The 72,089-nt window shown below is 38.7% G+C and overlaps 1 protein-coding gene across 9 annotated transcripts; it reads right to left on the minus strand.

The window, feature by feature from the left end:
- Positions 1-9,959: 9,959 nt before the first annotated feature.
- On the minus strand, positions 9,960-40,118 carry LOC100657555 (caspase-12-like). Of its 9 annotated transcripts, XR_010322511.1 has the most exons (12): positions 39,419-39,915; positions 38,724-38,975; positions 37,112-37,189; positions 36,833-36,910; positions 33,754-33,833; positions 32,883-33,056; positions 32,062-32,296; positions 30,936-31,079; positions 27,271-27,380; positions 24,817-26,700; positions 12,140-12,575; positions 9,960-11,222 (listed from the first exon to the last, which is right to left on the minus strand). XR_010322511.1 is itself a non-coding variant. In XM_064288858.1 (11 exons), the coding sequence occupies exons 1-10, from the start codon at positions 39,444-39,446 to the stop codon at positions 26,602-26,604; spliced, it is 1,278 nt and encodes a 425-aa protein (XP_064144928.1). In that variant the 5' UTR covers positions 39,447-39,915; the 3' UTR covers positions 9,960-11,222; positions 26,597-26,601. The 9 variants fall into 9 exon arrangements, 8 of the variants coding, with proteins under 8 accessions (XP_064144928.1, XP_064144927.1, XP_064144926.1 ...); XM_064288858.1 differs by lacking the exon at positions 12,140-12,575 and having other exon boundaries at positions 26,597-26,700; XM_064288857.1 differs by lacking the exons at positions 9,960-11,222; positions 12,140-12,575 and adding an exon at positions 12,603-15,516 and having other exon boundaries at positions 26,597-26,700.
- Between the last annotated feature and the right edge of the window lie 31,971 nt (positions 40,119-72,089).

Here is a 72,089-nt window from a genome sequence, read left to right on the forward strand (position 1 = left end):
AGCTTTATCTCTAGCATTGTTGAATTCACATATTTTTTGAGAATGAGTATTGTAGCTGGGGTTTTTGCCCCTTTCATAAATATCTCTGACCACCAATTCTGTGTCAGGCACTCTCCTGCGTACTCTGTATGTGGAGATAAAATAGACATGGGTTTTGCCCTAGTGAAGTCTCTAATACAGAGTGAGGACAGAAATTAAACAAAATAAAGTAAAAAAAAAAAAAAAGCCTTGAAAAATATATAATTATAAATTGTGACAAGTGTTTTGAAGGAGAAAAAGCTTGGTGTCACAACAGTAAATAAAAAGGTATCAACCTTACACTGTGGGTCAGTGAAGTTCTCTGTGAGGAATTATCTCTTAAGATGGCAGCTGATAGATGCATAGGAGTTAGCCCAATAGACAGTGAAAAGAAGATTATTTAAAGCAGATGGACCTACATGTGAGCGTGTGGAGGCCCCAGGGTAAGAAAGGGCTTAGCATCTTTGATCAACTGAGAAACAGTGATGTGGCTGGAGTGTAGTTCAGAAAGCACGGATAGTATAAGAAGTTAGAGCAAATGGGAGGGTCTGCTAAGGATTTTGTATTTTAGTCTAAGGTCACTCACACTGTCTTTTGGAGACTGAATTAGGCAGTAGGGTTTGGACAGATGCAGATGGGGGTGAGTATCTAATATTAGTTTAGCAGTCACCTTCCTTCTGTCACTTGCTACTTTGTGAAGATGTCCTTTGCTACCCATTGAAGAAAGATCAGGAAAATTGGTCTCTTGGTTTGTCATGTACAGGTGGGTATCCTCTGTTCTATAGTTTTCTTCACATAGGGAAGAAAATTAGTACTCTCTTTCTCTAGTTCTGTAGTGATTAAAAACTAAAAGTGCCCTCTTCCTGAGAATTATCATGTCAGACCAAACACACACTGAATTCCAATGGAGTATTAAATAGCTCTGAGGCTAAAGGGCTGTACAAACACACCGAAGCAAGACAGAATGGGAGGGAGGAGAGTTGTGTCTTTCTTCTCTGACACCTCAATGTGTGTGCGTGTGTTAGTTGAGAAATTCCAATTGTGTTTTATGTTTCAATTATTTATATAATTTCTCTTTATCTTCCAAATCATAGTCATCTTCCCAAGGCCCATCTTTAACAACAGCATTCCTCCTACTTTTCTTCGTTCAGAAACTTAAACTCCCACAAGGAGAAGAGTACAGATTCTCTTTTCTTTTTGGGGTCTTGCAAACTTTGTTGCCTTAGATGTTGTCCTGATGCCAATGGGGACATTCCTCTGTCCAGGCTTTGTTTACTCTGAAAAAAGCCAAGGGCTCCATTCTAATGAGTTAGGATTCTACTCTATTTTCTTCACCAGTAAAGGTTGAAGATGGATTCTTCCAAAATTACTTAAAGGCAAAAAACCAGTTCCAAGTGTATTAAATTTCCTCTAAAGACAACAGAGTTAAGTCTCTTTAAGGAAGGTAAATTTATCCTATTAATTTGACTTTGACTTGACTTGAAAAATAATAGCCTTGGCATTATTGTGCTAAGAAGATTTGCATCCTTCCCAAGTCTGCTTTTCAGCCAAAAAACCACCACATTTCCCAAGAATGTATTATGTGGGAAATTACCTTGATGAAATAGTGGTAGCACCCAAGTACACTAACAGGAAAGTTATCTCAGACATCATGGACTAGACTGGCTTTCAAACTAAATTAAAATGTCCAACTACCATAGCTTATTAAATGAGTTAAAACACAGAACAAGAAGAAAGGGGAAAGAAATGGGGTAGGTAACTAATGGTGTGAAAGGACCACACTGCCTGAGTCCTGCAGCTTACATGTCCATAAGTCAAGCTTCCCTCTTGTTGCACCAGCCTTCTCAGCTCATAGTATGATAATGAGGACTAGAGTTAAGGTCTGAGCAAGAGAAGGTGGAAGACAAATATATCCTGAGCCAATGACACACACCTGCTCTAACGAAGTAATACAGGGAAGTATACTTGGCAGAATTGTAACTCTTAATTAGCCTGATGAACAGCCTTTGATTTTATTTCCATTTCTTGGGTAGAGCATATATGAGACCAGAATGGGATCATTCTGAGGGTCACAAAGTTCTCCACCCAGAAATGACACGATCATGATGTGAGTCTTGCCATCTATAACCAACATTTTTTTCTTGTTTAGCCTATTTATTCTATCTTTGGCATGTCTTACTGCTTACTAAGATGAGAAACTGGTTTATTCTGTAAACCTTTATCTCAAGTTCAAATAAAAAAAAGATCATATGAGTTTTGCTTATATATCAAAAGCTAATTCTTACTGTATGTACTAAAACTAGACCTGGTAATGCCGTGATTAAGCACTGGGCTGCTAACCAAAAGGTTGGTGGTTCGAACCCACCAACCACTCTGTAGGACAAAGATATGGCAATTTGCTTCCATGAAGATTTGTTGTTAGGTGCCATTGAGTCGATTCCAACTCATAGTACCCTATGTACCACAGAACAAAAATACTGCCCAGTTCTGTGCCATTCTTACTATTATTATGCTTGAGCCCATTGTTGTAGCCACTGTGTCAATCTATCTTGTCGAGGGTCTTCCTCTTTTTTGCTCACCCTCTACCAAACATGATGTTCTTCCCCTGGGACTGATCCCTCCTGACAAAATGTCCAAACTACATAAGACACGATCTCGTCATCCGTGCTTCTAAGGAGCAGTCTGGTTGCACTTCTTCCAAGACAGATTTGTTCATTCTTTTGGCAGTCCATGGTATATTCAATATTCTTTGCCAACACCACAATTCAAAGCCATCAATTCCTCTTCAGTCTTTCTTACTCATTGTCCAGCTTTCACATGCATATCATGCAATTGAAAATACCATGGCTTGGGTCAGGTGCACCTTACTCTTCAAGGTGACATCTTTGCTTTTCAACACTTTAAAGAGGTATGTTACAGCAGATTTGCCCAATGCAATGTGTCTTTTGATTTCTTGACTGCTGCTTCCATGGCTGTTGATTGTGGATCCAAGTAAAATGAAATCCCTGACAACTTCAATCTTTTCTCCGTTTATCATGATGTTGTTCATTGGTCCAGCTGTGAGGATTTTTGTTTTCTCTATGTTGAGGTGCAATCCATACTGAAGGCTGTGGTCTTTGATCTTCATTAGTAAGTGCTTCAAGTCCTCTTCACTTTCAGCAAGCAAGGTTGTGTCATCTGCATAACGCAGGTTGTTAATGAGTCTTCCTCCAGTCCTGATGCCCCGTTCTTCTTCATATAGTCAAGCTTCTCAGATTATTTTCTCAGCATACAGATTGAATAGGTATGGCAAAAGGATACAACCCTGTGCATACCCTTCCTGACTTTAAACCACTCAGTATCCCTGTGTTCTGTCTGAACTACTGCCTCTTGATCTATGTACAGGTTCCTCATAAGCACAATTAAGTGTTCTAGAATTCCTATTCTTCACAATGTTATCCATAATTTGTTATGATCCACACAGTTGCATGCCTTTTCATAGTCAATAAAACACAGGTAAACATCCTTCTTGTATTCTCTGCTTTCAGTCAGGTGCCATCTGACATCAGGAATGATATCCCTGGTTCCATGTCCTCTTCTAAATCTGTTCTGAATTTCTGGTAGTTCCCTGTTGATATACTGCTGCAGCCGTTTTTGAATGATCTTCAGCAAAATTTTCCTTGCATGTGATATTAAGGATATTGTTCGATAACTTCTGCATTCGGCTGGATCACCTTTCTTAGGAATAGGCATAAATATGGGTATCTTCCAGTCTGTTGGCCAGGTAGCTATCTTCCAGATTTCTTGGCATAGATGAGTGAGCACTTCCAGTGCTGCATCTGTTTGTTGAAACATCTCAGTTGATATTCTGTCAATTCCTGGAGGCTTGTTTTTTGCCAGTGCCTTCAGTGTAGCTTGGACTTCTTCCTTCAGTACCATCAGTTCTTGATCATATGCTACCTCTTGAAATGGTTGAACGTCAACTAATTCTTTTAGGTATAATGACTATGTATTCTTTCCATCTTCTTTTGATACTTCCTGCTTTGTTTGATATTTTTCCCATAGAATCCTTCACTATTGCAACTTGGATTTTTTCTTCAGTTCTTTCAGCTTGAGAAACGCTGAGCATGTTCTTCCCTTTTGGTTTTATATCTCCAGATCTTTGCACATGTCACTATAATATTTTACTTTGACTTCTCAGGGCACCTTTTGAAATCTTCTGTTCAGTTCTTTCGTTTCATCATTTCTTCCTTTTGTTTTAGCTGCTGAATATTTGAGAGCAAATTTCAGAGTCTCCGACATCCATCTTGGTCTTTTCTTTCTTTCCCATCTTTTCAATGACTTCTTGCTTTCTTCATGTATGATGTCCTTGATGTCATGTATGATGTCTGTCGGCTTTTCGCACTGTGGGGGATTGCACGTTGGTGTGATGCTGGCAGCTATACCACTGGTATTCAGATACCAGCTGGGTCACCCATGGAGGACAGGTTTCAGCTGAGCTTCCAGGCTAAGACAGACTAGGAAGAAGAATCTGGCAGTCTACTTCTGGAAAGAATTAGCCAGTGAAAACCTCATGAAAAGCAGCAGAACAGTGTCTGATGTAGTGCTGGAAGATGAGCCCCCCAAATTGGAAGGGGACACTGGGGAAGAGCTTCCTCCTCAAAATAGAGTTGATCTTAATGATGTGGATGAAGTAAAGCTTTCAGGACCTCCATTTGCTGACGTGGCACAATTCAAAATGAGAAGAAACAGCTGCAAACATCCATTAATAATTGGAACCTTGGATGTATGAAGTATGAATCTAGGAAAATTGGAAATCATCAAAAATGAAATGGAATGCATAAACATCGATATCCCAAACATTAGTGAGCTCAGATGGAGCCATCTTGAATTGGACAATATAGTCTACTGTACTGGAAATGACAGCTTGAAGAGCAATGGTGTTGTTTTCATTGTCAGAAAGAATATCTCAAGATCTATCCCGAAGTACAATACTGTCAGTGATAGGATAATATCCATATGCCTACAAGGAAGATGAGTTAACATGATTGTTATTCAAATTATGCACCAACTACTAAGGCCAAAGTTGAAGAATGTGAAGATTTTTTCAGCATCTGCAGTCTGAAATTGATTGAGCATGCAATCAGGATGCACTGATAATTACTGGTAATTGGAATGCGAAAGTTAGAAACAAAGAAGGATCAGTAGTTGGGAAACATGGCCTTGGTGATTGAAACAATGCTGGAGATTGAATGATAGAATTTTGCAAGACCAACGACTTCTTCATTGCAAATACCTTTTTTCACCAACATAAACTGTGACCATACACCTGGACCTCGCCAGGTGGAACACCCAGGAATCAAATAGACTACATCTGTGGAAAGAGAAGATGGAAAAGTTCTATATCATCAGTCAGAACAAGGCCAGGGACAACTGTGGAACAGACCATCAATTTTTCACACGCAAATTCAAGTCTAAACTGAAGAAAATCAGAGCAAGTCCACGAGAGCCAAATATGACCTTGAGTGTATCCAAGAAGACTACATCTTCAGAAATCTTTTGAGGCAGTTCTACTCTGAGCTTGTTCGTTTTGGGGGGGCATGTAATACATACTAAATTTATCCTGTGAGTTTTCCTTATATCTCATACACTTACTTTTTAGTGTTTTACTACCTGTGCTTTACTCTTCTTATGAATTTCTTTATCCTGTTTGTTTTTGTCTTCTATAAAAGAATTAAATATTCTCAGTTTTACGACAAATACCCCTCTCTGGATGCCATTAGCTGAATGATCTAATTTGATTACTGTCATAATCACAAAGTTTATTCTTTCTAGTTTCCGATTTTACCCCTGATGAGAATAACAATTTGTATTTTTTAAATGAATTAAATGACACCTGTGGTCCATGTGGGAGATGATGTTGCCTTGGTCTGGCCTGACTGTATGTACAGAATGCAGAGAAGAGGACAAATCTGAGTGAAAATCAATACAACCAGGTTACTGACTTTATTTGGAGTTTTAAGGGTAGGCAAATATCAAGGACAACTCCAAGGTTTCTGGCTTAGGGCCTTAGTTCTATATAGTATCACTAAGAAATCAAGGGAAGATCAGAAGAGAAGTAAATTGAAGAGCGTGATGATTAATACGAAATCAATTAGGGAATTGTCAAATGCCCCAAATGGAGATATTCAGTTGGCCATTAGTTAAATATTGATGTGCAGCTGAGATGACAAATCTATAGTGTGTACATAGAGTTGAGAACTTATTAACATATATATGGCACTAAATGTCATGACATTGAATGATATCATCTAGAAAGAGAATGTAAAAAGATAAAAGAGGATTAGTAAATTGATATGTATATACATATGAGTATATATACATATATGTGTATGTGTGTTTATATACATATATAACAACAACAACAAAAACTAAACCTGTTGCCTTTGAGTCAATACCCACTAGTAGCAACCTTATAGGACGGAACAGAACTGGCCCAAAGAGTTTCCAAGAAGAGCCTGGTGGATTCCAGCTGCTGATCTTTTGATTAGCAGCCATAGCTCTTAAACACTACAGTCACCAAGGTTTCCAAATACATATATACATACATAAATATGTGTATAAATATAAATATATGTATGTGTGCATGCATATGTGTGTGTGTGTGTTGTTGTCATTGGGTGCCGTCGAGTTGGTTCCAACTCATAGCGACCCTATGTACAACAGAACGAAACACTGCCTGGTCCTGTACCATGCACACAATCGTTGTTATGTTTGAGCTCATTGTTGCAGCCTATGTGTCAATCCATGTCGTTGAGGGTCTTCCTCTTTTCTGCCGATCCTGTGTGTGTGTGTAGCAGCCTGTATATATGTAGATATTTTTAGTCTTGTATTGTGTTATCTTAGCTAAGCTGGAACTATCTTTCCCAGAATTCCCTTCCCTGCATAGTTCCAGGTCACCTTTGGAAGGTAGAAGGGAAACAGCAGGTCTGTGTAGGCTATGAGCCACTTCTGCGCCTCAGGTGCATTGCCACTTATCTGGTTGGCGTGCAGTAACAGCCACAACTACATCTGCTCCAAATCCATCCATATTTTCTCCTTAAGCTTCTTCAGCTGCTGGGTGAGATGCTCATTTAGCCCTAGGTGTGAGTTTAGCACCAGCTTCTCCTGAAGGACACATCTTCCTCTGAAGTCAGAGGCTTGGAAGCAGTGAAAGATTAATAGCTCACTTCATTCTCTTGATTTCCAGCTAATCCTTCAGTTTCAAATTTGTCTTCCCTTCTCGCTTGTTTACCCTTTGTGCTTCAGGTTCCTGCCATAGACACAGAACCTTCGCCCTCACACGGACTATGTATCCAGTGTCCTAGTGGTTCTACATCTCTGATCAAATCCTGAATGATACAGGTATGAACAACCTGATTTTTTGTGGTAACGCTATGTTGCACTAAGAAATGGAGAGCAGAATGTTCCTGACAAGCTACACAGGACGCTGTAGGGCACTGTACTAGCTCTCAAACTATTACGTGTTGACTTCAAATCCACCCCCTATACTCTGCTGTATGCTGTATGATGTTAGGGCTAGAATTCTAAAAACCCTATTTTTCCTTGGTCAGCTAACCTGCTTAGGTTCTGCCCGTAAGGGGCAAAGGAGACTAGATAATATGAGGATGAAAAAAGGGATTTATTCCTTTCTTGTTTCCTGTCAGCATTGTCTCAACAATGATCCTTTACTCCAAGTGATAGTTTCAGATCCCAACAATCCTAGAGCCACCCTCTTCACACCCCCCTCACAGGATACCAGCTGGTAGATCCCTCACCTTGGATCTGGAGTTTACCTCATGGGACTGAAACGTCCAAACTCTGAAATACCAGCAGCAGCTGTGCTGTGTCTCCTCAGAGAACTGAGCCTTAATTTTGCAGGGCCCCTCTTCAATACAAATTTAGGTTCTGATAACTCCAACTACTTCTTTTGTTTCCCCAACCCTAAGATTGGTAGATGCTTCCTGCAGATAACTCCTTTGTTTTTCTTCAATAGTCTTTTTTTTAGTCTTACAATACCAGGTTAAGAATGTCCTATATTAAGTTTTATCTGTTTACCTGCGTAGAATGGTCTCTTTTTGTCCTTCTGGATCTTGTCTAATAAAGACTGCCTTTTAGAAACTTGTGAAAATGTCAGAGAAGTAACAATAAAAAAGAAAAAAACAAACTTATTGCCATTGAGTAGATTCTGACTCATAGTGACCCTGTAGGACAGAGCAGCACTGCCCCATAGAGTTTCTAAGGAGCGCCTGGTGGATTTGAACTGCTAACTTTCTGGTTAGTGGCTGTAGCACCTAACCACTAGACTGCCAGGGTTTGCAAGTAAACAATAGTCAGGAGAAAAGTGTCAAAAAAAAACAAAACAAAAAAAAAGCACTGTTCTTAGAGGAGGTGGTATCTGAACTGAATCTTGAGAGAAAATACAGTGTTTTGTGAAGCTCCTAGCATAACATAAACTTTCAAAATAAATATTTTTTTTCTCATGTTTGTTCATGTTCGTATTGTTGTGGTTGCTGTTTTTGTTGTTATTATTAACATTCTTGTTATTATTATTAGGAGGGGAAATAATCATGGATTAGATGGTTACAAGGGTTCTGGGAGTGGAGAATGTGTTTATTCCAGGAGAGCAAGATCAGTGCACACAAAGGCACAGGGAGTGGATAGAGGCACGTAAAGCGTGCCTTAGAGAATCACAAGTAGTTCAATATAGCTGGGTTTCAAAATAAAATAGAAGAGGAAAAGTGAAGGAAATAAGGTCACAATGTAGATTGTTAACTAGGAGAATATGCTTGCATTTGGTTCTGAAAAGAACGGAAAACTGGCAAACTGATGAAGTGACACACATTTAAGACCAGTCTCTCTAATGGTAGTCTAGAGGCGGATTGCAGGGCGACTGATCTGAACATAGGGTGATGGATCTATGCACTATTTCAGAGGAACAATAAAACTGCTGAGAATGAGGATGGAGAGAAGAGAATGCATTTGGGAACTAGGAAGTAAGTTGACAGGTTTGGGGTGTGCTTTGGTGTAGACAGAGAAAGAGAAAGAATTATACTGGAATGCTAGATTTCTGGTTAGGACAAGTATGTGGATGGTGGTGTCAGCTACCAGCACAATGGATTTGGAAAGAGAAACAGAGCTGGACTGAGAGTATTAATTCAGTTTGGAACATGATCTGTTGTAGATACTTGTGCAAAATAAGCTCTATATAAGTGGAAACCATGTCTACCTTTTTTATTGTTGTATTCCCAAGGGTTACAATCGAATCAGGCAGCGAATAATCGTACATACACTATTTATAGAACAAAGAACGTTTGGTCATGGAGGAAGGGACGTATTATGAATTTTCAACACATAAATAGTACATGTTCCCAAAGAAGAATCTAGAACAGATGGAGTAGATTTGATAAAACAGAGTGGGAGGGGTACTCAATTTAAACAAGACCTAAGTTTGTACTGTAAAGCCACTTACAAAGTATATTACATATTGTATCTCATAGTCCCACAGCATAATGATTTCTAGATGGACCCATTCATCTAGACAAGAATTATTGAGTGTCTGCTCTATGCCAGACACTGTTCTAGACACTGTGAATATGGTAGAAAATAAAACAAAGTTCCTGTCCTCTTGGAGCTTACATTTTCATGGGAGGAGATGGACATATAAAGAGTAAACAAATATGCTGCATATATGAAGGTGATGAGTGCTATGAGGGGAAAAAAATAAAGTTAGGATATAGGTGTGTCAGAGGCAGGGAAAGGTATCTTATTTTATTTAGGGTTCCTCACTATAAAGGCATTAATTAAGAGATTTAAGGCAGGAAACCTTGGTGATGTAGTGGTTAAGGATTTGGATACTAACCAAAGAGTCAGCAGTTCGAATCCACCAGATGCTCCTTGGAAACCCTATGGGGCAGTTCTACTGTGTCCTGTAGGGTTGCTTTGAGTCAGTATCAACTCAATGGCCGCAATGGCCATTTTTTTTTTTTTTTTTAGGACAGACTTAGCAATCATGCAGATTTGGGGACTGGATGCAGGGAATTATTTCAGGCAGAGGAAGCAGCCAATTCTGAAGTTAGAATGTGCTTGTCATAGAAGAGGAACAGAAAGGAGGCTGGTGTGGCTGAGGCGAGGTAAGCAAGGGGAAGAATTTAAAGAGAAGAATTTAAAGCGAGAAAAGGGGCCAAGGAGCCAGTCCTTGTACTTTTAAGGCATTTCTATGTTGAACTTCCTGACAAAAGAAGGCATCAGCTAACATTTAGCTTGTATACAATGGCCAGTGTTGTTGTTAGCTACTGTTGGCTGAGCAGATTATGACTCATGGAGACCCCATCTGTGCAGAGTAGAAATGTGCTCTATAGGGTTTTCAAGGCTGTGACCTTTCGGAAGCGAATCAACAGGTCTGTCTAACCAGGCCCCCCTGGGTGGGTTCGAAACGTCAATCTTTCATCTTACAGTTGAGGACTTTATCCATTTGCCCCACCCAGGGACTCCTTACGATGTCCAATAAGCATGAAGAAATATGCTTAGACAATTCATAAAGCAAATAAATAAAAATTAAAATGGTTTTCTTTTGGCTGCTAAATTAAGAAAGATTGATGAAACATCATGTTGGTGAAAATACAGGAAAAATGTCATATCACATTCTGCTTGTAGGGAGTGCACATTTGGACAATTTTCTGAATACTTTGTGTAGGAAATTTATATTTTAATGCTTTTTGACCATGACATTCAGCTTTGAAATTTTACTCCAAGAAAATTATCAGAAAGAAATTTAAATATATATTTACAAGGACTTTTTATACCATTACTTATGATAATAACAAATTTGGAAATTACCTAAGTTAGCAGAATACAGCCTATCATATCCATTTAATGTAATATTAGACCTATATTACATGGAAACAATGTATGATAGTGACAACTATTTGAATCTCAGTATCTTTTTTTCCATTCCCTAATAGAATTCCCAATTTTTAGCTATGCATATGGCACCGTGTAATAAACATTTACTTCCTCAGCCTCCATGGTAGCTACGAGTTTTCTGTGACTTAATTCCGGTCAGTAGTTTATAGGCAGAAATGGTTTTCTGAAAGGAAGAGCCATGTGCTTTTTCTTCTCTTCCTCCTTCTTGCTGGCTAGAATGTGCTTTTAATGATAGTGATGGCTATAGCTCCAGCAGCCACCTGGAATGAAGAAATGACCTTTGGGATAGAAGGCACTCAGTGAGGAGAGATAGGAAAAGACAGTCTGGGGTGAGGACACAACTGAGTTCCCATATCAGCTGTGCAGTGCCTTCTCCCAGATGGTTAAGCTATGCAGTTTATACCAGTGATGCTTCACATCTCTGTTCCACCACACCATCACCACTAGTTGCCTTTGAGTCTATCCTAAATCATGGTGACCCCATGTGTGTCATACTAGAACTGTGCTCCATAATCTTTTTAATGGCTGATTTTTTAGAAGTAGATTGCCAGGCCTTTTTCCTGAGGAGTCTCTGGGTGGACTCAAACTTCCAACCTTTTGGTTGGCAGCTGAGTGTGTTAACCATTTGCTCCACTCAGGAACTCCTTTACATCTCTGTTACTTACCTTAGTCCTAGCTGATTATATTTAAGAAAAACAAAAAAGCAGGTAAAAAAGTAGCTTGTCCACTATGATTCTAAATTCAGGTGTGCATTGCATAATGTCGGTTCAGGCAACATCCGACGGCATATATGACTGTGGTGCCATGAGGTTATACTGTAATAGAGTTCAGAAATCCCAGTCAGTGGAGAACATAGCAGATGTGCTTTGCTAAGTACTGTAGATCCTATCTGTCTCTCACTAGCTCTCCAGGCCAGCAACAGCCCCAGTCCTCCAGCAACTGGCAGAGGGGCCCCTGGTGCCCCTCCGCTTCTGCTTGTCCCACCAGGCAAGGACAACACAGATGCTGCCGGAGCTTTGATTCTTTGAAAAGAAGCTTTGGTTCTGTAGGAAGGTGCTGTGGGGTTGGGAGAAAGGCAGATGCTAGCCATACCTAGAAGCAGAATCTTTGATGTACTGAAAAATGTGAAATTGTCCACTACAGACTAGTAACTAAGCACAAGTAAACCTGTGCTTACCTTGTTTATTGGATTGTCAGCCCCTGGAAGGGAGTCAGTGGCACTCCTGCAGGCGGCTGGCTGGACAGAGAGTGCCTGCCATGGTGGGTGCCCGGCAAGGCTTTCGGAGACCAAGCAGCTATCATGCAGGACCAGCAGTGGTGGACAAACTTTTTGCACAATTCCTCACTGCAGCAGTGGTGGTACAGGTCCCAGGCATGCCCAGTGACTGTCTTGCACACCTCTGTCCTGTATATAATATGGCATTCACACAATGTCTAATTCACCTAAAGTCCTATTTCACAGAATGTATTGTGGAAGTTAAGTGACACATACCTGTATATCTGTGACTCTATGTGTAGAGAGAGGGAGAAAGCAAGCAAGATGGGAGCAAGAGAAAACATAAATTATGTTGTGAAGCATAGGTGATTTTCACTTGCTTCTTTATACCTTTCTCCTACAATTGGATATGTAAAAAAAAAAAAATTAATATTCTCAAGATTAAAACAAAATAAAAATTTCAGTGGTTGTATGATTGACCATTTACAGATTGAAAGTTAAAATAATGAATATACATATGCAGACATGCAAACATATTCATGTATATGTTTTAATTTTTAAAGTTACTACTAACAAATAAATTCAGACTTGGCCTTCATATGTGTTTAGAGGTGAACATAAATACAAGATATTTTCAGATATTCAATTTCATAAAATATACTACTCATAGTTCATTGAAAAATAGTGCTAAAAATATCCTATGAACAGCTTAGAAATAATCAATATAAACAAAATTCCATATATAATTATAAATGTGGTCATTCTAAATCAAATATCAGCAAATTTATTTCAAATGGAGGGTAAATGAACATCTGCTATGGCAAAGATGATTCCATGCTTAGAACATGATTATTACTTGACATTAGGGCATCTATTCTATTAATTGTATCACTAGTTCAAATTAAAAAAAAAAAAAAAACAGAATCATGCTATGGCCCAAAGAAACATCCTTGAGAAGGAGACAAATCGTATGAAAAATAACAGTTTGCATATACATTTTATTACCATTGTAAAAATCTAGCTTAAATCAGTAGTAAACATTACATTTAATGATAAAACTCTAGAGGCATTTCCTGAAAGTAATAATTAAGAATGCCCACTATCATTATTTCAATTGACTATTTCTCTACTTGTTGTTGTTGTTAGGTGCCGTCGAGTCAGTTCTGACTCATAGCAACCCTACGCACAACAGAACGAAACACTGCAAGGTCCTGAGCCATCCTTACAATCGTTGAGCTCATTGTTGCAGCCACTGTGACAACCCACCTCGTTGAGGGTCTTCCTCTTTTCTACTAACCCTGTACTCTGCCAAGCATGACGTCCTTCTCCAGGGGCTGATCCTTCCTGACAACATGTCCAAAGTATGTGAGACGCAGTCTCACCATCCTTGCCTCTAAGGAATACTCTGGATGTACTTCTTCTAAGACAAATTTGTTCGTTCTTTTGGCAGTCCATGGTATATTCAATATTTTTCGCCAACAGCACAATTCAAAGGCACCAATTCTTCTTCGGTCTTCCTTATTCATTGTCCAGCTTTCACATGCATATGATGCGATTGAAAATACCATTGCTTTGGTCAGGTGTACCTTAGTCTTCAAGGTAACATCTTTGCTCTTCAACACTTTGAAGAGGTCCTTTGCAGCAGATTTACCCAGTGCAATGCATCTTTTGATTTCTTGACTGCTGCTTCCATGGCTGTTGATTGTGGATCCAAGTAAAATGAAATCCTTGACAACTTCAATCTTTTCTCCATTTATCATGATGTTGCTCATTGGTCCAGTTGTGAGGACTTTTGTTCTCTATGTTGAGGTGCAATCCATACTGAAGGCTGTGGTCTTTGATCTTCATTAGTAAGTGCTTCAAGTCCTCTTCACTTTCAGCAAGTAAGGTTGTGTCATTTGCATAATGCAGGTTGTAAATGAGTTTTTCTCCAGTCCTGATGCCCCGTTCTTCTTCATATAGTCCAGCTTCTCAGATTGTTTGCTCAGCATACAGATTGAGTAGGTACGGTGAAAGAATACAACCCTGAAAAAATATACCTTTCCTGACTTTAAACCAAGCAGTATCTCCTTGTTCTGTCCAAACAACCACCTCTTGATCTATGTAAAGTTTCCTCACGAGCACAATTAAGAGCTCTGGAATTCCCATTCTTTGCAATGTTATCCATAGTTTGTTATGATCCACACAGTCGAATGCCTTTGCACAGCCAATAAAACACAGGTAAACATCCTTCTGGTATTCTCTGCTTTCAGCCAGGATCCATCTGACATCAGCAATGATATCCCTGGTTCCATGTCCTCTTCTGAAACTGGCCTGAATTTCTGGCAGTTCCCTGTCTACATACTGCTGCAGCCATTTTTGAATGATCTTCAGCAAAATTTTGCTTGCGTGTGATATTAATGATATTGTTCTATAATTTCCACATTCGGTTAGATCATCTTTTTTGGGAATAGGCAAAAATATGGGTCTCTTACAGTCAGTTGGCCAGAAGCTGCCTTCCACATTTCTTGGCATAGATGAGTGAGCACCTCCAGTGCTGCATCTGTTTGTTGAAATCTCTCAAATGATATTCCGTCAATACCTAGAGCCCTGTTTTGGGGCAATGCCTTCAGAGCAGCTTGGACTTCTTCCTTCAGTACCATCGGTTCCTGATCATATGCCATCTCTGGAAATGTTTGAACATCGACTAATTCTTCTTGGCATAATGACTCTGTATTCATTCCATTTTCTTTTGATGCTTCCTGGGTCATTTAATATTTTCCGCATGGAATCCTTCACTATTGCAACTTGAGGCTTGAATTTTTTCTTCAGTTCTTTCAGCTTGAGAAATGCCGAGCGTGTTCTTCCCTTTTGGTTTTCCATCTCCAGCTCTTTGCACGTTATTATAATACTTTACTTTGTCCTCTCGAGATGCCCTTTGAAATCTTCTGTTCAGTTCTTTTACTTCAACAATTTTTGCTTTAGCTTCTCGACGTTTGAGAGCAAGTTTCAGGCTCCTCTGACATCCATCTTGGTCTTTTCTTTCTTTCCTGTCTTTTCAGTGACCTCTTGATTTCTTTATGGATGATGTTCTTGATGTCATTCCACAATTTGTCTGGTCTTTGGTCACTAGTGTTCAATGAGTCAAATCTATTCTTCAGATGGTCTTTAAACTCAGGTGTGATACACTCAAGGTTATATTTTGGCTCTCGTGGACTTGCTCTGATTTTCTTTAGTTTCAGCTTGAACTTGCATATGAGCAATTGATGGTCCGTCCCACAGTCAGCCCCTGGCCTTGTTCTGACTGATGATCTTGAGCTTTTCCATCATTGATGACAATGGAAAAGCTCAATATTTCTCTAGAGATATGGAAATATAAAACTTCATGAGTGTGAAATAAAAGCTGTGAATATTGGTAAGGAGACAAACAATTTGGAGATTGTAGAGTTTTATATGTAGATGTTTCAAAAGAAAAACCTAGTGAAAAATTCTCTAGTTGAATGAATTTTCAGTAAAATTCCTGAATGCAGGTTTGTATATACTTAACAGTCAAAAGTGCATTTTATTATCTTTACACTCACAGAAGTGATGAATTGGAAATTATAGGGAAAAAAATTCTCATTCAAAGCACTAACAGAGTACAATATGTATAGTAACATCCTTATCCAGAAGTCTGAAGAAGTTATATGAAGAAAAATGTAAAACTTTGCATAAAGACATAAAATAAAATGTGGCTTAATGGATGCGTAAAACAGAGCCCCAGGTAATCAAGTGTACATATTTAAATACCATTGTTGTTTGTTGTTGTTGTGTGCCATCGAGTAGAGCTGCCCCCATAGGGTTTCCTAGGCTATAATCTTTACAGGAACAGATCACCAGGTCTTTCTTCTCTTAGAGACACTATTGGGTTCAAATCATCAACCTTTCAGTTAGCAGCCAAATGCTTATTCATTTTAATGATCAGAAAGCTTATAATAAAAATCCTAAAACATGTCTGTAAGCATGTACACTATGAGAATAACTAAAAGTGTGAACAAGGGAAGACTAGTGAGATGATAATAGTAGTTAACAGTATGAGGGCCCTGACAGAGAAATCCGTACACTGTAATAGCAATAATTTCTATCATAAAGAAATGCTGGACTTCTGGCAAACATGGTGCCATAGACAGAAGCATCACACCATCCCTCCACTGCAAAGACTTAAAAACTAAGTAAAACGGAGACAAACTTCATTCCTGGAACGTAAAGTGTCAAATGAAGATACAAAGAACTCAGCTTAATACCAAATGGAATAAAAAACTGACAGAGGACAGAGAGAAATATGCTGAAGTCCCCATCAGCTAACCCAGCATGAATCTGACATCTTGGACTCCTGTTCAGGATTGGCAGACAGAGAGCACAAGAAAGCAGCTTCGTGGAACTCCAAGCAGGAGACAGAGCACCCAGTAACCAGCAATACACACTTTCCCACCCTCCATTGTCTCCCCACAGCTCTACCTCCAAGCTTCCTGGCTGGCTATTGTGGCTTGGCCAGCCAGGAAGTGCAGCATCCATGCCTCCTGGATTTGCCTCACCCACTTCGGAAATCAGCAGACAGGGAGTACGAGAAAGCAGCTTCACAAAGTCCCCAGCCGGAGACAGAGCACCCAGTAATGAGCGATATAAGCTTTCCTAGCCCCCCTTCTTTCTGCCCCTCGGCCTCCTGTGCTTCCCAAAAGCCGCAGTCTCTTGGCTGGGAGGCAACTGCTTTGGCTGTAGGCTGCATGGATTCGCCCTGCCCACACTGGCTGGACCCCTGAGCTGGTGTTGGTTCTTTCTATCTCTTTTGCTTTCTTCTATGCCAGCTACCACTGCCTCCTCCTTTTTTGGGAACACCTGGCTCCATGTGCCACCTTTGCTTCTTCTTGAAAGGCTGTGAAGCCACCCTCAACTGGGAATACACTGCCCCAGCCTGCAAAACCACGCTTGTGGGATCCTTGGGGCTTTATTTTTTTCCTTGTTTTCCTTTGTTCTGTTTTGTTTTGCTTTGTTTGTTTTCTTTTTCTTTTCGCAGCTTGGGACCACTTCTAGCTGGGCTGCACTGCACAGCTTGGGAGCCACTCCCCGAATCTGCACAGCCACATAGGTGGGATCCCTGGGGGCAATTCTTTCTTTCTTTTTTTTTTTTCCTTCTTTCTTAATTTCTTTCCTTTTTTCTTCTCTTTTTCCCTTTCTATCTTTCTCCATTTCTCAGTTCTAGTCTCTCCACACTTATCCTCTTTTCCTGAATACCTGGTGCTGTGTGACATCTATACCCCCGCTAGCCAGGCTATACTGCACAGCTTGGGAGCCACTTTCCCAGTCTTAGCGGCTCCACTGGTGGGACTCTGGAACTCCTGGGGCTTTTCTTTTCCAAATTTTCATTAAGTTATTTTTTCTTTCCTTTTCACTTTTTCTATTTTTTTTCTTTTTGCTTTTCTCCATTTCTCAGTTTCTCATCCATCACTCCAATGGCAAGCTCCCTTAGTACTCTTTTTTTTTTCTTTGGTTGTTTGTTTGTTTTTGGCTTCTGTTTCTCTCTCCTCTTTCCTATACCCCTATTAGCTCTACACATCACAACCTCTTCTCTTTCCTGCCTACTGGCACAGTGCACTGACCATCATACCTCCAAGCAGCACAAGCATGGCCTACTGGAACCTGTCCAGCACTGATTCCTGGCCTGCCCTCTTGGCCCTAGTGTGTGCCACAAACAACCCATCCCAGCCCTTCCTCTTCAGGTGGATCTGCCAAGCAGCACCACAGCTGAATGATTGGCCCAGCCCATTGAACAAGGAGGTGAAATGTTCCATGACTACAGCAAGCAAACAACAAAGAATGCACAGACCGCCTACTCAGACATAACCAAATGAAACAAAAAAGCATGATAAAAAAAAATCTACAATCAAGAAATGAAGAAAATAGCTACTAAATAGTCCAAAGAGAGCAGACAATATCAAATCATATAAGAAAAAGAGGACAGGGTGGTTCCAGTAGGCATCCAAAGTAAAATACCAGATGACTTTCCAGTAGAAGAAAAGGCCCTAGAACTACCTGATAGGGAATTCAAATCCCTAATATTCAGAGCAATCCAAGAGTTGAAGAAAAAAGCAGACAAAAATTAGTAAAAAAATAGGCAAATTTATGGAAAAGGCAGATAAATTCATGGAAAATACAGACCAAAACATGGAACAATTCAGGAAAATAATACAAGAACAAAATGCCAAAATACATTCACAGCTAGAAATCATTCAAAAACAACTAGAAATCCAAAGATAAACAACAAGATTTCAGAAACAGACAGTGCCATAGAAGGGCTGAGAAGCAGGTTTGAAATGATGGAAGACAGAAACAGCAAAATTGAAGACAAACACTTGACTACAACTCTGTGGAAAAATCAGAAAAAAGTATGAAGAGAAATGAAGAAACCCTGAGAATTATGTGCAAAAATCTGCAAGCGATCAGAGTTCTAGAACAGGGAGAGAAAACAGAAAACACAGAGAGGATCATTGAAGAATTGCTGACAGAAAACTTCCCTAATACCATGAATGATGAGAACCTGACCATCCAAGAAGCTCAAATAATGCCATATAGGATAGATTCCAATAGAAAAACACCGAGGCATATCATAATCACACTCTCTAAAACCAAAGACAAAAAATTGTGAGAGAAGCTTGAGAAAAACAAAAAGTCACATTCAGAGGAGAAACAATAAGACTAAGCTCTGATTATTTGGCAGAAACCATGCAGGCAAGAAGGCAAAGGATGACATATATAAAACTTTTAAAGAAAAAAATTGCCGGCCATGAATAATATATCCTGCAAAACTTTCATTCAGATATGATAGTGAAATTGGGACATTTCCAGATAAATGGAAATTAAGGGAATATATACAAACCAAACCAAACTTACAAGAATTATTAAAGGGAGTCCTTCAGTCTGAGAACAAACATCAGACCACAGCCTGAATCTAGGACACAGGATTGTACCAGCCAGATACCAACCTAGGAAATAAACTCTCAAGGACTATCCAAAACCAAAACAATTGCAACAGGGAACCAGAGAGGTTAATCTGTAAATGACAACAGCATCAGAACAATAAAAGAGGGAATAAATGGTATAGGTATAGAATTTTGCAATGGAGAGAAAGACAAGGCGATACCAAGAAATAATAGACTGCATTAAACCTAGTAAGATAAGGGTAAAATTAAAGGTAACCACAAAGAAAGTAAACAAACCCACTTGTCAAAATAAAGAAGTAAAACATAAAGTATCAATAAAAACAAAATCTACGAAAACAAAAGAAAAAAAGAAATCCACAAACAAAAGAAACTCAGCACAGGAGAGTAAGAGGAGCAAAGAAAATGTTAGCACCACAAAAAGACGGCAATAAACTTACAACTGTCCATGGTTACACTGAATGTAAACGGCCTAACCTAAACCCAGTACCCAGTGCCGTCAATTTGCACCCATAAAGAGACAGAGAGTGACAGAATGGATGGAAAAAACAGTATCGATCAATATGCTTCCTACAAGAGACATACCTGAGAAACAAAGAGTTTCAATTTAATAAAAATCAAAGGATGGAAAAAAACATATCAAGCAAATAACTACCAAAGAGAGCAGGAGTGGCAATACTAATTTCAGATAAGATAGACTTTAAAACAAAATCCACTATTAAAGACAAAGAAGGGCACTATATAATGATTAATGGGATGATCCAGCGTGAAGACTTATCCATAATAAACATCTACGCACCCATTGACATTGCTCCAAATTACATAAAACAAACTCTAACAGCACTGAAGAGAGAAATTGACAGTTCCACAATAATAGTAAGATACTTCAACACACCACTCTCGGTAAAGGACAGAGCATCTAGAAAGAAACTCAACAAAAATGCAGAAGAGCTAAAGAGCACAAGCAGCCAACTTGACCTCATATATATATATATATATAAACACTCCACGCAACACCTGCAAAGTACACATTCTTTTCCAACACACATGGAATATTCTCCAGAATAGACCACATCTTAGGCCAAGAGCAACCCCTCAACAAAATCCAAAACATTGAGATAATACAAAGTATCTTCTCTGACCACAATGCCATCAAAGTAAAAATTAACAACAGGAAAAGTAAGGGAAAGAAAATCAATTTCATGGAAACTGAATAACATCCTGCTTAAAAATCACTGGGTAACAGAAGAAATCAAAGTTGGAATCAAAAAAGAATGAAAATACATCATACCAAAACCTTTGGGACACAGCAAAGGCACTCCTTAGAGGTCAACTTATAGCACTAGATGCACACATCAAAAAAGAAGAAATGGACAAAATCAAAACATTAGTTACACAACTTGAGCAAATAGAGAGAACAGCAAAAGAAGCCCACGGAAAACCTTTAGAAGAAAGGAAATAATAAAGATCAGAGCAGAAATAAATAGAGAATTAAAAAATGATAGAAAGAATCAACAAAATGAAAAGTTGGTTCTTTGAAAGGATCAAAAAATCACTGGCCAAACTGACAAAAGAAAAACAGGAGAGAACACAAATAACCCAAATAAGAAATGAAATGGGGGGCATTACAACAGACACAACTGAAATAAACAGAGTATTATGGAAAACTATTCTCCAACAAATTTGAAAACTTAGAGGAAATGGAAAAATTTCTAGAAACACATGACTTACCCAAACACAAAATGATGTTGAAAATCTGAACAGACCCATAACAAGAGAAGAGACTGACAAGGTAATAATAATAATAATAAAAAAACTCCCAACAAAAAAAAGCCCTGGCCCAGATGGCTTTACTAGAGAACTCTACCAAACATTCAGAGAGGAGTACTACTCAAACCATTGCAGAATATAGAAAAGGAAGTGATACTTCCAAATTCATTCTATGAAGCCAGCATAACCCTGATACCAAAACCAGGCAAAGACACCACAAAAAAAGAAAATTACAGACCAATATCTCTCATGAATATAGATGCAAAAATTCTCAACAAACTTCTAGCCAATATAATTCAGTTTCACATCAAAAAGATAATACACCATGACCAAGCAGGATTCATACGAGGTATGCAAGGATGGTTCAACATTAGAAATCCAATCAACGTAATTCACCACATAAAAAAAGGTAAGGAAAAGAATCACATGATCATCTCAATTGACACAGGAAAAGCATTTAACAAAGTCCAACACCCATTCCTGATAAAAACTCTCAATAAAATAGGTATAGTAGGGAAATTTCTCAAAAAAAAAATAAAGGGCAGCTATGCAAAACCAAAGGCCAACATCATTCTCAATGGAAAGAGGCAGAAAAAAATCCCCTTGAGAACAGGAACAAGACAAGAATGCCTTTTGTCATCCTCTCCTATTTAACATTGTGATGGAAGTCTTAGCTACAGCAACAAAGCAAAAAACAGAAATAATGGGCTTCCAAATTGGTAATGAAGAAGTTAAACTGTCTCTATTTGCAGATGATATGATACTATACTTAGAAAATACAAACGACTCCACAAGAAAACTACTGAAACTGATAGAAAGAGTCAGCAGAGCTGCAGGATACAAGATAAACATACAGAAGTGAGTTGGATTCCTATACACCAATAAAGAGAATGATGAAAAGGAAATCAGGAAAACAATACTATCTATAATAAAAAAAAAAAGCCCCTAAAAAAATACAATACTTGGGAATAAATCTAACCAGGGATGTAAAAGACCTATACAAAGAAAACTACAAAACACTACTGCAAGAAACCACAAGAGATCTATAAAAAAAAAAAAAAAATTTTTTTTTTTTTTATGGAAAAACATACAATGCTTATGGATAGGTAGACTTAACATTGCGAAAATGACAATTCTACCCAAAGCAATTTACAAATACAATGCAATACCAATTAAATACCAACAACATTCTTTAGAGATAGAAAAACTTATCATTAACTTTATATGGAAAGGGAACAAGCCAATGATGAGTAAAGCACTATTGATGAATAAGAATAAAGTAGGAAGACTCACACTACCTGACCTCAGAACCTCTTATATAGCTATGGTAGTCAAAACAACCTGGTCCTGGTATAATGATAGATACAATGCCCAATGGAACAGAATTGAGAACCCAGATGTATATCCATCCACCTATGGTCACCTGATCTTCAACAAGGGCCTGAAGTCCATCAAATGGGGAAAAGACAGTCTTTTTAACAAATGGTGCTGGCAAAACTGGACGTCCATCCGCAAAAAAATGAAGCAGGACCTGTACCTTACACCATATACAAAAACTAACTCAAAGTGAATCAAAGACCTAAACATAAAGCCAAAAAGCATGAATTCATAGAAGAAAAAATATGATCAACATGACAGGCCCTAATACATGGCACAAACAGGATACAAACCACAACCAACAATACACAAGCTCCAGAGTATAAGCTAGATAACTGGGCTCTTCTAAAAATTAAACACTTATGCTCATCAAAAGACTTCACCAAAAGAGTAAAAAGAGAACCTACAGGCTCGGGAAAAAAAAAAAAAAAATTGGCTATTACAATTCAAAGGTCTAATCTCTAAAATCTACAAGGTAATCCAACACCCTTACAACAAAAAAGACAATCCAATTAAAAAATGGGCAAAGGAAATGAACAGACACTTCATCAAAGAAGACATTCAAGCAGCCAACAGACACATGAGGAAATGCTCAGGATCTCTGGCCATCACAGAAATGCAAATGAAAACCACGGTGTGATACCATCTAACCCAGTATTACTGGCACGAATCAATAAAACAGAGACAACAAATGTTGGAGAGGTGCGGGGAGATCAGAACTCTTATGCACTGCTGGTGGGAATGCAAAATGACACAACCTTTTTGGAAAACGATATGGAGCTTCCTTAGAAAGCTAGAAATAGAAATACCATTTGATCCACCAATTCCACTACTAGGACTATATCCTAGAGAAATAAGAGTCATCACGTGAATAGATATATGCACACCCATGTTCATTGCAACATTGTTCACAATAGCAAAAAGATGGAAACAGCCTAGATGCCTACCAACTGAAGAATGGATAAACAAACTGTGGTACATACACACAGTGGAGTATTATGCAACATCTAAAGAACAGCAATGAATCTGTGAAGCATCTCATTACATGGATGCATTTGGAGGGTATTATGCTGACTGAAATAAGTCAGTCACAAGAGGACAAATATTGTATGAGACCACTATTGTAAAAACTCTTGAAAAGGTTTACATACAAAAAAGAAACAATATTTGATGGTTACGAGGGAGGGGAGGGGTAGGGATGGAAAAAAAAACTTAGCAGACAATAGGGAATTGGTAACTTTGGTGAAGGGTAAGACAGTACACAGTACTGGGATGCTAGCACAACCTGTACAAGGCAAGGACATGGTAGCTCATTGACACATCCAAACTCCTGAGGGATGGAATTGCTGGGGTGAGTGCTGTGAGGACCATGGTTTCAGGGAACATCTAGCTCAATTGGCATAACAGAGTTTGTAAAGAATATGTTCTACATTCTACTTTGGTGTGTAGCGTCTGGGGTCTTAAAAGCCTGTGAGCGGCCATCTAGGATACTCCACTGGTCTCACCCATTTGGGAGCAAGGAAGAATGAAGAAAACTAAAGACACAAGGGAAAGATTAGTCCAAAGGACTAATGGACCATATCTACCATGGCCTCCACCAGACTGAGTCCAGTACAACTAGATGGAGCCCAGCTACCGCCACTGACTGCTCTGATAGGGATCACAATAGAGGGTCCCAGACAGAGCTGGAAAAAATGTAGAACAAATTTCCAATTCAAAAGAAAGCCCAGACTTGCTGGCCTGACAGAGTCTGGAGAAACCCCGAGAGTATGCCCCCCGGACACCCTTTCAGCTTAGTAATGAGGCCTCTCCTGAGTTTCACCCTTCAGCCCATGGAACAAAGCAAGACTAAAGTGGCACACCAGCCCTGGGGCAGGGACTGGAAGGTAGGAGGGAACAGGACAGCTGGTAATGGGGAACTCAGGGTTGAGAGGAGGGAGTGACATGTCATGGGGTTGTTAAACAATGTCATAAAACGTGTACCATTTGATGAGAAACTCATTTATTCTGTAAAACTTCATCTAAAGTTCAATAAAAAAAAAATACCTATTGTGTATGAGGCAGTGCACTAGAGAGGCAATTTATGCACTTATTTTCTGTCACTGAAGAAAATATCATACTCTGTTAGGAGTGAATGAGAAAGAGTTTTATTGAGGAATAGAACAGCGATAGGTGGGCAGCACTAGGTAGAAAGGCAAAGTGTTCCACAGTTCAAGCATAGAAGGAAAGGCAGAGGGTTAATAATTGCTTGTAAATAAGATCAGCTTCAGCTTGAAGTCCTTTGAAATGTAAAGGTTGATGACTTTTAGGGAGGAGTGAGTTACCACTTGGGTGTGAGATGCCAGCCGATTAGGTTATACTTGGTTGTAGTAGTGCTGTCAGTTATTCACAATTGTAGTTGGTTCTGGGAGCAAACTGTTCACACATTCTTCCCAAATGGTTTATATCCTGACCAGTTTGGTTAGTTATGAGCACATTCTTCCTGAGAACAATGGTTTACAGCTTGACATGTTCTTCCTAAATGGCTTACATCCTGACCTTTTTGGTTCCTGAGAATGCATGTTGGTCCCGTCATTCTTAGTCTGACATGAGTGTCTCCAGTTTGAAACTTTTCCATTTACATATCATATGTGTTCCATATAAGTCAGGTGTTAGTGTACACATTTTCATTCCTAGATATTGGTGTCAGAAAAATTAAATAATTTATTTAAAATGTTACGATTAGCAAGATACGACTGTAAGATTTAAAATTAGGACTCATTGGAGATATTAATCAGAGAGAACTATTTCCTGACTTACTACTTTCTACACCAGGTCTCCAGCAGCTTGGCTATCTTTATTTTCCTATGTGGAGGAATATCAGATTAGATTATCTCTTATATCCACACACAAAGATTTTGGTTTTTTCTTTTGAAGCCTGTTTGAGTGAGGTTCAATCACTTGCATTCACAGGATTCCCTGAAGTAGGTACCAAAGTCAGGATCTTTCTTTCATATCCTCCAAACACATAGCCCATAGCACATTCTCAATTAATATTAAAAACCAAGTTATAGTTAGTAAGAAGAAAAAGGTACAGTTAAATTAGTGTTTCCTTGACAACAGATAATTCTTTGAAAAAAATTAATAAGAGTTTCATTCCACCATTCATACTAAATAGGATACACAACATTAGAGAAAGATTTAAAAAAGACAGTTATAGAAAAATACAGGTAGAGTAATACAATTTTTAAGCTTTAAGAAATAGAAGCCAGTACATATGGAATTCACATTAATTCTATTACTGAAAATTCGAAAATTCTCCATGTCACTGGGAGACTCTGGGTAGTGCAAATGGTTAGTGTACTTGGCTGCTAACCAAAAGGTCAAACTTCAAATTTACCCAGATGCTGCTTGGAAGAAAGGCCTGGTGATCTAGTTCCAAAAATCAGCTATTGAAAATCCTGTGGTGCACAGTTGTACTCTTACACACATGAGCTCATCATGAGTCAGAATTGACTTGTAAGGCACGTATGTCACTGAATGACACACACAGAATTAAATATCAAACGACTAACTAAAAAATGTTCCCAAGCTTATGATTATGAGCTAATATGATTGTTTACATACAAAGGACTTAAACTGATAAGAAAAACATAAAAACTCTTGAAATAAAAAAGAAGAATAATTAGAATAATTAACTAAAGGAAAAGAATGTAGCTAATGAAGATGTTTAAAAAATCTAATGACTTTAATAACAAAAAGATATGCCAATGACATTGATAATTTTTCACCTATTAGATTAGTAACAGTTTAAAAGAGAACATTATTCTACCTATCAGTCATTACCTTAGATTTCTTCTATGTCTATAATTTAGCAGAAATTTTTGACAATCATTTATCCAAAATTGTAAAAGTATTTATATTTGGAAAGTATTTATACTTGGAACAGAAAGTATGTGGCTCAGCAAAACTGACTTGGTAAAGAGGCTGAACATCAGCTCTACATAGCCTTTCTGATTATTGCAGGTGACCAGATTTTTGTGCACGCATCAGAACCGAATAGCTTCCACTGACTGAACAGCGCTTGAGAGAGATTATGACTAACGTGTTTCTAGCTGGCCAACATTGGACTTACCATTTCTTACACAACCATTACATTATGGTCAAAGTCAAATAAAACCAGAGTTTCACAGAAGACCATTGAGACAACGGCAGATAACATGAGCCCTGTAACTAGTGGGCAATTGACAGCTATCGTTCGCCAACTTATTAGTCTTTACGTTGCTCAGGGAGTCCCCAAACCTATTTTGTGAATTCACATAACTGAGATGCCTCTTACGAGTTTTAATTCCCAGGGAAGAGGTAGAAATATCTTGTCATGGATACTCTTTCAATGGTAGGCATCTGGGTCATTTCATTTGGTGTTTCAAATGAATGTTGAACCTAAAATAGTAAAGAAAGAATTTAAAACCAAAACCAAACCCATTGCTATTGAGTTGATTCCAACCCATAGTGGCCCTATAGGACAGAGTAGAACTTCCCCACAGGGTTTCCAAGAGTGGTTTGTAAATTTGAACTGCCAACCTTTTGGTTAGCAGTCAAGATCTTAACCACTGTGCAACCAGGGCTTCAAAGAAAGCATTTAGGGGTCCTCTAAAAGGGGAATCTAGACTCCTCTTACGAGTGACAGAACGCAGAGTGTATTATGGCTGTGGTCAGGCACATGTAAACAGAAGAAAAAATTTAACTTTTCCTTGGGTATAACGTATGCACACATGAATTAACACCCTAAGAAGCTTTCCATGATTAAGGAGGGATATCAGTTTCAAAGGCTATTGAGAAGACACACTCTGGTTCTAAGGTGTATTTCAGAATGCTTTCCCTTTAAATGAACTCAGAGTCAAGCAAGGAGCATAAAGATAACTTAAGAGCTTCAGGATTCCCTAAAAACTTGGCAAATTGTTCTACAAAGATTTCTGGGGCATAAAATTTGATAGACGAAAGGATGCTTACCTTTCTAAAAACTTCCTCCAAATGATAATAACAAGAATACTTCTTGAAGCAGTTGACAAGTTGAGAAATGAAGAGAGAGCCATTTGTGTCAAGCCTCCAAGAAACATTATCTGCAAAGAAAAGACACTGTAATACTCAGGAATGTGGTCTTAGTATAAGTGTGAAAGACTCCTGAAGCCTTAGATTTGGGGCAAAGTCTGACTCTGGTGTTTAGGAAGAGACAGGTCAAAACTGGGTAAGGAGGAATGCTTGTTTTTATAGCAGGCCCAGAGAGAAGCAACCTTGACCTATAATTGGAAATCCCCTTGACTCTCTCAGGAAGCAAGGGCACAGTTATGGCCCCTACGATTGTGAGTAGTAGAAAAGATCTTAAGTCCTTTCAGTTCTCATAACACAAAAGAAAAAACAGAAAAATCCAGCTTTAGACATTCTAGGTCTCCTCTTCACTCATACTGGTTTCATACTATGTTTTTTTGCACTTACTTTTATGTTGTGTGAGAAATCTTTTGAATGGCTAATTCTCTTTACAATATAAATGTGATCGACCTCTTCATTCATTAAAAAAAAAAAGGATAATCTTTCCCTAACTACCAAGTTACCTGCAGTTAGTTTCCTATTCCTCCTTCCTGTTTATAGTCAAATTCTCAAATTTGTCTATAACCATTGTATCTATTTCCTGCTATTCTGCTCACCTCTCAGCTTTTTCTCCCGCTTCCCACCCCGACTTCACCAGATGGCTTTCCCCAAGGTCACCCGTGACTTCCATGTCACTAAATCCAATAGTCATTTACCAGTCTTCTTACCACTTGTTTCACATCGGAAACCATGGTGACTTCAACAAATTACCTATTGGCAACTCTCATAACACACACTCCTCGTTTTCTTTCCTAGTCTCTGAACATACCTTCTGAGTTTACTTTGCTGGCTAATTGCTCTCATGCTGCCTTTGAACATTAGAATTCTTCAGACCTCAACTCTAGGAAATCTTCTCACTCCTGTCTTTGTTCTTAGATAATTTTATGCATTTCTAGATATTAAGGATCATCTTTAGGCCAATGTCCCCTAAGAAATTCTATCTCTAAAGCAGATCTTCCTTCTGAAATATACAACTGTGCAATTCTCTATTCTTTGTTCCATTTTGAAATATCCCAAAGGCACCTCAAACCTTGCAGTGTTTCCCATTGTAATAAATGCACCACAATTATCCACTTATACACTGAGTCACCTCTATCATCTCTTCTTGTTTGTCTTCCATGCCCACTAAACCACTAGGTTATACTAAATTTATATGCTAATTATTTTGGGGATAAAACCACTTACCCCATCCCAAGTCTGTCATCATCTCCTATGGTCCGAAATATTACAGCAGCATTTGAACCTATCTCCCTATACCCACTCTTGCTTTACTCTAATCCATTCTCCATAGAGCCCCCAGAGTGATCATTTTAAAATTAAAATGTTATCATTCCATTGCTTATAGCCCAGTTTTCTATTACTATTAGTATAAAGGGCTAAATCCTTCTCTAACACATGAGAATTCGAATTTTCTGTCCTCTTATCTCCCGACCTCTCCAGTCATCCTCCCTGACTTTGTGTTCCAGCCACACTGACCCAGTCTTCCAAGTTCCTTTCTTTCTCAGGTCCTCCATTCACACTGCTCTTTTGCCTGGAATGTGCCTACCTTACCCTTGACCTTTTAACTCCTCTGTCTTTTCAACGTTAGCAATAATTTTTCTTCAAAGTACTTATCACAGTTGGCAAACATTTATTTCAGTGATACTGTGGTGTCGCCTTCCCCTATTTAATTTCTGCCTCCCTGGCTTGGATATAAACTCCATTATGTCTAATAACCATACTTCCTTTAATCGTGTATCATGTGTGCTCCCAACCTAGACCAATCCTAGAACATAATGTGCACCGAATAATTATATGTTATGATAAATAAACACAAGAATTTTGCATATTAGACTTTATTTTCTAAACTGAATTAAATAATCTCGCAGAGTATGTATCAGGATTTTTGTACATTTTTAACCTCCTTTTTGATAACTAAAAGTATAAAATTCCTCTTTCAATTCAAGCGTTATAAAAACATCAATATACAAAACATGAAGAAGTGGAGCTAAGCTAGTTGTGGGGTGGGTGTTGTTTCTGGAAGGGGCAGGGACTGAACTGCTTGCATGGCCTTTTTCCTTCCCTCTAGGCTAGACTCTGATTGTCTTCTAGTCCCTTCCTACTCAAATGTAGGCAGAGCCCAGCAGTACTGGCATCCCCTAGAAGTTTTTTTTTTTTTTTAGAAGTGAGGATGGTGAGATTTATTCTTTTTTTTTTTTAATAATTTTTATTGAGCTTTAAGTGAACGTTTACAAATCAAGTCAGTCTGTCACATGTAAGCTTATATACATCTTACTCCATACTCCCACATACTCTCCCACTAATGAGTCAGCCCGCACCCTCCTTCCAGTCTCTCCTTTCATGACAATTTTGCCAGTTTCTAACCCTCTCTACCCTCCTATCTCCCCTCCAGACAGGAGATGCCAACACAGTCTCAAGTGTCCACCTGATACAAGTAGCTCACTCTTCGTCAGCATCTCTCTCCAACTCATTGTCCATTCCCTTCCATGTCTGATGAGTTGTCTTTGGGAGTGGTTCCTGTCCTGGGCCAACAGAAGGTTTGGGGACCATGACCACCAGGATTCCTCTAGTCTCAGTCAGACCATTAAGTCTGGTCTTTTTATGAGAATTTGGGGTCTGCATCCTACTGATCTCCTGCTCCCTCAGGGGTTCTCTGTTGCGGTCCCTGTCAGGGCAGTCATCGGTTGTGCGCAGGCACCATCTAGTTCTTCTGGTCTCAGGATGATGTAAGTCTCTGGTTCATGTGGCCCTTTCTGTCTCTTGGGCTCATAGTTATGAGAAACTTTTTAGAAAGGGTGAATCTAGGCCCCACTCCAAAACTACTGAATCAGAATCTGCACTTTAACGGGGATCCCCAAGAGATTCCTATACACACTAAAGTCTGCGTTCATTATGCTAGAATGCAGAGGACTGTGAGTTGTGCAAACTAGGCTTTCTAAAATTAAAATTACCCTTGTTACCTGTTGTTGATAAAAGAGTATCATGAGTAGCTGTTAATGATATTTCATACAGGTTTGACGAAAAGCAATCAAGAATATCCTCAATTTTTACCTTAAGGATTTTCATTCATTGTCTGCCTTTGCCTGAAGATATGGATTTAACTATTAATTAATTTCCTAAGGTTAGATTTAAATAAGAAGTCAAGGATGTGTGGAGCAAGTACTACCAGTTACCGACTGGCTCATTTCATTGCTAGTAGATAACCAGATGGGTAAAATCCTAAGATGATGCATTTCTGTGCTGTTGTTATATTAAACAATCAAAAAAAAAAAAAAACCCTCTTATTTAGAGTTAAGACTGTTTTAAGTTTGGATCCTCACCAAAGTCCTGTTCACTTCAAAAATTTCCCCCGCAATCAGGATTTATAACATTCTCACTATCAGAGTCTCAATCTTTTAAATCTCGCTTCTGCCTAAAATATCCCATTAATTAAAGAAGAAATTTTGTGATCAGTGACAAGATTTGATCACAGCCACCCTGTTATCTGAAAAATAATAGATTTAGAAATTCTCCTCCCTGAAGGCACTTACGTGGGGTCGACGCTTTGAAAGCAATGAAGTCCTTCTCCACGTGGGCCTTTGTAATTGCATCATTCTGGATGTTGCATTGTGAGGGCTGGAAACTGTGTGTAGATGCTTCTCCCATGTCAGTCATCCAAACAATCCCATCACCTTCTGGGAGAGACATCCATCCAGTGATCATGTCTTATATTTCTTATGAAGGATTTTATATTTACACAACACATGCAACCTGTTTTACTATTATACCTTAACTTCAGTATATTTCAATATGACATTTATTAAAAATGAAAGCACCTTATTCATAGAAAAGGAGCCCCTACATGGTACAAATAGTAAAGGTGCTTGACTGCTAATGAAAAGGCTAGAGATTTGAGCCCACTCAGAGGTGCCTCAGGAGAAAGGTCACACAGTAGTTTTATCTACGTCCAGTAAACCAGCCCCTGCAAACCTACGGAGCACAGTTCTACTCTGACACCCACGGGGTCACCATGAGTTGGAATCAACTCAAGGGCAACTGGTACCGCTCGAAAAACCACGTCACTGACTGGAACAATACAGAGTTCGCTTAAGTCTGGGGTGGCCATGTTGACAACTTAGTCACAAATGGTTGGGACATTGCACTCTATTTCATGCCGCATATTGTTTCTTTAAAAATGGTACACACTAAATATAACTTCTTTCTGGACTGAACCTAATACACTAAAACCTGGGAGAGCCGGCACCTGTGTAAGGCACAAACCTGTCAGAGAGAAAAAACTCCAATATTTTCCTCTAAAATGAGTGACAGAAAAGTGGTAAGGATGCACCCCTTCAAAGGCACAAAACTCGAGAGACCAGGAAAAACAGGCAGTCCCGTCAAGTCCCAGCTCTCACAGATTTCACATTAGTAGAACTAAAAGATTGGTTCTCTCAGCCATCCCTGATGAAATGAAGGATAAACTCCAGACTAATAAATAACAGTGCACGACCACGAACTCATAGCAGCTCTATAGGACAGAGCAGAATTGCCCCTTGGAGCTTCCAAGGAGCGACTGGTGGATTCGAACTGGTGACCTTTTGGTTGGCAGCCGAACTCTCAACCACCGCATCACCAGGGCTCCACATTCACTCCTTGGCGACCCCAGTTCAGACTCACCACCTCGGCAGGCTTGCATGATGATGATTTTGGGCTTGTCTTTGAGGTTCTTGCAGTTGCTGTTGTTGAAAATTCGAAAGATAGTATCATCTTTCAGAATATCTGGCTGTTGTGAACTGTGCTTCTTCCCACAGAGTCCATCTAGGATGCCGTGTGACATAAATACCAGAAATGTGCTGTCTGAGGACTTGTGCTCTGGGCGGGCAGCAAACTGCCTTAGCTCTTCTTCCATTTCCTGAAACAGAGGCCACAGTCACTATCGAGGAACCTGCCCTACAAAATCGGCATTCACAGAGAAGAGGAAGCGCTAAGAAATCAGGTAGTTCTTATCAGGTATAATTGTGAGAGAAATAATATTCTGACATAAAACCCTAAAATCTAGATTTCTAGAATATTAAAGCCAGAAAGGTTTTTGCCTAGTGTCGAGACTAATCCTTTTCCTCAGAGTCTCTGATTTCTGAAGATCCTGGAGAATGAAACTTCTTAAAGTGAGGTCCCTGTGGTTTTTTAAAGCCATCCAGGATATTTTTGGCATAAATTGGTCTGAGCCAGGCCGTTAAGTAATAGATGCCTCCCACATTGAAGACTTCAGATGGACCCAGAGTTTTTTTTAGGTATTTAGTGGAATACCGCTGTATAGAGCTGCTCTGAATCTCTGCCATGTGACTATGCACTGGAGGAGGCTGAAATCCAGGGGACTCTACTTTGGAGCAAACATAATGCCTGTAACAGTGTACATTTTGTTCTTGTAGCTGCCAGGGGGAGAGGTTCAAAACTGTTTAAGAGGGAAAGAGCCTTGTCCTGCTCTCGGGGGTTATTACCTGAGCTGAGAGATTCTTTTTTACAACCACTAAGTATCCAAGGTTTTCCAGCACGTCCTGCATTCCCAAAATGTCAATTTCAGCACCGTCCCGAGTAGAAAGATGGTCAAATTCTTTGTTGCAGATGATGAGGGCCAGGCGTGTTCGGCCTGCCTTCTCCATCACTGGATATATCTGCGGGCAACAGACACAGAGCAAGTTGCCTCCTCTCTTGTGCCTTCAAAGTCCATTTTTTGTTGTTGTTAGGTGCCGTTGAGTTGGTTCCGACTCAAAGGGACCCTATGTACAACAGAACAAAACACTGCCCAGTCCTGCGCCATCCTCACAATAGTTGTTATGCTTGAGCCCATTGTTGCATACAAAACCAAAAAACCACCAACTGCCTTTGAATCGACTCTGACTCATGGCAACCCCATGTGTTTTCAGTGACTGATTTTTTGCAAGTAGATCACCTGACCTTTCTTCCAAGGTGCCTCTAGCTGGACTCAAACCTCCAACCTTTCAGTTAACAGTTGAGATTTTTAAACATTTGACTCCCCATCAAAACACACTTATAATTTTGGGGTGATGTGCTGGAAAGCTATGGGAATAAAAATATATTCCCATGAGGAAAGAGATAATCCCATACTGAAGACAAGGACTTGGCCTGAGAATTTATGATAAGAACTTGGCTTGGGTGGTGTACAGAAGTTTAGAGTGTATTGCAGGATGATATGGAATCTAATGTGAGGAAAAAAATCTGTTATATAACATCCTATGACCTTAGGCCTGATGTTAAAGCATTTGTGACAAGAACTAAAATTTTCCAGCAAGTCCTCAATGTCTCCTTTGAGTGGGCAACCTTATGTCTCCCTCTTCTAAAGCATATCACCTCATTTCCCCTTTTTGTCTTCACTTTTTGGAAATAATGAGGAGGGCAAAGCATCAATTCATCATTGGTTTCTGGAGGAGCTATAAGAAAAAAATAAAAACAACTCATTAAGCAATAGTGTCCACTGACTTTCAGTCTTGCAGATCTCTTGGCTGTTCCCTCAGTCTTGGGAAATGCTTACTGCCAGCCAACAGGAAACCTGAACATAAGACAAATATAACCCATACCAAACCCATTGCCATTGAGTCGATTCCGACTCATAGCGAACCTATAAGACAGAGTAGAACTGCTCCATAGAGTTTCCAAGGAGCACCTGGCGGATTTGAACTGCCGACATTTTGGTTAGCAGCTGAAGCACTTAACCACTATGCAACCAGACAAATAAATTGGGAAGCAATTTTTCCAAGAGATTGTCTTCTGAGTCATGCAGTTAACACCCCTATGTTTCATATTTAACGTGACAAAAACAAAACTCTTGAGTGCTCCTCTTTTCTCTTTCTGCTTCTTACTAACCTGACCATAAATTCCTGTCTTTTTTTAGTGATCACAGCATTGACTAATCTCTCAGGTCCAACTTGATGGAGTCACATGAACACAGAAACTGAGATTTGGAGGAGTGGCTAATGTTCATCTAAAAAAATGTTCATCTAGCTTAATCAAATCGTTCTTCAGGTATTCAAACTCCATTTACAATATTCCTACTGGCTTATTACAACTCTCTGAACTACCTCCACCGGCAGGGACGTAACAACATTCTGAGGCATTTTTTGACAGTTCTGTGCATTGTAACATGTGTGCCTTCTACGTATTGGTGTGTATTCCTCCTTTGAGATTAGACAGAAAAAGTCTAGTTCCTTTACTTGTCAAAGCTCAGGCATTCTTCCAGAACTTCAATATGTCTTCCCCATGTTCTCCTTGTTTTATGTAAATGCCCCCACATACACAATTATTTTATTGTATCTTAATGGTGTTTCTGTCTCTTCATTGCAATGCCAACTTAATTAGGAAGGGGGCCATAACCTTCATCTTTGCATTCCCAGTATCTAGCAAGATATCTTGCGCAGATTAAAACTTTATAAATGTTTAGTGATGAAAGAATCTTTAAATATTTGAAAATAGCTACCAATATCCTCTGGTTCTTTGTCTTCCTTAGGGACACAAACCTTAAGTTCCTTCAAATATTGTTGTATAAGAACTATTTTATTTTTTTAAATCATCAAACCCATCAATTTCCCACATCGCTATCTGCTTACTCGGTTTTCTTTCTTACTGCAGTGAAAGATATTCCCTTCCTCCATCTAAGGCCAACACTTCTATGTGTGTTCTGAATTCCTCCCCCTCTCACCAACAAGGAATTCACCTTTGCATTTATCTGGCCCTGTCTCATGCGTCATCAATTTCTCCCTCACTCCCTACTCCATTATCCCCTTTGGCATACAAGTATGCCTTAATATCAACCATCTTTTAAAAGACTTTCTCTTGACCGGACTGGGTCATTATTCTCTATTAACACCATCTCGCCAGGTGGCTTTTTCCAGTCTCATATCTTAAATACTATCTACTTTTTGATTAATCCCAATGTTTAGTTCCAGCTTTTATCTTTCTGTGAACTCCTCATTTGAACACCCTACTTGCCTCCTCAACCTCTACCTGAAGATGTAACTGATGTTTCGAACTTAACAAGTACAAAAAAGAACTCTTGATATTTACCTACTCCTATGTATCCTTTTTTTTTTATGTATCTATTCCCCATGACCATCACATGTTGTTTTTTTCCATTCACACAGTTGCCAAGCCATATCTATAGCTTACACTTCCTTCCTTTCACTCTTTCAAATCCTACATGCAGCCTACCAGTTAGTATCTGTTGACTCTATCTCCAAAATAGATCCCAAGTTTAACCATGTCTCCTGGTTTCCACTGCTACAACTCTAGTCTGAAAACTATTATTTTGTAAGTGAAATATTTAAGCAGTCTCCAACTGCCACTTTGATTCCACTCTTAGCTATCTGCCCATTGCTTAAAAACTTCCAAAGGTTTCTACTGAAAATAAACCCAAATTCTTTTCACCTGGCTTAATAGGCGTTATGTGGTCTGGCCCCTGTCCAACTCTGCAGCCTCTTCTACCACACCCTGCCTAATTCCTATTCTGCAGACTGATTGGCCTTCTCTATGATGCTCTTTCAATGTAAGAGCATTCCTGTCTGAGGGCCCTTGCTCTTGCCTCTTCCCTTCCCATGGGATGCTTTTGCCTTATGGCTTGGCCTGACTGTCTTCCCATTGTTAGACAAACATGTAAATATCATCTCAACAGAAAGGCCATAACTGACCACTGTAGCTCACATACTGTCCTACCACCCAATCTTCTTACCTCCCTCTCTCTGTGGTAACCCTCTTTTCTCTTGTATATTCTCTGAAATTATACTTTTTTTTAAGTAGTTTTAATACTTCTATCCTTCCTACACTATAAATTTCATGCGAGTAGGAAATTTATCTGTCTTGTTTACATATTCCTATAAACTCAGCAACTAGAACAGCATACAGTATTCTTACAATTAATATATGCTGAATAAATACAATAATAAATGAAGACTACACGTTTTTATTTCTTCCTAAGTGTGTCCATAACTTCTGAAAATGTGGTGCTCAGAAAACAACATAATCTATCCTCTTTAGAGAACACCTATCATCACCTCTGTTTAGATACTATGATTCTTTAATGTGGCCCAGGAATTCATCAGTTTCTTTGGTAACCATGTAGTATATGTGACTCACACTGAGTTTCTTTTTTTTTTTTTTTCCTTAACCACATCCTTTTCTTGTTTCATGCACTGGATAGTTTCTTAAATCTTTGGCATTTTACAAATCTTCCTAAAGACATTATTAATCCCATTTTAAAATATGAGGCTCAGAAAGGTGCAGATATTTACACCAGAGCACATGGCTAGTCAGTGGCAGGAACAGGCTGTGTCTAGATTCCATCAATTTCACCCCAGTTCTCTGTTCACTATACCATATGGGCTCTCTTTATCAAACTTAGCTCAAATAATGTTTTTATGCATCCATGGGTGAGTATTACCTGTCAGAGGTAAAAATGATGCCTGGGCCAAATCACCATTCTCCACAGTTTCATCATCTTCAATTTCATTTTGGAATTCTGAGGAAAATCGAAGGGCAGAGGTATGTTCTAACATTACTTTTGAGGGGCTTTATCGGAAGGAGTGTTGAGAGAAAACTCAGATTTCCTGAATCTCAATCCTGTGGCTTTTTTACTATAACCTAGGAGCCCTCCACAGCTATTTCATCTCAAAGTGATGTCTGAGGGTTTCCACTGGCCAATGGGTTTGTTGGTAGTTACCTGCTGGAGGGAGAGCCAATGCCTGGGCTGACCCAGCTTTTTCCTCACGTTCATTATCTTCATTTTCATCTTCATATTCTGAGGTAGAATGAACAAAAGTTGAGGATCAATGTCTTACTCTAAAGACTGTTTCCGAAGGCCAAAATCGACTGGGAACACAAGTTTCCTATGCCTTACTTGGACTACCTTTTGACCACATTAGAGATCTAAGAGTTTTCACTTGCAATCTGGGATTTGAAGACAGTTACCTATAGGAGAGTTATAATTCAGAGTTCTCATATTCATCATCATCATTTTCCAGATGAGATTATGACGTAATATAAAAAATAGGTTTGTTAGCAGAACTAGGTTTCTAAAACCTACAGACTTCTAACTCTTTCCCTTGCACTGACAGGAAAGTAAATGACCATGTTCAGCATCGGGCTTCCCTATGGCACATGGATATTTGGCCCATTCTTTAAGCTCAAAACTTGTTTTGGAGGACGAGAACTTTCTGCCGAGTGAAGGAAGAGGCAGGATGTCCATGAAACAAAGAAGACCTATTTATCTCTCTGCTTATATAATTCAGGAAATAATTAAAATCTTTATTCATCAAGGCTTATTATGCAGTAACACTTTTCATTCTGAGGAATGAAAATCTGTCTCTGTATATACAAGTTAAACAGTCTTTAAAAAAGAGACAGAGAATTCCAGAAGGATCTTCCAAGAGCCAGGATTATACTCATGTATGTATTGTACTCTACAGCAGGGTTGGCAAACTGTGGCCTCTAGGCCAAACTCAGCTTACTACCTGTTTTTGTAAATAAAGTTGTTCTGGAACACATCTGTGCTCATTTTTGTGTGTATTGTCTATGGTTACTTTCATGCTACAAAAGCAGTATTGAGTCATTGTGAGAGAGGCCATATGAGCCACAAAACCTAACATATTTACTATGTGGCTATTTACAGAAAGTGTTTGCTGACTGACCCATTCTCTAAAGAGAAAGAAACATTTATGCTGCACTAACCCTCAAATTCCTTAGGTCCTCCCTTAACTTGCAGGCATCTAGGCTTCAGAAGATTTATCCTAGGGGCTAAGCCAAAGCTAGGCAGAAGGTGATGGGTTTTTCCTTATTGAACATTCTATGTCTGGAAACGACTTTACAGTCCATATTGCACAGCCAGAGCAACCCAGTCTAACTACAGACCACCAATGAATTCAACACAGCTCCCACACCATTCATTCTTTTAACGCATATTTACTAAGCACCTATTTATGCCTTAGGCAACATTTCCCTGAGTTTGGGATACATTTGTGAACAAAGATCTGTGCCTCATGGAGATCACATTTTAGCAGAAGATATGATATAATGAATACATATATTTTATACAATGATTGAGGATGATAAATGCTAAGGAAAAAAGATTATACAGCTGTACTGGCACAGGGAACTGGGTAGGTCAGGGCATTTTTCAGTATTAAATAGAATAGAAAGTCAGACAAAAGCAGTTTGGGAAATGTGGGTAGGTAGTTTGTACTCTAAGTACAAACAAGGAGAAATAAAGATACCAGCTACTTAAAAGGATGGTAGAGAAAGAACAAATTATTAGTCCTCTGACCCAAGCTACTCACTTAATCTCAGCTGTTTCTTGGGGTTGAAGAGGCGGTCCATAAATATTTTGCCCGCCTTCTGGGTTTTCTCAGTGATATCTTCAACAAGGTTTTCAGTCCTATTCACGATGACATTAATGTCTCCCCCCAGTCTCTGTAATTCTTCTCCATTTAACACATTCTTCTCTATGAATTCATCAAAAAAGCCATCAAGCATGTTCTTGGCAATTGACTTCACCTTTTTGACGGGATCCTCTTTTGATGATTTCTGAGCTGTGAAAATAATACAATAGTAGACATGGACAGCACCTTAGATATTTGATCCCAGTCCACTGGTTATCAAAATTTTAATGTGCAGAAGAATCATCTCAAAAGCTTGTAAAAACAGAGGGTTCTGCACCCCATTCCCCAAAATTCTGCTTTGATAGCTCAGGGTGTGGTCCATGAATTTCCGTTTCTAAATTATGCCAAAACTGCTGGTCCGAGGACCACACTTAGAGTGACACTGATCTTGTTCAATCCTCCCCTTTTTCATAGACGGGAAAACCAAAGTTCAGAGAAGTGGAGTAACTTCAATAAGGAGCTTTGTGATAGCTGACTCAGTTCCGTCTTTGTATTGTCCATAACCCCTTCACTTTCTGACACTTTTATCAGTAACTAATTTGGAAAACTCATTATATTCAATGTAGGCGCAGTAAAACATAAATATATCATGCCTGTAAAATAGTAGATTTCTGTTTTCATTATCCAGGTGGCTCTGTACGCAGAGATTGAGAACACATGGTACAGAAGGTTTGCTCTCTGCTAGAAAGGAAAGGGCATGGAGAGAGCAGAAATATGGAGGAAATGAAAGTTACTCTGTTCAATTGCATGACCTCTTATGGGCAAGTCTCTGTCAGATTAGTTTGAACACGTTAGAGCCGTTATGAAATGGATGAGAATTCCAGCTCAAAACGAGTCAAAAAGAAAGCCTGAAATCACAGAAAACATTTTAAAACATAGGTCCAGACTTTTCACATTTTCCTTTCTTTCCAGAAGATATATTACCTAAAATACTTCGTTAGCTCAGTAATTGCTGCTCCTTTGTGCCCCCTATTTCCCTCCACCCCCAGAGTAAAACAGTTGTGTCTGGTGAGTCTCCTCCTTCTCATGTCTCCTTCTTCTTTCTCCAGAGCTGTAAACCTCCCCAAAACATAGCCACAAACAACAGAAAAAACAGAGCCACTCACCAGCCATAGCTGCTTCTGCTCCCTGGGCAGGAAAGGCAATGAATGAAAATGAAAGCAAACTTGCACAGTCTTCTTTCTTCCCCTTGGTGGGACAGGGTGTTGATACTTCTTAAATGGGAGACTGTAGCTTCCCAAACTCCCACATTCTCTGCCAAGATAGACTCTGTCCTTTGCCTGCTCTAACATGTAGCTTCTTTCCTTTGCAAAACAAGAAGCAACTCTTGTCTTTTCTCTCTGGTGTAACAGTTACCAGAATGAAAACACACACACACACACACACACACACACACACGTCTCTATGTTCTCTTTTCCAGGCTTTTTCTTTAATTTTTTCTTACAGTAAATCAAATTAGTCTCTGTGCCGCTCACAGGCTTTCAATGGCAGGGAGGCCTCACATCCCTGATGCCCACCCAAACCATGAAGTTTGCGAATTTGGAGAGCTTAAGAAGGGTGACTTTCTTTTAAGAAGGATGAGAGGCTGGCTGAGAGCTGCCAAACAGTGAAATTCTTATCACTCTTTCAAAAAGCCCAGATAAGTCATCTCTTTTTTCTCTCTCCCACTTATCTGTCAATTCTAGGTATTGTTTATCCATGAGATTTACATACGTATTTATTTTTGTTAACTGTTCAAGGGACTTTTTTAACTTAAAATATTTTTTAAACAACAGAAATATATTTGCCATTAAAATTAAGCAACAGAAAGTTCATAAATTGGAAAAGGATCATACAACTTCTTTATTTTCACACTACAAAACAAAAATTACATGTTTAGCTTGTATCTTTGTGAATTTTTTCTATGTTTGTATAAAACACATAATACAGGATTGCTTTCATTAATAGCCCCAATCATTCACCTCCTGTGTCCACCCTCTTGACTCCGCCTCTGCACTGACCTTATGACTTACCTTTGGCCAACAGAATACGGTAGTAGAGTCATTCATTGTGCAATTCTGAGCCTAGGTCTTAAGAAGCATTGTACGCTTTTTCTACTCCCTCTCGGACAGCAGAACTTCCATGTGACTAAGCCTGGGCTAGGTTGCCAGAGGAATCCCTTTGGTGTTGCAAACACCCTTGACTGCTAACAAAATGGTTGAAGGCTTGAGTCCACCCAGAGGCAACTCAGAAGAAAGGTCTTGAGATCTAGCTCTGAAAAATCAGCATTGGAAACCCTACAGAGCACAGTTCTACTCTGACACGAATGGGGATGCCATGAGTCCAAATTGACTGGACCACAATTGGTTTACCAACAGCTGGAACATAAGAGACACTCCAGTTGTCCCAGCCAAGGTCATCCTAGACCAACCTCCTGCCAGATGCTCTCCAAACATACGATAGACTCCAGGCAAAATCTGCCTACTTGTTGACAATCTCAGACACGACTGATTCTGGCAGAGAAAGAACCACCTAGCTGATTTTGTGAATAATACACTTTTAAGTCACCGAGTGCTGCAGTGATTTGTTACTTCGCGGTAGATTATTGACAAACACTTATTTACGTATAGCTTTTTACCTTCCAATGCCAGTATCATACAATAGAATTGCCAATAAATTGTTGGCTCTTTTTTTTTTTTTCCTTTGGATAATGTATGATATACATTTTTAAAAGTAACACATTAAGAACTATCACATTTTTTAAAGGCTATATGTTATTAAAAGCATTGAGACACTATAAGCTTACGAAGTTTTTTCAAGTTAATATATACACAAGGCAACTAATCCAGTAGTACAGGAAAACTTATGATTAAACCATACCCTCCAGTACAAACCTCCCCACCTTCAGTACAACATTCTAGGAGAAATTTCTCTAAATAACGTGTGTTTTTCTTCTCTGGTGATAACCTTCAGAACTCTAAACAACACGCATTGTCCTTTATCCCTCTATTTCCTGATATATTGAGCACAGACAATGCTATCAACTGCTGCATAAGAAAAATGAAATGTAGCTCACTTACCCTCCCAAACCTCTATCCTGTTCTACCTAACGTTTGATGAAATTATGATTTTCAATTATTTTTTGATTAATTTTTAAATATTAGATAATATATGCAACTTTACATTTCCTCTGTCTTCAATGTTCCTCAGTAGCTCAATTTTCCCTTGGAAACCCTGGTGGCATAGTGGTTAAATGCTACAGCTGCGAACCAAAGGATCGGCAGTTGGAATCCACCAGGTGCTCCTTGGAAACTCTATGGGGTGGTTCTACTCTGTCCTATAGGGTCACTATGAGTCCGAATCGACTCGACGGCACTGGGTTTTGGGTTTAAGTTAATAATAGTGGTTCTCACACAATTTTCTCCTTTTTTCCTCACCCCCACTTATACCTCATTTTTAAGCTGTGTTTTCATTTACATTTCCAGATTTGCTAAGATTTTATTTACTTCTGTATTCACAATCTAGTTTTCTATATTCAAAGTCTAGTTTTTATACCATAACTCTGTTAAAAAACCAAAGAAAAGCATTTATATTACTGTTGGCTGGTGCAGTGATTACAGCCATTGACTGCTAACTGAAAGGTCCGTGGTTAGAAATCACCAGCAACTCTGCAGGAGAAAGATGTGGCAGTCTGTTTCCGTAGAAATCTACAGCCTTAGAAATCCTATGGAATCCCTAGGAGTCAGAATCGGCATGATGGCAGAGGGTTTTGGGTTTTTTTTTTTTTTTTTTTTTTAATGTATATTCTGAATTCTGCCTGGCCAAGTGATACAAGTGATATGTTGGAACAATATTTCCTTCTTTTGGGACCCAATATTCCAAATTATTTCAATTAGAGCAGAGTATTTCTTGCCTTAAGATCAAATATATTGTCATTTCTTATAATTCACTGTTTATTTAAAAACATGCCTCATTTAGGACTGCAGATTTAATTGCCTCCATAAACCATTGTTTTTTATTGTTAGGTGCCTGGAGCCGATTTCTGCTGATAGGGATCCTATAAACAGCTCGTATGTTAATCCATCTCATTGAGGGTCTTCCTCTTTTTTTGCTAAACCTCTACCAAGTGTGATGCCCTTCTCCAGGGACTGGTCTCTTCTGATAACATGTGCAAAGTACATGAGACACAGTCTAATCGTCCTTGCTTCTAAGGAGCATTCTGGTTGTGGAGTCCAAGGTATATTCAATATTCTTCGCCAACACCACCATTCAAAGGCATCAATTCTTCTTCAGTCTTTCTTGTTCATTGTCCAGCTTTTGCAAGCATATGAGGCAATTGAAAACACCATGGCTTGGGTCAGGTGCACCTCAGTCTTCAAGGTGACATCATTGCTTTTTAATACTTTAAAGAGGTCTTTTGCAGCAGATTTGCCCAATGTAACGTATCCCGTGATTTCTTGACTGTTGTTTCCATGGGTGTTGATTGCGGATCCAAGTACAATGAAATCCTTGACTCCTGCAATCTGTTCTCCATTTGGCCAGTTGTGAGGATTTTTGTTTTCTTTATGTTGAGGTGTAATCCATACTGAAGTCTGTGGCCTTTGACGTTCATGAATAAGTGCTTCAAGTCCTCTTCACTTCAGCAAGCAAGGTTGTGTCATCTGCATAACGCAGATTGTTAACGCGTCTTCCTCAAATCCTGATACCCCGTTCTTCTTCATATAGTCCAGTTTCTCAGATTATTTGCTCCACATACAGATTGAATAAGTATGGTGAAAGTATACAGCCCTGACACACAACTTTCCTGACTTTAAATCATGCAGTATCCCCCTGTTTTGTTCGAACAACTGCCTCTTGATCTATGTACAGGTTCCTCATGAGTACAGTTGTTTTGGAATTCCCATTCTTCCCATTATTATTCATAATTTGTTATGATCCACAGAGTTGAATGCCTTTGCATAAAACACAGGTAAACTTTCTGGTGTTCTCTGCTTCCAGTCAGGATCCGTCTGACATCAGCAATGATATCCTTTATTCTAAGTCCTCTTCTGAATCCAGCTTGAAATTTCTGTCAGTTTCCAGTCGATGTACTGCTGCAAAAACATTTGAATGATTTTCAGGAAATTTTTACTTGCATGTGATATTTATGATATTGTTGGATAATTTCTGAATTTGGTTGGATGACCTTTCTTTGGGTTGCCATAAATATGGATCTTTTCCCGTTGGTTGGCCAGGCAGCTGTCTTCCAAATTTCTTGGCATAGATGAGTGAGCACATCCAGTGCTGCATCCATTTGTTGAAACACCTCCGTTGGTATTCCATCAATTCCTGGAGCCTTGTTTTTCACCCGTGCCTTCAGTGTAGCTTGGAACTCTTTCTTCAGTACCATCAGTTCCTGACCATATGCTACCTTCTGAAATGTTTGAATATCAACAAATTATTTTTGGTACAGTGACACTGTGTATTCCTTTCATCTTCTTTTGATGTTTCCCACAACATTTAATATTGTCCCCATAGAATCCTTCACTATTGCAACTCAGGGCTTGTATTTTTTTTTTTTTTCCACTACTTTCAGCTTTAGAAATGCTGAGCACGTTCTTTCCTTTTGGTTTCCTAACACCAGGTCTTTGCATATGTCATTATAACACTTTGCTTTGTCTTCTCCAGCCACCCTTTGAAATCTTCTTTTTAGCTCTTTTATGTAATCATTTCTTCTTTTTGCTTTAGCTACTCGATGTTCAAGAGCAAGTGTCAGAGTCTCTTCTGACATCCACTTCGGTCTTTTCTTTCTTTCCTGTCTTTTTAATGACCTCGTGCTTTCTTCATGTATGATGTCTTTGATGTCATTCCACACAACTCGTCTGGTCTTCAGTAACTGGTGTTCAACGCATCAAATCTATTCTTGAGATGGTCTCTAAATTCAAGTGGGATATACTCAAGGTCACACTTTGGCTCTGGTTGGCTTTTTCTAATTTTCTTCAGTTTCAACTTCAACTTGCATATGAGCAATTGATGGTCTGTTCTGCAGTCGGCCCCTGGCCTTGTTCTGACTGATGATATTGAGTTTTACCATCATCCCTTCCCACTGATGTTGTCAGTTTGATTCCCATATATTCCATCTGGCAAGTTCCATGTGTATAGTCACCATTTATGTTGGTGAAAAAAGGTATTTGCAATGAAGAAGGCATTGATCTTGCCAAATTCTATCATGAAATCCCTGGCGTTGTTTCTGTCACCAAGACCATGTTTTTCAACTATTGATCCTTTTTTGTTTCCAATGTTCCAATCACTAGTAATTAACAATGCATCCCAGTTTCACTCTCGATTAATTTCAGACTGCAGAAATTTGTAAAAATCTTCAGTTTCTTTATCTTTGGCCTTAGTGTTTGGTGTGTAGCTTGAATAATGTTAACTGGTTTTTCTTGTAGGCATGTAGATATTATCCTATCTCTGACAAATTGTACTTCAGGGTAGATCTTGAAATGTTCTTTTTGACGATGAACGCGACGCCATTCCTCTTTGAGTTGTCATTCACGGCATAGTCAACTGTGTAATTATCTGACTTAAAATGGCCAATACCAGTCCATTTCAGCTCACTGATCTCTAGGATATCAATCTTTATACTTTCCATTTCATTTTTGATGATTTCCAATTTTCTTAGATTCATACTTCCTGCATTCCATATTCCGGTTATTAATGGATATTTATAGCTGTTTCTTCTCATTTTGAGTCATGCCGCATCAGCAAAAGAAGGTCCAGAAAGCTTGCGTCTATCCATGCCGTTAAGGTCAACTATACATTGAGGAAGCAGCTCTTCCTCAATTATATTTTGAGTGCCTTCCAACCTGAGGTGCTAATCTTCCAGCACTATATCAGACAATGTTCTACTGCTATTCATAAGGTTTTCACTGGCTAATTCTTTTCAGAAGTAGACTGCCAGGTCCTTCTTCTTAGTCTGCCTTAGCCTGGAAGCTCACCTGAAACCTGTCTTCCATGGGTGACCCTGCTGGTATTTGAATACTGGTGGCACAGCTTCTAGCATCACAGCAACATACAAGCCACCATAGTGCAACACACTGACAGATGCGTGGGAGTCCATAAACTACAACCATGACTACTGTGAAACCAGAAGAAATAGATCAAGGACCCTGATCAAAAGGAGGAAAATCATCAAATAGAACTTGAAACTCTTATGGAAACCAGACTTATTAGATGCACTGAGACCAGGAGAACCCCTGAATCTACTGCCCAAAAATAAACTTTAGACTCTGAATTGAAACTATAGCATGAAGCCATCCTTAAACTAATCAATAGTTTAGCCTAATTAATAGAGAATATTTGCATTGAGTACAGCACTTTATAAAGAATTATCTATATGAATGGAAACTGACAGTAGTAAATCAAAAGCACAGATGAGAATTTTAAAGGGAAGAGAGCCTAAATTAATGGTGATGAAACAATATGGGTAGAAATAAAATGGTGACACAGAAGAGGGGCCAAGTTGGCAGAGTAGTCAGAGGTTTCTGGTGGTACCTCTTACAACAAAGATCCAAAAAATAAATAAATAAATAAATAAATTATATATCTGACAAGCTAGGAGCCCTGAACAACAAAGGCAAGCTAAGAAATCAGACTGAGCAGCAGATGGAGAGAGAGACAGTTCAGAAACAGTGAGGAGGTGCGGGACCTGACTTGGTGGGAACCAGCACCCCACAGGATCAATTCCCTGGGATGACCGTGGTGGGCATGGTGGTAGTATTTGAGACATGATCTCCTCAGTGAGAGAGGGCAAGCACTGTGGAGTCTACTCACACCTCCAGAATCAGGGAAGAACAGCGCTCTCGGCAGAGGATAAGTACTTGTGTCTAATTTGCTGTGTAAAACAAAGACCAACTCTTTCAAAAGAACTCCTGTCCATTTATCTGATCCCTCCTCACTCTGCTCCAGCTCCTGAGCCAACTTCAGTGGCAGTCGCTTTCCCTGGCCCTGAGATAGGTCCAGCTGCGTGTCCTGAGCCATTCTCCTGGCCTTGGAGAAGGAACAAATTAAGAAATAGGGAAAAAATAATCTCCTGGCTCTCCTAAGCTGAGAATGCAGAGCAGACGTGGCTACTTTACCTGGGCACAAGCACAAGTGGTCCATGAACTCTGAATGCCTTTCATCCCTGCATGGACCTGTGCGGACCCATTTCAGCAGCTTAGGCCATTGTTGGCACAGTGCAAAGGTGTATGTGCCTGAGGTCTGATTTCAACTGTTTCAGCTGTGTGGTGGAGAAGTGGGTTTTTGACATTTGATACTGCTCTACCTATTAAGCAGGGTCCTCACCTACCCACACCAGGGGCCTGAGGACTGGTGGCTCCACCCATGCCACCAAGCCACCCGCAACAGGGGTGCAAGAATAAATTGTGACTCCTAGCCAAAAACATTGGGTGCCCATGGTCTGGCTGCAGAGCCCACCCACCTGTGTGCTTTAGGGAACTGGGACACAGTTTCCTCATAGACACTTGGGGGACAGTTGTCGACCACCTTCCTTGCTCAGAGTGTGATCCCCTGCTGCAGCCAGATACCTGTGCCTACACCAATCACCCCTACTCCTCTAAGACTGTAAGTGAGAGCCTGCACCACACACTTTGAGACCAACTACTTGGACACCTGACCTGAATCCATACAAGAAAAGTGAATGGACTCCTGGGCTTATATACATGATAACAGCTTTAGCCTCTGGTGACAGGAAGCTACAGTATAAAAGGTGAAAACAATCAAGCTAACTCACTTGAGCAGCCTATTTGGGCATAGCAAAACAAAACAAAGCAAGAAGCTAGGACACAGTAAGCAAACATAAAATAATACAATAACTTATACATGGCTCAGAGACCATAGTCAATATCAAATCACGTAAAGAAGCAGACCATGGTTGCTTCAAAAAGGTGCCATAACAAACATTCAAGGAATCTTCTGGATGAAGATATCTTCCTGAATTACCAGAGGTGGAATACAAGAGGTTAGTACACAGAAGTATTCAAGAGATCAGAAAGGAGATCAGGCAAAATACAGAACAAGCCAAGGAACACACAGATAAAGCAATCAAGGAAATAAAAAAGGTTATTTAAGAGCATAAGGACAAATTTAATAGGCTTCAAGAATCCATATAGAGACAGCAAACACTAGTTCAGAAGATTAACAATAAAATTTCAGAATTAGACAACTCAATAGAAAGTCAGAAGCAGAATTGAGGAAATGGAACTTAAAATTAGTGAGATTGATGATAAAACATTTGGCACCAATATAGTCAAAAATCAGATAAAAGAATTAAAAAAAAAAAATGGAGAAAACCTAAGAATCATTTGGGAGTCTATCAAGAGAAATAACCTACAAGTGATTGGAGTACCAGAACAGGGAGTGATAACAGAAACTACAGAGAGAATTATTGAAGATTTGCTGCTAGAAAACTTCCCTGATAGTGTGAAAGAGAAGATATCTATCCAACATGATCATTGAGCCTCACACAAAGTAGATTTCAATGGAAGTCACGAAGACATATTATAAATAAGATTGACAGAACCAAAGACACACAGAGAATTTTAACAGTGGCTAGGGATAAACAAAAAGTCACCTACAAAGGAGAGTCAATAAGAATGAGCTTGGACTACTCAGCAGAAACCATGTGAGCAAGAAGGCAATGCAAAGACATATATAAAACCTTGAAGGAAAAGAAAATTGCCAGCCAAGAGTGTATAACCGACAAAACTGACTCTCAAATATGAACACGAAATTAGGACATTTTCAGATAAACAGAAGTTTAGGGAATTTGCAAAAACAAAACGAAAACTACAAGAAATATGAAAGGGGGTCCTCTGTTTAGATAAGCAATAACATCAGATAACAACCCAAGATTAGAACACAGGACACGGTAACCAGATATCAACCCAGATAGGGAAATCAAAAAAATAAATCAAGATTAAAAAAATGCTCAAAACAGGGAAACAGCAACATCATTATGTAAAAGATGACAAAATTAAGTCAATAAAAAGGGACTAAAAACAGTAGTCACAAATCTTTCAAATGGAGAGGAAGTCAAGGTGATATGAGGAGATAAAATTTTGTTTTAAATTAGAAAAATAAAGGGTAAATAATAAGGTAACCGCAAAGAAGACTAACAATCCAACACATCAAAATAAAACACAAGAAAAACATAAAGACTCAGCAAAAACAAAATCAACTGCAATGAAAAAGAGGAAAAGACAATATACAAAGAAAAACTTCAGCACAAAAAAGAAAGTGGAAAAAACAAACTGTCAACAACTCACAAAAAAAGACATCAAAATGACTGCACTAAACTCATATCTAATCGTAATTACACTGAATGTAAATGGACTAAAGGCACCAATAAAGAGACAGAGAATGGCAGAATGTAAAAAAAAAAAAAAGATTCATCTATATGCTGCCTACAAGCGACATACCTTAGACTTAAAGACACAAACAAACTAAAACTGAAAGGATGGAAAAAAATATATCAAGCATACAGCAATCAAAATGAGCAAGAGTGTAAATGTTAATTTCTGACAAAATAGACTTTAAAGTTAAATCCAACACAATGGATAAGGAAGGACATTATATAATGATTTAAGGGTCAATATACCAGGAGGATATAAACCATAAAAAATATTTATGCAACCAACGACAGTGCTTCAAGATACATAAAACAAACTCTAACAGCACTGAAAAGTGAGGTAGACAGCTCCACAATAATAGCAGGAGACTTCAACACTCCACTTTTGTTGAAAGACAGAACATCCAGAAAGAAGCTTAAGAAAGATACAGAAGATCTAAATGCTGTAATCAACCAATCTGACCTCAAACACATATACAGAACATTCCTCCCAATAGCCACCAAGTATCCTTTTTTTCCCAATGCACATGGAACATTCTCTGGAATAGAACACATGTTAGATCATAAAGCAAGCCTAAATAGACTCCAAAACATCAAAGTATTACAAAGCATCTTCTCTGGCCGTAAAGCCATAAAAGTAGAAATCAGTAACAGAAAACGCAGGAAAAAGAAATCAAACAGATGGAAACTGAAGAATACCTTGCTCTAAAACCACTGGATTATAGAAGAAATTAAGGACAGAATGAAGAAATTTTGTAGAGTCCAAAGAGAATGAAAACACTTTCTACCAGAACCTTTGTTACACAGCTAAAGCTGTGCTCAGAGGTCAATTTATTGCAATAAGGGCACTCATTCAAAAAGAGGGGCTAAAGTCAAAGAATTATCACTACAACATTAACAAATAGAAAGAGAGCAATAAAAGAAAGCCTGGGGCACCAGAAGAAAGCAAATAATAAAAATTAGAGCAAAATGAAATAGAGAACAGAAAAACAATTGAAAGAGTTAACAAAACCTAAAGCTGGTTCTTGCAAAAGATCAACAAAATCGATAAACCACTGGTCAAACTGACGAAAAAAAAAAAAAAAAACAGGAGAGGAAGCAAATAACCAGAATACGAAAAGAGATGTGTGCTATCACAACAAACAGAACTGAAATTAAAAGAATTATAACAGACTACTATGAAAAATTGTACTCTAACAAATTCAAAAACCTAGAGGAAATAGACAAATTTCTAGAAACATACTACCTACCTAAACTAACAGAAATAGAACAACCAAATAAACCCATAACAAAAAAAGAGATTGAAAACTCAATTAAAAAAAAACTCCCAACAACAGCAAAAAAGCCCTGGCCCTTACAACCTCACTTGAGAATTCTACCAAATTTTCAGGGAAGAGTTAACATTACTACTAAAGATATTTCAGACCACTCTGTGAAGCCAGCATATCCCTGATACCAAAACCAGGTAAAGATACCACAAAAATAAAACTGCAGACCTATATCCCTCATGAACTTAGATGCAAAAAATCCTCAACAAAATTCTAGCCAACAACATTTCAAAAAAAAAAAAAAAGTCACCATGGTCAAGTGGGATTCATATCAGGTATTCAGGGATGGTTTAACATTAGAAAAACAATGAATGTAATCCACTATATAAATAAAACAAAGGAGAATAACCACATGATCTTATCAATTGATGCAGAAAAAGCATTTGACAAAGTTCAACACACACTCATGATAAAAACTCTCAGCAACATTGGAATAGAAGGGAAATTCCTCAACATAATAAAGGGCATTTATACAAAGCCAATGGCCATCATTATCTTAAATGGAGAGAGTTTGAAAGCATTCCCCTTGAAATCAGGAACCAGAAAAGGATGTCCTTTTTCACTTCTCTTATTCAACATTGTGCTGGAGGTCCTAGCCAGAGGAATTAGGCTAGATAAGGGACAATGAAGAAGTAAAAGTTCTCTATTTGCAGATGACATGCTCTTAAACACCAAAAATCCTAAAGAATCCACAGGAAAACTATTGAAACTAATAGTTCAGCAGTGTATCATGATACAAAATAAACATGCAAAAATCAGTTGGATTCCACTACACCAATAAAGATAACATCGAAGAGAAATCACCAAATCAATAGCCATTTACAATAGCCCCAAGGAGATAAAATTCCTAGGAATAAGTCTAACCAGGGACTTAAAAGAGTTATACAAAGAAAACTACAAGACACTACTGCAAGAAATCAAAAAGAACTACATAAGTAAAAAAAAAAAACATACCTTGCTCATGGATAGGAAGACTTAACATTGTAAAAATGTCTATTCTACCAAAAGTGATCTATATATACAACGCAATCACGATCCAAATTTTAATGATATTTTTTAAGGAGATGGAGAAACAAATCTTCAACTTCATATGGAAGGGAAAGAGGCCCTGGATAAGTAAAGCATTACTGAAAATGAAGAACAAAGTTGGAGGACTCAGAGTACCTGATTTTAGAATCTGTTATACTGCCACAGTAGTCAAAATAGCCTGGTACTGGTGTAATAAAAGATACATAGATCAATGGAACAGAATTGAGAATCTAGACGTAAATCCACCCACATATGAGCAGCTGATATTTGACAAAGACCCAAAGTGTTTTAAATGAGGAAAAGATGTCTGTTTAACAAATGGTGCTGGCAAAACTGGATAACTATCTGCAAAAAAATGAAACAAGTCCTGTACTTCACACCATGCATAAAAATTAATTCAAAATGGATCAAAGATCTAAATATAAAGTCTAAAATGATAAAGACCATGGAAGAAAAAATTGGAACAATGCTAAGACCCCTAATAAATGGCATAAACAGTATACAAAATATTGCTAAGAATGTACAAGCATCAGAAGAGAAACTAGATAACTGGGAGCTCCTGAAAATCAAACACTTATGCTCATCCAAAGGCTTCACCAAAAGAGTAAAAAGACTACCTTCAGGCTGGGAAAAAGGTTTTGGCTATGACAAATCTGATTAACTTCCGATCTGTAAAATCTACATGATACTGCAAAAACTCAAGAACAAAAAGACAAATAACCCAATTGAAAAATCGGCAAAGGATATGAACAGACAGTTCACCAAAGAGGACATTCTGGAGGCTAACAGATACGTAAGGTAATGTTCACAGTCATTAGCCTTTAGAGAAATGCAGATCAAAACTACAATGAGATACCATCTCACCCCAACAAGGCTGGCATTAATCTAAAAAATACAAAATAATAGATGTTGGAGAGGTTGTGGAGAGACTAGTACACATATATGCTGCTGGTGGGAATGTAAAATGGTACAACCACTTTGGAAGTCAATCTGGCGCTTCCTTAAAAAGCTGGAAATAGAATTACCATATGATCCAGCAATCCCACTCCTTGGAATATATCCTAGAGAAAAAAGAGTCTTCACACAAATAGATATATGCACACCCATGTTCATTGCAGCACTTTTTACAATAGCAAAAAATGGAAACAAACAAGGTGCCCATCAACAGATGACTGGATAAAAAAATTATGGTATATTCACACAAGGAAATACTAGGCAATGATAAAGAACAATGATGAATCCGTGAAACATTGCATGATGCGGAGGAATCTGGAAGGCATAATGCTGAGGGAAATTAGTCATTCACAAAAGGGCAAATATTGTATAAGATTACTATTATAAGAACTCAAGAAAAAGTTTAAATGCAGAAGAAAATATTCTTTAATGGTTAATAGGGTTGGGAGGGAGGGAGGGGGCAATCACTAATTTGATAGCAGACAAAAACTATTTTGGGCAAAGGGAAAGACAATACATCGTATAGAGGAGGTCACCACAACTGGAGTAAACAAAAGCAAAGAAGGTTCCTAAATGCAACAAAACTTTTTGAAGGCCAGGGTAGCAGGGATGGGGGTCTGGGAACCAAGGTTTCAGGAGACATCTAGGTTAATTAGTATAAGAAAATATATTAAGAAAACATTCTGCATCCCACTTTGGCAAGTGTCCTCTGGGGTCTTAAATGCTAGCAAGTGGTCATCTAAGATGCATCAATTGGTCTCAACCCACCTGGAGCAAAGGACAATGAAGAACACCAAAGACACAAGGTAAATATAAGCCCAAGAGACAGAAAGGGTCACATAACCCAGAGACACCATCAGCCTGAGACCAGAAGAACTAGACGGTGCCCAACTACCACCGATGTCTGCCCTGACATGGAACACAAGAGAGAATCTCTGATAGAGCCATACAACAGTGGGATGCAGACCTCAAATTCTTGTAAAAAGACGGGACTTAATGATCTGACTGAGACTGAGGGACCCCAGAGGTCATGGCCCCTGGGCCCTCCGTTAGCCCAAGATTGGTACCATTCCTGAAGCCAACTCTTCAAACAGGGATCGGACTAGACTGTAAAACAGAAAATGATGCTGATGAGGATTGAGCTTCTTGGCTCAAGTAGACACATGAGACTATGTGGGCAACTCCTGTTTGGAGGCAAGATAGGAAGGCAGAGGGGGAAGGAAGCTGGTTGAATGGGCACGGTGAATACAGGGTTGAGAGGAGGAGTGTGCTGTCACAAAAGGTGAGAGCAACTAGGCTTACATAGCAAGGTGTGTATAAATTTTTGTATGAGAGACTGCCTTGATTTGTGAATTTGCACTTAAAACTGAATAATAAAAAAAAAATTGGTGACATAACGTGAAGCATGTAACCAATGTTATTGAACTCTTCATGGAGGAATTCTGAATGGATGCATGTTTGGTTGTGTGTATTGCCACTAAAATTAAATAAAATATATATTTTTAAATGTCTCATTTAGTATTTGACCCAAGCCTTTTTGTATATTCATTTTTGTTTTCCCTGGAGGATCTAACTGCCTTTCTTTTGACTTTCACCTTTTGTCTTTATCATATCTTTTTTTTTTCAGCCATTCAATCATAACTTATGTTCTACTTAACCCATTTGTTTTCTTGGTTGCCTCCCTCAGAATTCTACATATTTCTAGGCTAGATCCAATATTGCACAGATCTCATGTCTTCCTTTTAATGATTGATCTTCTCATTTGTTGGACTATATCCCCAGGTTACTAACAGAAAAGACCTTTCAAATTGTCTACCAACTTACCTTTACCCGGTTCCAAGTACTTTGCCTTCTCTCCTGTAATTCTGTCTAAGGCATAAAGAAAAGAAGCTATCACTTTTTATTATGTTCACTCGCTCACAGCTACTGAAGTCATTCAACAGTAGGCCCACTATTATTTCATTATGTTCCCGCTTAAGCAAATCATTGCTATAACAGGATTAACACTTTACAATGTCTTCATCTTACAAAAACAAATAAGCCAAAAAACTTCTCATGCTCCTACTTCCCCACAACTCTTCAAGAGTTACTTATGTTTATTGTCTCCAAATGCTTTTTATTCTCTCTTGAAAATGTCTCAATGACAAAAGCTGATGTAACCAATGACCTCTACATTGCCAAATTTATTCGACAATATTCTATCAGTAACTTTGTTGAAACATTTAATAGTCATATTTGAACCTCTTTCCTGAAATTCTTCCTTCACTTATACCATTCAAAATTGCGACCCTTCCTTGGTCTCCTATCACTGGCTGCTGCTTCTAGTAATCTTTGACATTTAATTTACATTTGTAGATCTCTGCTCTGTATACTCTCGTTTACTTAGTAGCCTCGTCCAGCATCTCAGTTTTCAAAACTCTTTATATATAAGATGCTAACTCAAAATTTGGAACTCTAGACACTCCTAACCACTTAATGCCATGTTCACGTGGCCAATGTCTACTGGACATCCCTGTTTGAACACCTTGCTGGCATGTTAATCTTGACCTGTACAATGATAAATTCTGGATCTACCTCCCACCCCAAACCTGCCACATCTGAAACTGTTCTCCATTTTATTCTTCCAGTTATTCAAGCCAATGTCATCCCTCCAGTTATTCAGAGTAGAAAAACTAATTTCTTTTTCTTTCTTATAACTTTAATTCAGTTGGTTTTTCCTTCAGAATATAAAGATTCCTCACTACGCTCACTTCTGTCATCCAGATCTGGGCCGCCATCATGATTAAGCATTCAGTCTCTACTAAGGCCCAGTAACAAGTCAAAATCTGTTTCTCCAAAGGAGAGTAGTTATCTGCAGAGAATGACAAGTCTTTGCTCCAAATCCTAAGGGTCAGTACTGTAATTCACCAATAGGTGCCTCCCAAAGACTCCAAATAGCATCTCTATCTGCCACTAACACTTTGTAACACCATTGGATCAGCCAAATCATATGGCCCAAGCGGCAGAGTAGCTTGCATGGCAGCCTAAACCTGTTGTAGAGCCTTCTCTTGTTCTGGGCCCTACTCAAAATAGCAGTGTTTTGAGTCACTTAATAAATAGGCCAGAGTAGCATACCCAAATGAAGAATATGTTCCCTCTAAAATCCAAAGAGCCCCTCTAGGCATAGTGCCTCCTTTTTAGTTTTGTGAGGGGCCAGATGTAATATATTATCCTTCACTTTAGAAGGAGTGTCTCTACATGCCCTATACCACTGGACCTCTGGAAATTTCTCTGAGGTGGAAGGTGCCTGAATTTTTGTCATGTTAATTTCCCATCCTCTAGCATGCACATGTTTTACAAATAAGTCCAGAGTCATTGACACTTCTTCCTTACTAGCATAATGTCATCAATGTAATGGACCAGTGTGATGTCTTGTGGAAGGGAAAGGCTATCAAGGTCCCTGCAGACTACATTATGACACAGGGCTGGAGAGTTGTTATACCTCTGTGGCAGGACACTGAAGCTGTATTGATAGTCTTGCCAGCTGAAAGCAAACTGCTTCTGGTGGTCTTTCAAAACAGGTATGGAGAAAAAGGCATTCGCTAGATCAATAGCTGCATACCAGTTACCTGGAGATGTATTAATTTGTTCAAGCAATGAAACTACATCTGGAACAGCAGCTGCAATAGAGAAGTTAACTTTCTCACAGTAAAGTAGGCTAAAAGTACAAATTCAGGGCATCAGCTCCAGGAGAAGGCTTTCTCTTTCTGTCAGTTCTGAAGGAAAGTCTTTCTCATCAATCTTCCCCTAGACTAGGAGATTCTCTGCAGAGGAAACCCGGGTCTAAAGGACATGTTCTGCTCTAGTTACTTTTTTCTTGGTGGTATGAGGACCCCAGCTCTCTGCTTGCTTCCCTTTCTCTTTCATCTCTTGAGAGAGATAAGGTGGTGCATGCCATATCCCAGGGAAAATCCCTTTGCATTGGATCAGGGATGTGACCCGGCTAAGGGTGGTGTTACAATCCCACCATAATTCTTTTTAACATAAAATTACAATCACAAAATGGAGGCCAACCACACAATGCTGGAAATCACGGCCCAACCAAGTTGATACACACGTTTTGGGGGGACATAATTCACTCCATTACAGATGTGGTGGGAATCACTACCCCGCATCCTTCAATTCCTTGATAGTGGCAGTAATCTTGGCAATTCCTACAGAAATGAAGTATTGCTTTTGGTTTACTATTTTCCTAGGTAGGAGCAGTTCTAATGGCTTCCGCTTGGCTTTTCCTATCATAATAGCCCTTGCTGCACTTCTTAGGATTCCAGTGTGGGGGTTTTGACAGTTGTTGAGTACATCTATTCCAATTATGCATTCAGGAACTGGAGAAATCACTAGAGAATGGCTTGGGAGATCCATTGGACCTACTGTGAGATGGACATGAGCTAAGACTCCATTATTAAACAGACATCCATATGCCCCCACTCTGACTGGTGGGCCACAGTGATGTTTTGGATTTCCTTGAATTAGTGTCAGCTTCCAGTAATCCTTGAAAAGTCTGATTATTTCCTTTTCCCCAGTGAATAGTCATTCTTGTAAAAGAACATCAATTCCCTTGGAGAAGGCTGGGAGGAAGATTAACAGTATAAGTTTTTGGCAGTGTAGTGGGGTCCTTCCTCCAGAGAACTCAGCCTCCCCTTCATTCAAGGGATTGTGAGTCTGTAAACTCCCTCAAGTCTGGGAATTGATGAGGGGCCATGACTCTCTGTTCTGATGACTCAAGTTACACTGCAGTTTACTTGAACTAGAAGTCTTCCACATATACAGATCAAGTAATTAGTAGATTTCCCATCTATTTCACTCCTAGTGACACCATGACTAAGTCTCCAACACCATAAATCCATGTGAGTCAGGTAATTCTGGTTATAGCTTTGACTCTGCTGTCTATTATCATAGCCACACCCACCTTGCCTTTTTGATTGAGTGCTGACACTTGGCTTCTATTTCCACCGGGTCCAATCAGCCCCATTGTAGTTAAGTGTCTTAATTCGGTTAGGGTGGAAACACTTGTGAGATAGTGGTTAAGACCTATAGCTGCTAACCAAAAAGTCTGCAGTTTAAATCCACCAGGCACTCCTTGGAAACTCTATGGGGCAGTTCTACTCTGTTGTATAGGGTCGCTATGAGTTGGAATTGTCTGATCTGGCTAACATTAAATAGTAATCACAGCAGCCTTCAAGGATGCTGGGTCTCCCTTCACTAATTTGTTCCCCACGGTTATGGTAAAAGCTGAGTCCTCTGGACTTTCCATATACGGGTCTGTGCGTCTAACCTGATAAATTCACTCTAGCATGCCAATTTTCCTAAGCCTTTGAATATCTTCTTCTACAGTGTACCAAGGCAGGTCTGGTACTTCAACTTGATTTAATGCAGGCCACTGTGTAATCCATGCTTCAGCAACCCAATCAAATAAATTATTAGCTCCCTTTTTTTTTTTTTTCCTAATCTCTGGAGTGGAAACGCTGAATGAAGAATCTGTGCTTAGCAGGCCCATATCAATAAAAGCTGATCCATCTTTATATTCTCTGCACCATTATCCCACACCCTTAATAGCCATTCCCACACATATTCTGTTTGTACATATTAGTAAAGTTAAGCAGTTCTTTTGGAGTGTAGTGTACCTCCTGGGTCATGCTTCTTACTTCACCTTTTGGGGCTCACTGTGATTTAAGCTGTGATTTTTTTATAGGTCTAGACGTCAAAATGGGTAGTGGGGATGTGCTTTGAGAACATTCATCATTGTCTTGCAAGGTATCTGCCTCAGGTGATGCCCCAGGTAATGTCTCAGACAAAGGCTCTTCAGACACAGCTGGGTTAATCTCATCAGATCGGGGTGGAGGGGCTAATGGTTTTACTGGAGAGGGTGGCTTAGCAGATGAAGATGGTGTAACCTCTTCGGATGGGAATGAGAGGGCTGGTTCTGTTGACAGGAGTGATTTAATGGAATTTAGGGGCTCAGTGTCCCACCTTCCTAATTATCTGCTCATATGTCTCCATCCCAAGTTTCAGGGTCCCATTTCTTCCCAATCAATTCCCTTGCTTTAACTTCAAACACGACTCAACCTTGACAATTACATTCAGTAACTCTCTTACTCAACTTAAATATTGTCATGCAGTATCTCTACACCTCCGTGCAATCCCTTATAATTTCTGAAGTAATAATTAGTTTATTTAAGAAATTAATTTTGTTTTCTAGGTTATTATATGGCTACAGAAAGATGCTATCCTGCCCTTGTCATCGCCATTATTTTACTCAATGTTTAGGAGTTTGAGCTGGGTGATCTTGACCTAATTATCCAATGTTTCTGTTCCCCAGTTTCCTCATTCATAAAACCAGAGTAAAATAGCTTCTTTATTAGGCCTTATTCATTAAGATAACTTTTGTGAAATTTTTATAATGCTTAACCCATAAAAAAAACATAGTAAGCATAAAATAAATAAATCTTAGTTGTTACTGTTTTGTTGTTGTTGCTGTTGTTATTATTGTCATCAAAAAAATGACTGAGTGTTAACAGTAGTGTACTGGTGATACAAACCAAACCAAACCAAACCAAAACAAAACCCATTGCTGTCCAGTCATTCTCAGCTCGTAATGACCCTATAGGACAGAGTAGACCCATAGCATTTTCAAGTAGTGGCTGGTGAATTTGAACTGTCAACCTTCTGGTTAGCAGCTGAGCTCTTAACCACTGTGCCACCAGGGCTCCTGTGAAGGTACAACTGTGTGCTATAAATTCATCAAAGGCCTGTGTTTAGATATTCACTTCAATATTCTTAGCAGTTAGACAGTGTTTGACACACACAGTGGGTTCTCAAATTTTTTTTTTTTTTTAGTGGACCAAGTTTATTTGTTCATTTTGTTTCTTTTGTGGTAAAATACATATAACATAAAATCTGCCATTTTTAACCCATTTAAAGTTCACAACTCAGTGTTAAGTATATTCTGGATGTTATACCATCACCACCACCTAGTTCCAGAACTTTTCATCACCCTAAACTGGAGCCCTGTACCTATTAAGCAGCCACTCCTCATTATTCTTTCACCACAGCAGTAAGTAATTTTAATAGAATAGAAATTTACTGTTGAACATAAAGATATAACTCAGATGGTGGGCATTTTAGACCAGTTAGGAAGAGGAGGACGTTGATAGATTCAAGGCTAGAACAAATGAAGTGGTGCCCAGAATGGGTGTCTGGGAAAGGGCCATTAACTATTCAGCAAATCTGTCAGTTGATGAGTAAGTCCAGGGTCTGTTATTCCACCTGATGTTAAGGCTGGATTTTTTTCCCATGAACGTAGGCAGTTGAGCTCCCATCTGAAGGTGGAGGAAGTAGGCTCTGAAAGATAAAGGCAATACCCACCAGCTTGAAGAGTTCCAAATTAAATGCTGTGAAATCTCCATGACTGAAGATGCTCAAGGTTGTTTTCTCACAGTTTTGGCTCCTGGATTATGCGTTACTATCAGTGGCCGAGGCTAAATCGCACAATTTCTCATCTCCATAATCAGGAGTAAAGAAGCACCGCTTCTTTGTGGATGAGAAATTGCTACTGATTCTGGAAGAAAGCCTCAAAGGCAGGTTTGTTTTCTGTTCTATGCTGTAGGCAATACCTAGGCAGAAAGCTGTGCATTCACTGACGTGATCTTCACTGTCCACCATGTGCTGCACATAGAAATAACATCAGATCGCATCTTAGAAGTTAGGGTTAAAACTCAAAAAATGAACCTGCAGATAATGTCTGGCTCCACCACTTCTACCTGTATAGTCTTGAAAAAGTTACCTTTCTGGGCCACAATTAACTCATATGTAAAATGGTAATAATAATAGTATTTACCTCACTGGGCTGTTATGTGGATGAAATGAGTTAGCTCCTGTAAAGCATTTAGAGCCATGTTTGGCCTATGTCAGTGCTCATTAAAAAAAATTAAGTCATAGCAAATATAACTAGCTCTCTCTCTTCTCAGGAAGAATCACCTCTTGGTAATTTGGCTATTAAAGATCAACAAATTGGCCAACTAGATAAATCCCTTACTTTATTTCAAACCTCAGGGGTTACTAGTTTATGTTGCACCAAGGGCCTAACTTCCTATTGCTGTCTAGTCAATTCTGACTCATAACGAACCTATAGGACAGAGCAGAACTGCTCCATAAAAAAAAAAAAAAAAGCTCCATAGGGGTCCCAAATCTATAATCTTTAAGGAAGCAGACTGCCACATCTTTCTCCAGCAGAGTGGCTGGTGGGTTCAAACTACTGACTTTTTGCTTAACAACCAAGCACTTAACCACTGCACCACCAGGGCTCCTTAGGTCTAACTTTTCCATTGCCTTTCAGTCAGTTAGGACTCATAGCAGCCTTATAGGACAGACTAGAACTGTCCCATAGGGTTTCCAAGGAGCAGCTGGTGCACTGGAACTGCTGACCTCTTGGATATCAGCCAAGCTCATAACCACTGCACCTCCAGGGCTCCCGGCCTAACTTAGCAAGCAAAATCTGGCCCCTTATCTCAAATTTTAAGTATGGAAAACTATGCCTGAAGGAGGGATAGACGGGTTTTTAGGGTTTTTCTATTCTTCCACATCTTCTTTCTCCCCTGTAACAAATGCCTGTGGGTAACACCCAGTCCTGTTGAGCAGAATCTAGAGTTACTTATGGCTACTGATAAATTGTAATCTACCACAATTTACTTTTCATAACTCTTGAGATAATCACAGAAACTTAGACTCACAGACCGAAATAGGACTTTATAGTCATCTAGTTCTGATTCTCACATTAAACATGAAGAAATCTGTCTTCATGTGAACTCCGGACTGTCTACCTCCTTTGCCTTTTACTTTGAGGGGGAGAATCTGAAATGGGCATCCTGGTCCTTAGACATTGCTTTCCTGAATCTGCTCCCATTTGGTTGGCTCTGAGAGTGAGAGCAATAAGGGTAACTCAGAACAAGGGCCTTGATGAATGAGCTTTGCCAAATGCATGGTGCTTCATCTAACAGCAGCCATTACATAATCATCAAACCCATAGATACAATTTTAGCAACATAAATTGACATGAGGCTTCTTTAGTTCTAAATAACCATACAATTAATGCAGATATGAGTCTCTTACTGACCTTGAATTCTCCTGAAATTATTAGTATGTAACCCAGCCTTAGAAGTTTCTTGGACTTTACGATATTCACATCAATATCAAGATCTTTATAATAATACTTTGGGTTATGACTAATTGGGACCTAAGACATGGCATTGTTGGGGTTTTTCAGCTTAGATTACTGTCATCATGACCAATTAAAAAAGAAAATCAACTAGGGATACAGTGAGTTGAATCCCTAAATAAATGTCAAAAGTCTAATTCAGGGTAGTGTAATTGCTCACACCAGCATTAGTGGAAGCCTCTGGTACACATAAGGCAGACCCCTGTCCAGAGAATATGTCTTGGTTCAGATAGTACAAATGACATTGCTGGCCTGAGGTAATCAGACAGCACAATGTTACATTTCAGAACACAAGAAAGGAGGAGATCGAAGGCTGTGGCATTTCCTAACGTGTACTCACGGAGTTGTAGAATACAGTACCACCATTTCTCAGCTGGAGGATACTTCATTCTGATATAACCAGCTTAGGAATGGGAAATAGCTTTTGTCTTCACATGCCTAGGAAATGGGAATATTGCCGTTTGGAATATTGACTGCAGTGTATTTTTACATTGCCAAAAAATAAAAAGAAATATGTACACATCATATCCCTCATTTGTGTGTTTAGACATAACTCCAAAGCTGTGCCCAACATGCAGTGAAAGTTTATAATGGTGTTTGTTCTTAGTTCTCCTTCAAGATTAATTCAAGATTAAACAATCAAAATGATGAGGACGAAGCATATATATTCTACTCATTGTTATTCAGACAGACAGGACACCAAATGAAGATTACTGTTTTATTTATTTATTTTTTTAGTGAATGCATAAAAGGTCTATTAAGTTGGCATTGATTATCCTTGTTTAAACCCTCTTTAAATAAATCAATTTGTAGGACTGATCGCTATATTAAAAGAAGTTCATATGAATACAGATGGATCATTTTAATATATGCATAGCCTTTTGCTAAGTTGTAAAATACAGTCAAGCATCTACACACACATTTTAAAACATTGACAAACAAAAATTAAATTACATCTCTATGTATCATAGATTCAAAATAGTTCCCCCCCTCCTTTTATTTTCTTGAATGCAAGGTAATATACTCTTGAGTTAAGAAAATACTACTGCCACTGTGAGTACTCAAATAAGATAGAAGGGCAGTCATGGCTATGACAAATCCAAGTTTCCCAATGAATAGTTGCAGAATGTCTTTTGGATTACAGTTCATCTTCCCATGCATCACATACAACAGTACAAAAGATATTATTAATAAACATGTTGTTAAGAAATTGTTCACTGGATGGGAACACCTTGACCTGTCATTCTCAAGTCTGTAAGAAGTAGCTCCCAACCGTAGCTGCATAATAGAATAATTTTGAAAGGTTTAAAAAAGAAAAAAAAAACTACACCCAAGTCCAGTTAGTTTTCATCTTGTGAAATATTGGAAAACAAAATATACAAGAAGTAAGGAGGTGTGACTTCTACATCTCAGTCCACCACTAACTAATGACCTTGGGTAAGTCACCTGACTTTTTTTTTTAATAATAATATTGTATTTTCAGTGGAAGTGTACACAGCAAAACAGGTTCCCATTCAATAATTTCTACACATATTGTTCAGTGACATCAGTTACAATCTCACACTGTATCAACATTCTCATTTTTTCCATTCTAATTGTTTTGTTTCCATTGGCCTAGTCTCACAGTCCTCCAAATCTTCTCATCTACGTTTTAGAGTGTTTTTTGACCATTTGATCTCATATAGATTTTTTTTTTTTTCAAAACAGCACAGCACTTAAGGGTGATATTTTTGGGGCTCACCTGCTATTTAGCTAAATTGTGACTTGAAAGGATAGTTTCTGTTCAAGGCTGAAAGAACATCTGAGGAGAATAACCTCAAGGATTCCTCCTGTCTCAGTGGGTCCAGGAAGTCTGAAGTTTTTGAGAATTTGGATTTCTGTTCCATATTTTCTCCCTTTCAGTCCAGTTCCATCTATTGTGGTCCTGAACAGAAAGTAAGGTAGTGGTAGCCAGGCACTATCTAGCTCTTCTGGTCTCAGGGTAAAGAGGTCATGGTTCACGTAGAAAATTAGTCCCTTAGACTGGGTTCCTTCTCTGAATCTTGGGTTTACTTCTTTCTCTTTTGCGCCAGATGAATTATACCTTAGATGACCAATAGTTGTATCTTAGATGGCTGCTAACAAGCTTTTAAAATTCTAGACCCTACTCACCAGACTAGGATGTAGAAAATAAACTTTAAGAACCATATTGTGCCAATTAAGAGAGTAGTCCCAGGAGAGTATGACCCTAAGTCTTCAAACCAAAAAATCTAATTTTGTGAGGTGATTATGTCTAAGAAGTATCAGTTACTGTGATCTTTATATATTTTAGTTGATTCCAACTCATGGTGACCCTATGTACGTTGGAACAAAACATTGCCTGGTCCTGCACCATCCTCACAATTGTTGCTATTTTGAGACCATTGTTGCAGCCACTATGTGTTAATCCATCTCATTGAGGGTCTTCCTCTTTTTCACTCATCGTCTACCTTACCAAGCATGATGTCTGGCTTAGGCTGGGTTCTCTAGAGAAGCAAGACCAATAAAGTATATAATTATCTACATAAAGAAATTTATATCAAGGAAATGGCTGGAGGCTTCTCCTGATTCACATCACTACAGGAGCTGATGAATCCAAGACTGGCGGGTCAGACAGCAGGGCTCTTGCTCACAGACTTCAAAGACAAACGAATCCCAAGACTGGAAGGCAAGACCTCAGGAAAACTGCTAGCTCAAGTCCCAAGAACTGAGGTGAGACGAATAGGAGCTGGCTGAAGGATCCAAAGCTGAGCAAAGGCCCATAAGCCTTGCCAGAGAGTCCACTTATATTTGATAGAGTCCACACCCCTAAGGAAAATTCCTTTCAACTGAGTGGCTACTCACAGCAGATCCCATCATGGAGGTGATCACATTATATCACATCTCATCACGGAAGTGATCACATCATCATACACTGCCAAACTACATAATAATTGCCAAAGCACTGAGAATCATGGTCCAGCCAAATTGACATACAACCTTAACGATCACAGTGTCCTTCTCCAGGGACTGGTCCCTCCCGATAATATAGCCAAAGTATGTGAGATGAAGTCTCACACTCCTTGCTTCTGAGGAGTATTCTGGCTATACGTCTTCCAAGACAGACTTGTTTGTTCTCCTGGAAGTCCATGGTATATTCAGTTTTCTTCACCAACAGCATAATTCAAAGACATTAATTCTTCCGTCTTCCTTATTTATTGCCCAGCTTTAGTTTGTGTATAAGCAATTTAAAACGCCATGGCTTGGATCAGGTGCTCCTCTGTACTCAAAGTGACATCTTTGAATTTTAACACTCTAAAGAGGCTTTTTGCAGCTGATTTGCCCAATGCAATACGTTGGATTTCTTGACTGCTGCTTCCATGGGTGTTGATTATGAATCCAAGTAAAATGAAATCCTTGACAACTTCAATAGTTTCTCTGTTTATCATAATGTTGCTTATTGGTCCAAATGTGAGGATTTTTGTTTTCTTTATGTTCAGGTATAATCCATAATGAATGTTGTATATATATACACACATTATATATATGTAATGTACATATATATTTATACCTATACATATTAACATACACACAAGATTTTTAGTTGTTGCTAAAATTACATATAACATAAAATTTACCTGAATATCCTTTGCATGTGTGTGTGTACAATCTAGTATAGCATCAGTTATCTTGATTAAACTGCAAAGTCACGTGATTTTTTGAACAATCATCTTTATCTGTAAAACGGAAAAAAACACTACATCTTCTGATAGGTTTTAAGTTCATATGAGCATTAATTGAGATAATAAATGTGCTATTTTAAAAATGTAAAAAATGTTATGAAACTGTTAACCCTGATTATTGTAACTAAAATTATCAGAAGACATAGAATGACGACTAAACCAGTTCCTAAGTGCTTCTTAAAAGAAAAAAAAAAATCTGGGCTATTTGTCAGTGCATCTAGATTAAGTATGGATTAAAAGAGTAAATGTATAGAACGAAAAAAGGAAAGGTCAGAATTCATAAAACAGTGACATTTTGGAGGAGACTGTAGGAAAAAAAATGTTTCAACAGAAAACTGTGAGTTGTCTATGGACACCTCAACCTTCCAAGAATTACCTGATCCGAGCTTTTCAGTGTCTTCCAGCTATTTCACATATCTTTATAAATTGTTAAGGAGCCCTGGTGGTACAGTGATTAAAGTGCTGGGCTGCTAACCTGTGGTTCGAACCCACCAGCTGTTCCGTGGGAGCAAGATGTAGCAGTCTGCTTCTGTAAAGATCACAGTCTTGGAAACCCTATGAGGCAGTTCTACTCTGTCCTACAGGGTCATTGAGAGGCAGAATCGACTCTACGGCAAAAAGTTTTATAAGTTGTTGGTCATTGACAGACATACAAATTCTGTATTGTCTGGGAGAAGTTCAATTATCTTCCCTCCAGTCCTGTGGAAAAAAAAACAGTTTTGCCCCATTTACATACGCGTTTTAATATTCCTGCTCTAATGTGCCTGTTTTTAAATTTTCTTTTCAACTAGTTAGAACAGCTGTCTGGTTCTCTCATTAAATGAGTAGCTCTTTAAAACATGTTCATTTTTATATCTGTATTCCAGTCATGATTTTACCCTTTTCTGAAAATTATCTTTTAACAAGATCAAAGAAGAGAAGTCAGGTAAGGAGAAGGCAATGATCATGCCGAGAAGCAGTGAATGGGAAGTGAGAAGGGAGAACAGAGAAGATGGAGAATTTTTTTTACTCTTCTATTTTGAAACTTACTCTTTTCTACCTGTAAAAATGATAAATGCTTACTGTCAAAAGTAAATAATACAAAACATAAAAAATGAATGCAAGCCTTACCTGAAATCACGCTGACATTTGTTGAAAAAAAATCCCTCCAAATACACTCAATTTAAAATAAATGGAGCCATAATATACCTACCTCCTATGAGGTTTGTAACCTAATTTCTTTTAACACTTAGTGGATCTTTCCAGTTAAACTTTTTATTTGTATTTTTGTAGTGTGGTGGTGGTACTTGAAAAATGCCCTCTGGCAAAAGGAAAAAATAAATCACAAGACAGGTAATTTCAATGTATTTGAGTGTTTCTTATATCATTCACATCAGTATAATATTCTACAATTTACACAGTGTCTCCCTGCATTTTATTTAACTCTCAAACTCCTTGAGGCAAGCTCAGCAGGCATTACTGTCCTCAGTGTACTTAAGGAAACTGAAGTTTATGAGGTTGAATATCTGGCCAAGGACACAAAACTAAGTGGCAGGGATTGGACTTGCATTTTCAAATAAAAACGTGTTAGTCAAGTCATTCCTTCAACAATATGCCAAGGAACACAAACATAGAAATGAATAGCAAGTGGTTTTATCTTTCCTCTCTGAAATTCAGAGTTTAGTGGGAGAGAAAGGCATATCAACGAGTACATGCAAATAGCTCGTAGGTACTGTATCTAGTTACCCATAAGCCAACTCCAGCTCGTGTTGACCCCATGTGTCTCAGAGGAGAACTGTGTTCCGTAAGGTTTTCAATGCCTGAATTTTCAGAAATAGATTATCAGGCCTTTCTTCTGAGGAAGCCCTGGTGAACTGCCAACTCTTTGGTTAGCAGCCAATGGCATTAACCATTGTGACATCCCAGGGGTTGCCTAGGTCCTGTAGGGGAAGCCTAAACTAGATGAGGATCCAGCATAGTCGCTTTTCCTTGTTTGACATGAGGATATGCAGTGGAGATCACATTTGAATAAGCATGTCTGTCATTAACTGGAAGAAAATAAAGGAAATTCCAGTTTAAGGGAAATCTGGTGAGAAATACGGTAATGCTGTCCTCAGGGAGCTCTTCTTGGGATATGTACTTGTATATGAGGACACAAATTTTATTCCAAGATCGTACTGTGTTTTAGTGAACAAGCAGAGCAAAATGAATGTGTAAGTCTGTGGATTTCTTCTCAGGATAAGCTTGTCATGTAGACACAATGAAAATAAGTTAGGGAGTTTTACCAAAACCGTGTAAAGTGTTCATGTCATCTTACTCAGTTTCAAAGATTCGTGCTTTCTGTTTCTACCCAGGAAAATTGGTTTATTGTTAAAGAAAAACTTTGGAGCTGAACTATTCAATGGGATGAGCCACCAGCTTTAGGCAATTTCAGATATCTCTTAAAACTGCAGGGAAAGCAGGGCATATAAAAATCTTACCTGGTTCAAGGATGGGAAAAAATTAATATTTAAGCAGGACATCATAATTGACTGTCACTGTTCGGGACGTGAACAGGCGATGGCTCAAAGATCCAAGCAAAGACAAAGGACACTTATAGAAGTCATGTAAATGGAAAAAATACCAGTGAAATAAAAGGATCGAGTCTAAACTAGGAAACCCTCGTGGTGTAGTGATTAAGAGCTACAGCTGCTAACCAAAAGGTTGACAGTTTGAACCCACCAGGCACTTCCTGGAAACCCTATGGGGCATTTCTACTCTGTCCTGTAGGGTTGCTATGAGTCGGAATCGACTTGATGGCGAAAGGGTTTGGAAAGGATGGGAGTCTAAACAGAGAGCAGCCGCTAACCCAGTTTAAAATTAAATTCAGAAGTGCTTTCACAGAAGCCCTACGGTCTATTTGGATATAAGGTTTTTTTTTTTTTTTTTCTTTCAAAAAACACTGTGAAGATAATTCTTTCAAAGCACCACAGAAATTGCTTAGAGATATCAGCATAATCTAGAGTAACTTATGCCTTCTTCACTCTTCTACCACATAGAAATTTTACATTATTTACATATATATATATATATAAAATTGTTGTCAGTTGCTGTCAAGTCAGCCCCAATTCATGGCAGCGTTACGTATAACATATAATAGATAATAGAATGAAACGTTGCCTGGTCCTGTACCATCTTCACGAATGTTAGTATGTTCGAGTCCATTGTTGTGGCTATTGCGTAGTGCCTTTCAACTTAGGGGGCTCAGCTTCTAGCCCTATGGAAGACATTACTCTGTTGTGATCCCTAATATTTTCATTGGCTAATTTTTGGAAGTAGATTGCTAGGATTTTCTTTCTAGTCTGTCTTAGTCTGGAAGCTCCACTGAAACTTATTCACCATGGGTAACCCAGCTGGTATTTGAAAGACAAGTGGTATAGCGTCCAGAATGAGCAACACACAAGCCATCACAGTACGACAAACTGACAGGTGAGATATACATATATATATATACACACGCACACACAAAATGTTATAATTTGTTGATAATATGAGACAAGCATTATCACATCTCTGAGGCAATGACCAGTGGCATCACTAGGGTTGGTGTCACCCAGTGTGCTAACACATGGAATCACCCCCTCATGCTAATTACCACAATATTGTAGCTAAAATACCAGAAATTTTGACAAAATCAGAAACTATAAAAACACCAACAGCAATGAAAACAACAGACCATGTAATTTGAAGCTTCATTGTAATTGCTTAATGATGTCAGCTCTGACCAGAAGGCATTAGAAGGTTCAAACACTAAAGTAGCGTAGAGTTTTAGCCCTGTAGGTATATTGATACATATAAGCTGGGTTTATGATATACATTTTCTTTGCTGTTATAACTAACTACAGGGATATTTTATTAAAAAATAATAAAGTTTTGCTGAAACACTGCACAAAAATTTTAAATTCAGTCATTTCCATGTCATACCTCTGACAGCATCACCCAGAGCAGTCAACACGCCCCTCCTGTACCCCCTAGTGATGTCACTGGCAATGGCTTTAATGTTCTTTCTTTGAGGATTTTGACTTATTTTTTTTAAGGAATAAGAGAATTTTAATTTTTTTTCTGAAAACTTATTTTTTAAGACCCAGAGCTTTACTAAGAATTTACTGTCAGAATTTACATCTTTTTCAATATACATGGAAACCCTGGTGGCATAGTGGTAAAGTGCTATGGCTGCTAACCAAAGGGTCAGCAGTTCGAATCTGCCAGGAAAATCTATGGGGCAGTTCTACTCTGTCCTATAGGGTCACTATAGGGTTGCTATGAGTCGGAATCAACTCGACAGCACTGGGTTTGGTTTTTGGTTTTTTAACAATCCTTAATTTTTCCAATGCTTCAATTCAGCTCTGAAGAACATCCCTATGCATTGTAAACTCACCTTTGTGACAATGAACCAATATAAACAAAATACTAAACACTCTCCTCCCTGAAATGTGTTACTTCTAAGTGAGTGGCTCAGAAATAAAGCATAATCAACTTAACTGGGAAAAACCATGGAATTGTTTTCACTTACAGTTTAATTTTAATTTAAACAGGAAAACTTACAGTTACTTTGTTAATTTAAGGTCAAGAATGACATTTTGTGTACTAATATCTCATCTAGGAAAATGATTTTTATGTAAGCAGATTTTATGAATGGAGATTGGGGTTCATGGTTAATTAACTTAAATTTTAATTGCAGAAAATCAATGGTCATAATATACTCAAAAATGTACATTGAAATGTCATATACTGAAAATCACTTGCTACTGATGTAACTGGAGGAGTTTCTTTTATATTTAGGATTTCCATTATGCAAACCTTATAAAAATACTATAAAATGTAGTTTGAAATATAAAAATTATAAATGGTTTTGATTTAGAAATGGAAATAAGTCAGTCATTGTTTATTTACTTTTACATAAATGTATCAGGTATGACTTTCAATCAACAAACTCCAGTGAAAACTTATTTCCACCTTTTCCTTTTTTTGTAAATCAACTTAATTTCTACTCTGACCCACAATCTTATGAAACTGAATAGGAATCTAACCTCAGTGACTCTTTGGACTGCACCCATCCGTCCCAGTTCTTAAGATGTGCTTAAGGTCTGGGGTGTTGGGAACATCCCATTTCTAGAATAACATTTTGTTAGCACTGATAATTGCCAGGTAACACATTGTCCAGGCTTGTTTAGTTTTATCAGAACTTCAAGCCTTCTGATGTTATGTCATCTAAGGAAACTGGAATCTGCCATGGGACTAGGGTTCCCAGGACGGCAACCAAGAACCCTGGCACACCACACTGTAATTTCCTCTGTAGTACTTCCACATCCTGTGGGCTTTGGAAAAAGCATACAACCTTCTGGTTCCTGGACCTCTTTCTCTTCTCCCAGTCCAGGAGAATATTATTTTTTAATTTATATATTTTTATTCATATAAAATATAATTCACCAATTGTAAGTGAACACTAAGATGATTTTTTTCCCATCTGTGCTGTCTCCTATCCACCTGGTAACCACCAATCTTGCTTTGTCTCCATGGATTTAATTATACCAGATATTTCACATAAGTGGAATTATACAATTATTCTTTTATATGTGGCTTATTTCACTTAGCATATTGTTCTCAAGGTTCTTTCATGTGGTACCATGTATCAGAAGTTCATTTCTCTTTATGGCTGAATAATATTCCACATATGTATATGCCACAATTTGTTTATCCATTCAACTGTGGATGGACTCTATTTCCTTTCCACCTTTAGCTGACAGAGGAAAAGCTCAATATCATCAGTCCGAACAAGGCCAGGGGCCAACTGTGGAACAGACCATCAGTTGCTCAAATGCAAACTCAAGCTGAAACTAAAGAAAATCAGAGCAAGTCCACGAGAGCCAAAATATGACCTTGAGTATATCCCACTTGAATTGAGAGACCATCTCAAGAATAGATTTGACACATTGAACACTAGTGACCAAAGACTAGATGAGTTGTGGAATGACATCAAGGACATCATGCATGAAGAAAGCAAGAGGTCACTGAAAAGACAGGAAAGAAAGAAAAGACCAAGATGGTTGTCAGAGGAGACTCTGAAACTTGCTCTTGAGCGTCGAGCAGCTAAAGCAAAAGACGGATTTAAGAAGTCAAAGAACCGAAGATTTCAAAGGGCCTCTTGAGAAGACAAAGTAAAGTATTATAATGACATGTGCAAAGAGCTGGAGATGGAAAACCAAAAGGGAAGAACACGCCTGGCGTTTCTCAAGCCGAAAGAACTGAAGAAAAAATTCAAGCCTCGAGTTGCAATAGTGAAAGATTCTATGGGGAAAATATTAAACGATGCAGGAAGCATCAAAAGAGGATGGAAGGAATACACAGAGTTATTATATCAAGAAGAATTAGTCAATACTCAACCATTTCAAGAGATGGCATGTGATCAGGAACCAATGGTACTGAAGGAAGAAATCCAAGCTGCTCTGAAGGCATTGGTGAAAAATAAGGCTCCAGAGATTGATGGAATATCAATTGAGATGTTTCAACAAACAGACGCAGCTCTGGAGGTGCTCACTCGTCTATGCCAAGAAATATGGAAGACTGCTTCCT

Source organism: Loxodonta africana, chromosome 7 (genome assembly GCF_030014295.1).
Source record: "Loxodonta africana isolate mLoxAfr1 chromosome 7, mLoxAfr1.hap2, whole genome shotgun sequence".
NCBI lineage: Eukaryota > Metazoa > Chordata > Mammalia > Proboscidea > Elephantidae > Loxodonta > Loxodonta africana.

Excerpts from the sequence above, each read along its gene's own strand:
- LOC100657555 (XM_064288858.1), bottom strand. The coding sequence starts at position 39,446 with ATGAAAACAGAAATCTACTATTTTACAG. Across the intron at positions 33,057-33,753 it reads AGACAAAAAGGGGAAATGAG|ATATATCCAGTGATGGAGAA; the intron begins GTGATATGCTTT and ends TGTTGCCCGCAG. Across the intron at positions 31,080-32,061 it reads CATGCAAGCCTGCCGAGGTG|AAGGTGATGGGATTGTTTGG; the intron begins GTGAGTCTGAAC and ends TGTCTCTCCCAG.